A 72,089-nucleotide genomic window follows, 5' to 3' on the forward strand; every position below is an offset into this window, starting at 1 on the left:
ATTCAGAAGGATTTTTAACAAATGCCTATAGATAATTGTATTTAAGAACTTAACAAAAAGCTAATTTCATCAACATGACTCAGTAGTATTGAATCTTTCTATGATTCTAGCAACTCATTGTCCATGATGACTTAAGAGTCAGATAATTCTACTTCTTGGGGTTTCACATCACATCAGGGTTTAACGTAGTTCACATAGACAGAGACTTTGCTTTCTTCAAAGATGTACACCCTAAAGATTTTTCTGAATAAGAAAGATTAATCATTCCTCCCTGTCTACAGTCCCCTTCTTTTTAAATCTGCCTTTACTTCCTTTCTGACAGTCAGCTTCCTTCCCAAGGGTGAGATTGTGAGGGGCCAGTTAAGGCCAGAGGTCTTTGCTCAAATTCTGGTTCAGCTATTATTATTTCCATGGCTTTCAGTTCTTCATCCTAATAGGCCCTCACTTTATAAGTGAGGTTATTTGTAGTGACTAGTTTGAAGTTTTTATGAATTAATACATATCAGTTCCTAGAACACTGCTTGTCATGCAATTGTTAGGTAGTTAGAATAGGGAAAAGGAGTCCAAAATGGCAGTGGCTAAAAGACAAGGAAGGGAAAAGCCTGCGAAAATAGAACAAAGGAAGGCCAAAGGAAGGTCTGAGGACAGGAGTGAGAACTTCAGGCAGAACAGGACTCCTGACTAAGCCCAATTTGCATAGGGCAGGCCCAGGGAGAAGAAAAAACATATAAAAGGAGGAGCCACACTGGGGCGCTCTTCGCGTCTTTGGATGATATACACTCACACCTCGAAGATGGATTTTCCTGCTATCTTCTAAATAAAATAGAGCTGTAACACTGAGCTGTAACACTGATTTGTCTAAGAGCTATAACGTGGTCCATTCGAGACCTGAGAGCTATAACACGGTCTGTCCAAGACCCGAGAGCTGTGACACGCCGAGGGGGCTTTAATGTCCATCCCTTCAAATCTTTGTTGTGAAGAGACAAAAACCAAGGAGCATACACTGGCGTCACACAGTGATGTATTAGCTTCTGCTAATGTGGCTCCAATGCCACCCCCTTTAGCAAGTGACAATTGGACTAGAATGGCTACCTTCCCTGGAATATGGAATTCGTAGTATTTAAATCATAATGTCATTTCAGAATTCAGTTCTATAGGTTCTATAGGATTTTTTTACTCTGATTAGTTTCAACTGGTAAAAAAAAAAATCTAATTGTGATTTAGTACCTGGTGGGCTGCCGTCTCTGGGGTCACACAGAGTCAGACACGACTGAAGCGACTTAGCAGCAGCCGCAGCAGCAGAGTTTTTTTTTTTTTTTTGTCACTTAGTATACCAGAGTCCATTAACAGAGAGCTCTGGACTTTATAAAAACCAGAACAAGGATCACTATGCTTTAGTCATGAGTACTGATAAACAAGCAGAGAAAGCTTAGTTTGAGGGGAGCTTAATAGATACAAAGTGTTGAGCAAAACACTTTATATGTTAACACCTTGAGGTAGATGCAAAGAGCTGACTCATTGGAAAAGACCCTGATGCTGGGAAAGATTGAGGGCAGGAGGAGAAGGGGATGACAGAGGATGAGATGGTTGGATGGCATCACTGACTCAATGGACATGGGTATGGCTGGACTTCAGGAGTTGATGATAGACAGGGAGGCCTGGCCGTGCTGCAGTTCATGGGGTCACAAAGAGTCAGACACAACTGAGCGACTGAAGTGAACTGATGTACTATTTTACAGAAGAGAACACTGAAGCACAGATTAGTTAGAATGGAAAGCTAGAAAGTCTAGTGCCAGAGTCCACACTCTTGCCTACTAAGTATACTGATGTTGAGTACATGAGCAAACGAGTGAGAGAGGTGAAGAGAGAGAATAGAGGTGGGGAGGGGAGAGCCTGTCTGGCCATGTCTCCTAAGGTCCACTTCCTACTTATGGATTCAGTGATTTACTATTACAACATTTCAAGAAATGTTGTTCTGTTCTATCTAGTTTGAATAGGTTCAGTTCAGTTCAGTTCAGTTGCTCAGTCGTGTCCGACTCTTTGCGACCCCATGAATCGCAGCACGCCAGGCCCCCGTGTCCATCACCAACTCCTGGAGTTCACTCAGACTCACGTCCATCGAGTCAGTGATGCCATCCAGCCATCTCATCCTCTGTCGTCCCCTTCTCCTCCTGCCCCCAATCCCTCCCAGCATCAGAGTCTTTTCCAATGAGTCAACTCTTCACATGAGGTGCCCAAAGTACTGGACTTTCAGCTTCAGCATCATTCCTTCCAAAGAAATCCCAGGGCTGATCTCCTTCACAATGGACTGGTTGGATCTCTGTGCAGTCCAAGGGACTCTCAAGAGTCTTCTCCAACACCACAGTTCAAAAGCATCAATTCTTCAGCGCTAAGCCTTCTTCACAGTCCAACTCTCACATCCATACATGACCACAGGAAAAACCATAGCCTTGATTTTGTTGGCAATGTCTCTGCTTTTGAATATGCTATCTAGGTTGGTCATAACTTTCCTTCCAAGTAAGAGTAAGCGTCTTTTAATTTCATGGCTGCAGTCACCATCTGCAGTGATTTTGGAGCCCAAAAAAATAAAGTCTGACACTGTTCCACTGTTTCCCCATCTATTTCCCATGAAGTGATGGGAACGGATGCCATGGTCTTCATTTTCTGAATGTTGAGCTTTTAGCCAACTTTTTCACTCTCCTCTTTCACCTTCATCAAGAGGCTTTTTAGTTCCTCTTCACTTTCTGCCATAAGGGTGGTGTCATCTGCATATCTGAGGTTACTGATATTTCTCCCGGCAATCTTGATTCCAGCTTGTGTTTCTTCCAGTCCAGTGTTTCTCATGATGTACTCTGCATAGAAGTTAAATAAGCAGGGTGACAATATACAGCCTTGATGTACTCCTTTTCCTATTTGGAACCAGTCTGTTGTTCCATGTCCAGTTCTAACTGTTACTTCCTGACCTGCATACAGATTTCTCAAGAGGCAGGTCAGGTGGTCTGGTATTCCCATCTCTTTCAGAATTTCCCACAGTTTATTGTGATCCACACAGTCAAAGGCTTTGGCATAGTCAAAAAAGTAGAAATAGATGTTTTTCTGGAACTCTCTTGCTTTTTCCATGATCCAGCGGATGTTGGCAACTTGATCTCTGGTTCCTCTGCCTTTTCTAAAACTGGCTTGAACATCTGGAAGTTCAAGTTCACATATTGCTGAAGCCTAGCTTGGAGAATTTTGAGCATTACTTTACTAGCGTGTGAGATGAGTGCAATTGTGCGGTAGTTTGAGCATTCTTTGGCATTGCCTTTCTTTGGGATTGGAATGAAAACTGACCTTGTCCAGTCCTGTGGCCACTGCTGAGTTTTCCAAATTTGCTGGCATACTGAGTGCAGCACTTTCACAGCATCATCTTTCAGGATTTGGAATAGCTCAACTGGACTTCCATCACCTCCACTAGCTTTGTTCGTAGTGATGCTTTCTAAGGCCCATTTGACTTCACATTCCAGGATGTCTGGCTCTAGGTCAGTGATCACACCATTGTGATTATCTGGGTCATGAAGATTTTTTTTGTACAGTTCTTCTGTGTATTCTTGCCACCTCTTCTTAATATCTTCTGCTTCTGTTAGGTCCATGCCATTTCTGTCCTTTATCGAGCCCATCTTTGCATGAAATGTTCCCTTGGTATCTCTAATTTTCTTGAAGAGATCCCTAGTCTTTCCCATTCTGTTGTTTTCCTCTATTTCTTTGCATTGATCGCTGAGGAAGGCACTTTTTTTTTTTGAAGCATCAGTGTCTTATTTTATTATAATTAATGAAAGCATTTGATGCCAAATAAATGAAGGTTATTTTACAAACTGAATTTTGGCAAGTCCATGGAATTTTCATTTTATTATAATTTTATATCACATTAGTTCAAATGCATTTCTCTAAGCTACACCAACATTGCTCCTTTGGAATTATTTCAATCATTCTTAACATGTGACTTTACCAAAGACTTTGAATCTAAAATAAGCATAAAATTTAAAATTGGAAACTTTTAATTATGAAGGGGGAAGTCATCAGATGATGGCTGGGGCTGTTAATTTCCAAGGCACTTTGCTGGAATGTTTCTTCTGTTACCTGAGGTATAAATGACAACCTTCAAAAAACATGGGCAAAACCAAAGTACAATGAAGAAGCCTCTGCAGCTTAATCCTCCCATAGTCCTTAAGCCTTTGACAGAAGCTAGCCAAAGTATCTTTCCTGCAAATTAAGTGGGTTTCCAATATTTCCATGTAGTTGAGCTTTCAGAGATAGACATTCAAACATGTCATTAGGATATACCAGCTTGGCTCTGATTGCATTAATTATGCCTGAAAAGTTTAATACCCATCCAAGTCCAAAGGTGGAAGAACACATAAACAAGTATGGTAATCGGCAAGAGCAGACTGTAAAAGCACAGCGCTAGTGCAGCCCCATGGGAACTTTTCTTTCACAGAGGCCAAGTAAAACAGTCCTGCCAAAGATTACCAACAGAATAAAAACAGTCAACATAGGAAGAGACAGAAATGTTCTCCTCCACTTATTACCTGCCACTCTGACTTTTTAAAATGTAGATGGTATTTAAAATATTCAGTTGCGTGTTGTTGTTTTTAAATATGATCTAATGCTCCATTTCTTCTTGCTTCTTATTTTGATGTGTCATCCTAGCTGCCTGTGGTATCATGTTAGGAATCCCATCAATAATTGAATAAGCTATTCCTAACTCTTCATTAACCAATTCATTTGTCGATGCTTCATATCTGAGTGGCTTCTTGGAGAGTAGGCACACTAGGAACTCAAGTAGCACTGGGTCAAAGGTATGGGGTGGTTTCTCCTTCCTCTCGTTCTTGTCTTGCAGATTGCGATGACCCTGGTGCATACAGACACCTGGGGTGGGGGGCAGGGAGTTGGTGACCATGGATGGCAGTGGGGTTGTCCCTCACAACACAGAGGCAAACTGACTGCACATTCCATTCAGCATGGTCTGGTAGCCCGTGACAGGGCCTCTGCGCGCCCTTGGCTACCCAGTGAATGGCTTACTCTTATTTGCTGATTTCTGGCTCAGAGATTTCTTTCTTGCTTTCTGCTTAGGGACAGTTGGAGCCCATATTGACCAGGGGGACCCAAACTTACTCATGCATCAAATTGTCATGGAGGCACCTATAGACTGTGAACTAACCCTCCAACATGGCCGGCTGGAGAAAGAGTTTAGGTGACTGGTGTCAGTTTAAAGTTAGGCTTAGGATTCATGCCACAGAAGGGATGAGAGGCACAGGTCATTGTTGAAAGTAGAGTGGCATACTTTATAACTAAGTTTTCTTAAAGAGCATGTGAGGTACTGCCAAGAGGCAGTGGCACCACTGTCACCTCAGATTATTTGTATTCTAGCTTTTTGGCTCCTCAAAAATATTATCTCCATGCCAGCTTTCACTGTTTAAGTAAATGGGTAATTGGAATTGGACAGAAGATATTTTATATTAGGAATCCAGGCATCTCCATGGAGATCCAAGTCACCAAAATAGGTCAGAGGCAGACTAATTTTTTTTTTTTTTTTAAGTCACTGGGAAGTTAGGGGGAAGAGGAGAGAGACAGCTGTGATGTCCCAAAAAGAAAGAAAGAAGAAGTAGCCTCTTTTTCATATGAAAATGAGATTCCCTGAAAGCTTTTAAGCATGGAAAGTACCTCTAGTGACCTGACTGCCTGTTAATGGTGACACACATTATTTGAAGAAATGCCAGAGGGAAAGAGGAGAAAATTACGTTTGACCCATCAAATATAGGTAGCCACTGAAGGGAAAACACTAACACAAAAGTCTCTTGAGTCTACATAGTTCCTTCTGGTTGCCCCAATATTTTACTTTTTATCTAAGCTTTGCTCAAATCCTGGTTGCACTGAAAATAGCTGAATTCCAGGCCTGCTGGCAATGACCTGGGCTTCATTCTTCAAGTGTGAACTCAATTTCAAAATGAATTTCTCCCAGTGAAAAGAAACAAGCAAAGAAACAGTGGAAATTTGTACAGTTCAGCTTGTGTACAGAATAAGGCAAATAGACTCATGCATCTGGAATGACAAGAGAGATTTTTCCCTCTGCTGCTTCTGCTGCTAAGTTGCTTCAGTCGTGTCTGACTCTGTGCAATCCCATAGACAGCAGCCCACCAGGCTCCCCCATCCTTGGGATTCTCCAGGCAAGAATACTGGAGGGGTTGCCATTTCCTTCTCCAATGCATGAAAGTGAAAGTGAAGTCACTCAGTCGTGTCCGACTCTTAGCGACCCCATGGACTGCACCCCACCAGGCTCCTCCATCCATGGGATTTTCCAGACAAGAGTACTGGAGTGGGGTGCCATTGCCTTCTCCTCTAGGCAATGTAAAAAGGATAAAATTCATGACAACAATAAAGGAAAGCTAATTAACTGTAACAAAATACCATTCTTACTATGGATCTAGTCCCTTATATGAACAAAACTAATTGGGAGGATTGTAGAGATATCAAAATATCGGAATCCAGGGATTTTAAAGCCCTGGGTGATTGTTACCTGCCCAATGTGAGCAAGCATTTTTATTTTCCTGCCTGCTAGGCTTTGTGTTTCCATCCCCATTCTCTGATTTTTCAAGCTTCCAGCTCCTTCTGCCCATGATTCTCTCCACTCTAACGTTTCACCTTTCACACATTGGATTAATGTTGCATTGGGGACAGGAATCAAGAGAGAGAAGTCAGAATGGAGGAGAGATTTAAAGGTGTGTTAGAAGATGCATCAGATGCAGGATACAGGAAGCTTGGGGCTGGTGCACTGGGATGACCCAGAGGGATGGTATGAGGAGGGAGGTGGGAGGGGGGTTCAGGATTGGGAACACGTGTACACCCGTGGCGGATTCATGTTGATGTATGGCAAAACCGATACAATATTGTAAAGTAATTACCCTCTAATTAAAATAAATAAATTTAAATTAAAAAAAAAGAAGATGCATCAGAAAGAAAATGAGCCTGATGTCAAAGAAGGGCCTAAGAAACTAACTTCAAAGGTATGTGACCTATGAGTCACCAGAGTCCTGTATTTAGAATTGATTCACTCTTGGTTTAATGCTCTGCTGTCACCATCTTGAAGTCCTTAATAATTTTGAACAAGGAGCCTCATATTTTCATTTTTCATTGGGCCCCACATATTATATAGCTGATTCTGAGGCCTGGCTGGAAGGATGTCCCAAGGAGATGTCCAGAGGAATGGCAGGGAGATAGCAAGTAGAAAGTTTTCCCAGATTATGGTGAACTGGGTTGACGTGGGAGGTCCAAGTCATGAACTTACCAGGACTGAATTTCCACAAGCAGAAAAGAGAAGGTAGGAAGCAAGAAAACCAGGAAAGTGTATGTGGTCTGACTGGTCCAGCCTAGGAAGCTACTATACTTCCCTTTCTCCTTCATCAAACATAATGACACCCTCATTTCCATTCATAAAATTAAATTCATTTAGGTTAAGACTTTGCCTGGCCTTTAAAAAAATTGCACAATGCAGTTAGTCATAGCAGTCATTTACGTTTATTCAATCAGACAAGAAAATCGAAGGCCACTCTGCAAGGATCTAAGAAAAGAATGCTTCAAGAAGAATCCACATATGGAAAGGCTCTCAGAAGAGAACTCATTTGGTGTGTTTGAAGGGTGGCCAGAAAGCCAGTTTGACTGAAAGCTAGTGGATAATGAAGAGAATAAAGAAATGTGAGATCAAAAAGTCAGTAGAGGTCAGATCACCTTGTAGTCCAGTGGAGGAATTTAGAGTCTATTCAAAAATAATGGAGACCATTATAGAATTTTATTGTAGGGGAGGGGAATGATCTGGTTTACATTTTAGAAGCCTTATTTGTAGACGATGGACTGTAGTGATTATACTGGCAAGAATGGAGACAGGAAGATGACTTAGAGCTGTGGAAGCGACCGAGGGGAGAGGTAGCTGCAACAAGAGAGGTGGCATGGAAATGATAAGAAGTGGTGGGATTTGGGATAGGTTCTGGGGAAGGACTGATAGGACTTTTTAATGAAAGGATGTAGAATGTTAGGAACAAAAAGGAAATCTGAGTGACTCCTACATTATTGATTTGTGTAACTGGTGATGTGGTGGCCCCATTACTGAACTTGGAATGGCTGCAAAGAAGAGAGTTTTCCTGTATTGAAGGTGGGAGTGGGAAGCACAAATTCTAATTTGGTCCCTTTCCATTTGAGAAGCCATTCGGCATCTAAGTGGAGATGTTAGATAGGCAGTTAGATATATGAGTGTGGTCGTGAGAGAAGAGATGTAGGAGAATTATGAATGTCAGAATGGTTTTTCAAGTCAAGATGGGATGAGAATTACATTGAGGATAGAATGTAAAAAAAAGATGATGAGAGAGCCAAGGACAGAGCCATGGACACTCCAAGATTGGCAGGCTAATATGATAGTAGGGGATTGAAAACAGGAGAGAGACTGTCACAGAGCCAGAAATTAAAACATTTTTCAAAAGGGGGAACAATCGACTGTAAATATCCAAGGAGAATTCAAGATAGAACAAAAAAATTAACTATTGACTTTGGCAAGATGAAAATTATAGTGACCTTGAAAAGGACCATTATGCCCAATCAGAGTGGATAGCAAAGGATGAAATAAAAATGGACACCAAATATGTACAGTTCTTTTGTGACTTGAGAGAAAGTAAATGGGTTAAGAGGGATTTGGAGGGGAAGAGAGAGAAAAGAAATAGAGCAGCAACAGAAGGACAGGGGGCCAAGGAAGGGTTCATTTTAAAAATCTTTTCTAAAATATTATTTTAAACCACATTTATACAGAGATGTAACTCACTTAGTAGAGAGGAAAAAACTGATAATGTAGATACACTGCTGCTGCTGCTGCTAAGTCGCTTCAGTCGTGTCCAACTCTGTGCATCCCCATAGATGGCAGCCCACCAGGTTCCCCTGTCCCTGGCATTCTCCAGGCAAGAATACTGGAGTGGGTTGCCATTTCAGATACACTAGTATGATTGAAATTCTCTTAATCAGCCTCTACTTCAGATTGGATTAGCAGTCTTTGTCCATTTTTTTTCAGGAGAGGGAGGTAAAGCAGTGATCCCCATGACTGGTATTTCACACTCTGAAGCCCATGAATAACTGTGTTTTCCAGTTTGATCTATTGTTTACAAAGATGCAGTTGTAATTCATCTTCAAAACAGCTAAGCCTAATTTATAGACTGAATGTTGCCCTCCACTTCAGTCCACTATGTTGGAGTCCTAACCTCCAATGGATTGTAATTGGAGATAGCACCTTTAAGGATGTTCTGAAAAGTTAAATGAGGTCCTAAGTGTGGGGCACTAATCTAGTACGTGCTGTGCTCAGTCATGTCTGACTCTTTGCAACTTTATGGACTGTAGCCCGCCAGGCTCCTGTGTCCATGGGATTCTCCAGGCAAGAATACTGGGGTCAGTACCCATTCCTGAACCCAAGTCTCTTGTGTCTCGGGCACTGGCAAGCAGATTCTTTACCACTGTGCCACCTAGGAAGCCAACAAGACTGGTATCCTTTTAAGAAGAGGAAGAGAGGTACCAGGAACATGCATACTGAGGGAAAATACCTTATGTGACAACAGCCAGAAGGTGCCCATCTATAAGCCAAAGGCCATTGTCTCATCCTGTCCTGTGACCTCCAAGGAAACCAAACCTGATGATATCTTAATCTTGGATTTCTAGCCTTCAGAACTGTAAGAAATAAATTTCTGTTTTTCAAGCCACTCAGTCTGGGTGTTTGGAATGGCAGCCCTAGTCAACCAGTACAGCCTATTGTATTCATTACTATAGTTTTGTAATGTAATGAAATACTACATAAAATGAATAAAGCATTGAAAAAAATTGCTTGAAACATTAGCTGAATGCTTTGAAAAGACTTTTTTAGTAAGTTACTAAAAACATTGATCTATTGTTGTGAGCAACACAACTATAAATAATTGGGGAACTCATAACAATCAAGGATGTTGGCCTCAGATCATTTTTAAGCATCTTTCCATTCTCCCTGAACTGAAAAGAAACAAAACTAAAATTTATAGATGACACAATGTATGCAAAAGGAGAACCAGAACTGCAAGTTTTGTCCTGCAAAAGAGTGGCAAATGAAAGAATGGTATACATTAGTTATAATTATTTTAATGATACTCAGCTTTAATTAGCATTTTGATTTATGGATCAAGTGTGGGCCCCAGCTGTGTCACATTGGAAGACACTTGCCTCAGAGTACTTGAGAAGTTGAGATAAGATGGGATCCAATACACAAGGATAAGTGTTTTCTTTGTTAAGAACAGGGATACCGCTTTCATTTTCACAAGCAGGGATTTAGAACATATGCTGTGGATAAGTTGGCAGAATTGATAGTGGGAAGATGAGACTGTTCTGATCTCACTGCACCTTTTCCCTTTGAAGTCTGAGGCAAAGTTATCAGCAGAGAGTAGAGAGAGAAGACTGTGGTGGAGATTTGAGAAAAAAGAAAAGTATGAAATAGCCATTTTGAAGAGTGGGAAAGTTAATTTACTGAAGAAGTATATAAGATCGCTATACAATATTGAATGCCCATGTCAGATTTGTGGTCATAAATTTTAAGTGAGTCCAGTTAGTACATTTGCCTAATTTTCTCCAGTAAAATTTGTCTGCATAGGAGACTATGTACAGTAAAGGTATATTTGAGTGTAATTATGGTCGTTATTTGCCAGGCAAGTGTAATAGAAAGAGACTGGGGCAAAGAAAATAAGGTGTTTTAAAAGCAGTTATTTGAGTGGTGCATTATGGGATTTGGGCAGGATAATAAGAGGAAAGTTAGGACATGAAGCAGAGACAATTTATAAAAATGATAGTAATGTGATAGAGCAGTCAGTGGGGTTAAAGAACTGTTGAAGGGAAAATAATAGCAAGAAATTACTGTAAAGGGTGAACAGCAAGTTCAAAGTATGAACTGGAGATTTTACAAGTTGCACAGTTTCTGATGATAAAAATATGTATAGGAAGTGACCACGTGAATGGCTGAGGTTAAAGTGGTTAAACAGTCATTTGAGCTAAAGGACTGAGAGGCCAAGATGGCAGATGGGCCATCATGTGGAGGCTAAGGTCTACAGTCATGATGACAGAAGTGGTCCCAGAGGAGAGGTGAGTCAGGACCCATTACTGATGCATGAGAAAGAGTCATGAAAAGTTCAGAGATAACAGAAATGGTAGGGGTCATCAAGTCTTAGTGTGAATGATTTTTCAATACTGAGAGGAAGTTTCAGTTTAATCATTGGAAAAGGAACTGGGCAATGTAAGAGCGTTACTTAGAATTGAGGGCCAACCCAGAATGCAGGAGGGAGGGGAAGGAGTCATTGAGGATGGATTTGTTTACATGCAGACCAGCAGACTGACACTGTTTAGTCTTATGTGTGTATGTGTGTGGACACTCTGGGGATGGCAGAACCCATCTCCAGATGAAACCAAATAGTTCACTGGGTAGTAAGAGTCCACTCTTAAATCTCATTCCCAGAATGTCTACCTCAAAGCAATGGTGTAGACATCCTCTGAGATATTGATCCTAAGAATAGATGTAATGGCCATTCCTAGCTCCTGAAAGCTGGTCACTGGAGGGTTTCAGAGCCTGAGCTCAGTTTGTGGTCTTCATCTACACGGCCTTTCTTTGCCTTCAGCATCTTCTCATGTTGCCAGGTGACATCTATGTCAGCCTACATTCATAAAATGGGAAGATAACTTGTTGCTCGGAAAGCAAATGTGGTCACTGAATGGGAGCCAGAAAATTAGAGCCCACAGTAAAAATACCTTAGGGAAGCAAAGGGATGTGACCTCTGTGTTACATTTACTGTGAAATGCTACCCAGGGCAAAGGACAACAATTCAGAGAGAAGTCTGTAATTATAAATATACAAAGGAAAATTTATGGAGAAGCTTTCTAGACCTTGGGCAAGTTAGTCAATAATTCATTTGGAGAAACTGCCTAAGGTTCAATTTGGAACAGTTTGAGTTATACAGTTTGTATTATTGCCAGGCTTGGCTCTTTTTACCATTTCTGTTTGAGCTGCTAGATATCACCTTGTCAGTGAAGGTGATAGTGATTGGCAGAAGTGAAGCTCCAGACCAGCTTTTCTCAGGAAAATGCCTCATAAGATTGTTATGTCTGCCACTTTCTGGAATGGGCGTTTGGGATGAACTTCTCCAGTAAATGAACAACTAATCACTACAGTCAGTTTATAAAGGGTGCTCAAATTAGGTGACATGTAGACAAAACAACTGGTTAATGTCATGCTTTGCTGCACACTTGTGGCAAAAAGCAGGCTCGGGATAAGTTCAGCTTTAGACGGATTGCAAATATATCAACATAAGCATTCCCAGTGTTGACTTTCCATATATCAGATGAGTGGTTGAGCTAGAAATTCTTTAAAACCCTCCCTTGCTCCCCACTACCCAGTTCTAGGATTCCAATTCACTGCATCTCTTGGCCCAGATTAGTATATCTTTGCAAATAGAAGAGTTGGGGGTAGACATAGTCTAGTGAGTATGACTTTCAACTGAGAATGAGGAAAGCATTTGTATTACCTTAGTGAAGTATGATTGGGGTCTTTGAGGAAGACAGACTCAATCTCATAAGGTTATTGTGTTAATCAAGTAAGATATGATATGCAGAAACTTAAGCTTAGAGAGAGTATATGACTTCTTTTGATAACTAGAGCAGAACTCAAATCTAGGTGGCTTGTTGGGGGCAAAGCAGAAGCCATCCTAACTAGTTTAAACATAAAAGCATATTTGGCAAAACTAATACAATTATGTAAAGTTTAAAAATAAAATAAAATTGGAAGAATAAAAAAAAATTAAAAAAAAATAAATAAAAATAAAAAGCAGAGAAAAAAAAAATAAATAAACATAAAAGCAGTTTATTTATTTAAGACTGTTAGGTAACTCTTAGGCACAGAGACTACACTGAAGGGGAAAAAAGTCTCAATAGAGCCTCTTGGTGAAAGTGAAAGAGGAGAGTGAAAAAACTGGCTTAAAACTCAGCATTCAAGAAATGAGGATCATGGCATCCAATCCCATCACATCATGGCAAATAGATGGGGAAATAATGGAAACAATGACGGACTTTATTTTCTTGGGCTCCAAAATCACTGCAGATGGTGACTGAAGACACGAAATTGAAAGATGCTTGCTCCTTGGAAGAAAAGTGATGACCAACCTAGACACCATATTAAAAAGCAGAGGCATTACTTTGCTAACAAAAGTCCGTCTAGTCAAAGCTATGGTTTTTCCAGTAGTCATATATGGATGTGAGAGTTGGGCCATAAAGACAGCTGAGCACCAAAGAATTGGTGCTTTTGAAGTGTAGTGTTGGAGAAGACTCTTGAGAGTCCCTTGGACAGCAAGGAGATCAAACCAGTGAATCCTAAAGGAAATCAATCCTGAATTTCATTAGAAGGACTAATGCTGAACCTGAGGCTCAAATACTTTGGCCACTTGATGTGAAGAACTGACTCATTGGGAAAGAACTGACACTGGGAGAGATTGAAGGCAGGAGAAGAAGGGGATGACAGAGGATGAGTTGGTTGGATGGCATCATCGATTGGATGGACATAATTTTATTAATATGAAGTTGTGAGTTAATGAAATTAACATGAACAAAATCTTTAGATAGATGTTCAAGGAATCTTTATTACTATCCATTATTTTATATTATTTTAATTCATTCTTGACTCATCTTTGAAATTTTTCTTTGCTCCCAATCATTTCTTATTCTAATGCATTTGTTCCAATTGCTCTATTTTGCTTCTTGAGATTCCTCAATTCTTAGGTATCTCTCTGTTCTTTCTTCCTTCTGCTTACTTACCACCTTCTTTCATCTCTTCATATTTTAGTATTTTCTCCTATATCCTCAGAAAGCATTTCCAAGTTACGGATTTAATGTTCTGTACTGACAGGCCTTATTTTACTACTTCTGAGGTGGATTTAGATGGTTTTATTACAAGTTTACAGTCTCCTTGCAATTTGTAATAATATTATCCAGCTCCCTTTTTTTCTTGGCTCACTCTCATTACACTATACTCTGTTTACATCTCAGCTTATTCTCATAATAACTTTCTTCTCCTGTTTCATTTCAATCATATCTTGTAGCAGCACACTAATGACATTACATGATATTGTAAAATTTTCTTCTGAGTTCTGTACAGATCATTTTTAGAGGTCTGTTCTTCCAACGCTTCAGAATGATTTTTTTTTTCTTTCCATTGTTTTGCAGTGTGTTTTCATAAGACCCTTGGGTGTGTTTGGGGTCCTTTTTATTCATCTTCAAACAAGGGGAGATCTTTTGGAAGCTGGCATTTGTCCACAGACTGTATGGATCTCCCCTGATCCTATCATCCCCGCTTTGGGTGTGAATCAAATTCTTTTCTAAATTCTTGTGGTTGTTGTTTCTAACTTGCAGCTCAGTTCTCAATGTCAAATAGCAATGCATCTAATGTGGCTCAGTCGTATGGGGCTAAGATTTTCCCCCACATACACTGTCTGGTTCTTTGACACTTCGAACTAATCCAGTATTTGGAAAACCATAATCCTAGCATGCATTCTTCTTAGGTTTTTCTATCTTTATAGGAATCATATTTTGGGATGTGATGTAAAAAGAAAAAGTCCAAACCACTCCTTTCTAGTGAGTTATTTAAGTTGTTCCTAGATGGGTATAGAAAAGTGGGAGCAAAGAGGATCTTCAAAAGTTATGGCCATGCATTCAAGTCTGATCAGTTTTCCATTAGGTAGAGATTCCAGAGGTTCTTTGGACCAGGAAGCTGGCAGTGGTAGAAGGATAGTTCTTTCTGCCGTCTTTCTGTGCTTGAAAAGGCTGTTTCAAAAGGTAAAATACAGATACAGTTCTTCTTCCTGATTGAGTTTCCTAAGCCATTTCCACTGACCTTAGGTGTAGTGCAAAGTCATTCTAGATTCCAGTCATGGGCCTCTTTCCAATATTAATCTTCAGTGTGCCTAATTTTCATCTTTTTCTCTCTTCTTAAGTACCAGATTAGAGAGTCAGGACTAGTTGCATCAGGGACCGCTCGCTATATCCTTTTTACAAGTGAAAGTTGTACCTGCTTATCTTTAAAATGTTCAATGCAAATACTTTTTTAAGTGACAACTCACCTTGATGTGGCAGTCTCCTCTCGCTGTTAGTTTTACCTCTTTGCTGGCACATGATCACAGTTTGCTCTATCTCCTATTTATCTTTGTATGTGTTCCATCTTTTTTCCCACCGAGTAGTGAATTTCTGGAGGGCAGCAACCTTGCCTGGGTCATTAGTATACCTGTTGCCCTGCCTTGAAGAGAGTAGTGCTCTGGAAATCTCTGGGTGAACAATAACAAGGGTGCATAGAGACTCTTCATGGATGTCCTTCTGGCAATAGAAGAAAAGATTGGGCATCGGCTCTCCTTAGGGTCCCTCCTAAAGGGGTTTAAAAGCAATTTGAGCTAACACAATCGCAAAAATATTTACTATGCTCCTACGACATGTAAGGTATTTGGGATTCCCAAATGACTAAGCCTTGCCTGCTGCCTTCTCCAATATGGATAGAAAAGAGCCCAGGCATGAGTAGCTCTAATAAAGGACAGACCATGGCTCTGGCTCCAGTGAACTGAATTATTTCCACTTGCTCACCCAACAAACATTTACTGAAGACCAACTCCAAGGCAATGTGATGAGCATGAAACGTTCTCTTAATTCTGAGTAGCAGACTCTGTCAGAAGGAGCCAAAGGATTATACTTGATCTGACTGAATAATGGAGAGGAGCATCCATATTCCCTTGTAGTTCCCAGTTGTTGGGAAACCTTTGCTCTGGATCCTCAACTCACAATAAGGCAAACAATTATAGCTCTGGAATCAGGTGTCAGCCTAAACAAATATATTGTATGATCTCTTCTTGCTTTTCACTCAGTTGAGAAAATACCTTTTTTTTAGCAGTAATATTGTTCATTACAGGATAAACTAAGGTACCACCAAGGCATCTATGTTTATGTGTTACTGGAAATAGCCTGTGCTTTCTTGAGCAGTTCTTAGTTGTAAGTTTCGTTGCTGGAAACAGCTTTGCCTATTTTTCTGATGCCACAATTTACTCCATTTATCATTTAGCTGATTTTTCATGGTTTCTTCTTTCTAATTAAAAGATGAAAGATTTTTTAAGAGGCCTAATTCTAGCTAATGATGTAAAGGCAAGGCGTGAATGATATTATCAGGAAAATATGGCATATGAATAACATAGTTTTTAATCACCCTGAATATTTGTAAAGGAAACACGTAGTGATACCTTGTCCATTTTAAAGATCAATAAACCAAGGCACAGAGCCGGAATAGTACAGATCATGAGTGAATCAGTAAATTAGAGAAATAAAACATCATGGTTTTTATTTCACACTCTTTCAGATGCATTATCTGATTTTCTTTTATGTTATAGGTGCCACTCATTTTCTGAAGTACAAGGATGCATAATATTCTAATGTTGATAGCAGTAACCAACTGGATTGAGCTCTTATGATATGTCAGGCACCATGCTAAGTGCTTTTTATACCTTGTCTCATTTAATCCATACAACCATACTGAAAAGTAGACATTTTGTCCGTTTTAGTGGTAAGGAAATAAAGGCTTAAAGTTGGTGACTGCCCTGGCTAGTAGCTAGTATGTGGTAGACTTGAGATTTGGCTCCATTTCTGTCTGACTTCAGAGCCCATGTACAGCCCTGATGTGCTGTCTTAAGACCATCAAATCTCAACCTGTCATTTTACTTTTGCTACATCTGCGACCCAGAGAAATCATGGCTCATGCAAAGCTTCACAAAGAGTTAGTGAGACAGGTAGAACTAAAAATGCAAATTTCATGATTTCCAGAGGTTCCTCTTCTTGAGAGTGAAGGAGGGCATTTCTTCTTTGTAGTTAAGTGCTCCAGTCAGCACTGCTTTGCTGAATGTCAAAGCAAAAACAGGGTATATCTAGCATTTTTACAGAAAAGATGTGGAATGTCTATATTTAGGAAAGTTACTTCAAGCTAATCAGCTATTTCAAATTAAAAGAGATGTGACTTGGCGGCAGCAGCAGCAGCAGCATTAAAAAAAAGTGGGATTTGAAGACCACTTATTACAAACTAAACTATTTTTCTTATGTTGACTCTGATATAAGAAATTTCTAAATAACAGAAGAAATAGAACCACTAATCTGATCAGAATGTATATCTCTGAGAACTCTGTATAGTGAAAAGGGCTTGGAATTTGGGGTAGAAGTCTGGAACTAAAGCCTCATTCTACTTCTTCCTCTTTGGGTGAGCTTGGTAAATTGGTTTAACCTCTCTAGCTGTTGGTTTTCTCACTGTAGGATAGATATAAGTTCAGTTCAGTTCAGTTGCTTGTCGTGTGTGACTCTTTGCGACCCAATGTACTGCAGCACTCGAGGCTTCCCTGTCCAGCACCAACTCCTGGAGCTTGCTCAAACTCATGTCCATCGAATCGGTGATGCCATCCAATCATTTCATCCTCTGGCATCCCCTTCTCCTTCTGCCTTCTATTTTTCCCAGCATCAGGGTCTTTTCCAATGAGTCAGTTCTTCACATCAGGTGGCCAAAATATTGGAGCTTCAGCTTTAGCATCAGTCCTTCCAATGAATATTCAGGACTGATTTCCCTTAGGATGGACTGGTTGGATCTCCTTGCTGCCAAGGGACTCTCAAGAGTCTTCTCCAGCACCACAGTTCAAAAGCATCAATTCTTTGGAGCTCAGCTTTCTTCATGGTCCAACGCCATCCATACACGACTATTGGAAAAACAATTTTGACTAAATGGCCCTTTGTTGGCAAAGTAATGTCTCTGCTTTTTAATATGCTCTCTAGGTTGGTCATAACTTTTCTTCCAAGGAGCAAGTGTCCTTTAATTTCATGGCTTCAGTGACCATCTGCACTGATTTTGGAGCCCCCCAAAATAAAGTCTCTCATTGTTTCCATTGTTCATCCAACTGTTTGCCTGGAGTGATGGGACCAGATGCCATGATCTCAGTTTTCTGAATGTTGAGTTTTAAGCCAGGTTTTTCACTCTCCTCTTTCACTTTCATCAAGAGGCTCTTTAGTTCTTCGCTTTCTGCCATAAGGGTGCTGTCATATGCATATATGAAGTTGTTGATATTCGTCCTAGCAATCTTGATTCTAGCTTGTCATCCAGTCTGGCATTTCGTATGGCGTACTCTGCATATAAGTTAAATAAAATGGTGACAATATACAGCTTTGATGTACTCCTTTCTGTATTTGGAACTAGTCTGTTGTTACATGCCAAGTTCTAATTGTTATTTCTTGGCCTGCATACAGATTTCTCAGGAGGCAGGTCAAGTGGTCTGGTATTCCCATCTCTTTCAGAATTTTTCACAGTTTATTGTGATCCGCACAGTTACAGGCTTTGGAATAGTCAATAAAGCAGAAATAGATGTTTTTCTGGAACTCTCTCGCTTTTTCAATGATCCAGAAGATGTTGGCAATTTGATCTCTGGTTCCTCTGCCTTTTCTAAATCCAGCTTGAACATCTGGAAGTTCACGGTTCATGTACTGTTGAAGCCTGGCTTGGAGAATTTTGAGCATTACTTTGCTAGTGTGTGAGATGAGTGCAATTGTGCAGTAATTTGAACACTCTGTGGCAGTGCCTTTCTTTGGGATTGGAATGAAAACTGACCTTTTCCAGTCCTGTGTCCACTGCTGAGTTTTCCAAATTTACTGGCATGTTGGGTGCAGCACTTTCATAACATCATCTTTTTGGATTTGAAATAGCTCAACTGGAATTCCATCACCTCCACAAGCTTTGTTTGTCGTGATGCTTCCTAAGGCCCACTTGACTTCACACTCCAGGGTGTTTGGCTCTAGGTACATGATCACACCATGGTGGTTATCTGGGTCATTAAGATCTTTTTTGTACAGTTCTTCTGTGTATTCTTGCCACCTCTTCCTCATACCTTCTGCTTCTGTTAGGTCCATACCATCTGTCCTTCTTTGTGCCCATCTTTGCATGAAATGGGTGAATTTAATTCAGATGACCATTTTATCTACTACTGTGGGCAAAATCTCTTAGAAGAAATGGAGTAGCCCTTGTAGTCAACAAAAGAATCCAATTTGCAGTATTTGGGTGCAGTCTTGAAAATGACAGCATGATCTCTGTTCGTTTCCAAGGCAAATCATTCAATATCACAGTAATCCAAGTCTATGTCCCAACCACTAATGCCAAAGAAGTTCAAGTTGAATGGTTCTAGAAGACTTACAAGACCTTCTAGAACTGACACCAAAAAAGATGTCCTTTTCATCATAGGGGACTTGAATGCAAAAGTAGGAAGTCAAGAGATAATGGAGTAACAGGCAAGTTTGGCCTTGGAGTACAAAATAAAGCAGGGCAAAGGCTAACAGAGTGTTGCCCACAGAATGCACTGGTCATGCAAACACCCTCTTCCAACAACACCAAAGTTAGCTCTACACATGGACATCACCAGATGGTCAATACCAAAATCAGATTGATTAGATTCTTTACAGCCGAAGATGGAGAAGCTCTATATAGTCAGCAAAACAAAACCGGGAGCTGACTGTGGTTCAGCTCATAAACTCCTTATTGCAAAATTCAGAATTAAATTGAAGAAGAAAGTAGAGAAAACCACTAGATCATTCAGGTATGACCTAAATCAATTCCCTTATGATTATACAGTCGAGGTGACAAATAGATTCAAGGGATTAGATCTGATAGATAGAGTGCCTGAAGAACTATGAACGGAGGTTTATGACATTGTACAGGAGGCAGTGATGAAGACCACTCCTAAGAAAAAGAAATGCAAAAAGACAAAATGGTTGTCTGAGAAGGCTTTACAAATAGCTGAGAAAAGAAGAAAAGTGAAAAGTAAAGGAGAAAAGGATAGATATAGTTATAGCATTTATGGATCAGTAAATTAAGGGATGGTTAAAATAAGGCATGTGAAAAATGAAATGAAAATTTGCAAATGGGAAAGGGTATACAAATGTTAGTTTCTATTCTTAAGAAGTACCATTTTCATCCTAAGTTTAAAAAAAGCCATACTTGTTTTAACTATGTTTTTTTCTGCTTGTAGTCCTTGATTCGTTCATTTTTACACACATCATTTGTTAAGACATCTGCCATACCTCACACTGGGGGAAGTTATAAAGAATATATAAAAATTAGAAGGTGGAATCTAACTGCCTATTCATCCTCTACTCTTATACCTAATAGATGTCTCAACATATTCAAAACTGAACTCCTGATTCCTGCCCCAAATTTGTCCCCTTTCTCTCTTCTTCATCCTAGTTGATAGCAACTCCATCTTCTGGGTTCCCAGAACAAAAAACTTTGGAATCAAATCTGATACCTCTTCTTCTCACATCCAGCCTTTCAGAGAAACTTACTAGCTCTTTGTCCAAAATATACTGAGTCAAAATGCATTTTTCCATATCCACTGCTGCTACCCTGGTCAAAGCTACTAGAGTAGACTGAGTTATGTCTCCCCCAAGGATACATTTAAGTCCTAACTCCCAGTACCTGTGATGTGACATTACTTGGATAGGATCTTTGCAGAGGTCATCAAGTTAAGATGAGGTCATTCTGGATTGGGTGGGTCCTAAACCTCATGACTGATGTCTTTATAAGAGGAAGGAAAGGGACATTTGGAAACAGAAGGAGAAGGTCCTGGAGGACTTTTGTTGTGTGAAGAATACACCTTTAGTTATCTACTGCCTGTACAGGTGGCTGTACCATCTAGTGCAGACATACTTCAGTATTTTAACAACCTGTTTGGCATTACTAACCTTCCTGGATGAATGTCAACTTTGCCTCTGCTATATTTTCTGACTTTTAAAGAAACTTGTAAGGTTTTATCTCTTACTGCCTTTAGGTCTTTGCTCAAATGCTACCTTCTCTGTGAGTCCCATTCCAAGCACCCTATTTTAAGTCATACCCCTACACTCCTTACATAACTCCTTGACTTTCTGTTTTTCTGTGTAACCTTACTGCCATCTGACATATATAGATATATTTTTGCTTATTTATCTTATTATATAATATTATATATAATAGAATATAAACCACACAGGACAGAGGTTTTGTTGTTTTATTTTGCTTGTTCTGCTTTGCTTTGCTTTTCTTAATTCTGTTTAATCACTTGCTATGACTTCCCTGGTGGCTCAGATGGTAAAAACATCTGCCTACAATGCGGGAGGCCCAGGTTCGATCCCTGTGTTGGGAAGATGCCCTGGGGAAGGAAATGGCAACCCACTCCAGTACTCTTGCCTGGAAAATCCCATGGACAGAGAAACCTGGTAGGCTACAATCCATGGGGTTGCAAAGAATCAGACACAACTGAGCTACTTCACTTTCTTTCTTTCCATGATCTCAGCACCTAGAGAAGGGCCTGACAGGTCAAGGATACTCAGCGTTTGTTAAATGAATGAACAGAGGCTTTCAAACAGCTTACAGAATGGCTGCTTGTACATCTGTGGAAACAGTCAGGAGTCCTGAGCAGCCTACATACTACAGAAACTGTTGTCTGTATCAGCGTCTTATCTGGAAAGTTGGAGCCCAGGCCAAGGGAAGATGCTCCCTCCTCCTCCCCCTCTCCCCCTCCAGCCTCTCTTCTTGGGGAGAACCAGTTGAGCATGATGGGCCCCTATGGATTCTCTCCAGCAGCCCTCTTCATTTTTATAATTATGATTAAAATGCCTTTTGTGACACACTCCCAACATTCTCCTTCGTGGCAAAATAGTTTTATTTCTTTTTTGTCAGGTAAAGTATCATTAACAATTTGCCTTGTTTTGATAGCATCGGGCTATAATTAGTTTCTACAGGGAAAATGCTGCAATTAACAGTGGTTGCTTCTTGACTTGAATCTAAATGGAGACTGGAGGAAGCTGAGTAAATTTTAAAGTATCATCAAGGTTAGCGAGAAATTCACCTGCATGTGAATTAAGATGCTATGTAATAGCTTAGCTACCTCTTCCTTCAAGGAATAATGTCCTGCCTCCCTGTCAACTCCTAAGAGATTTACCAATGCTTATCTCATCTGTGATCTCTGCATTCTCTGAAACCCTATCATTTTTATATTATCATTTATAACACTAGTCTTTAAAAATTTTTCTGTTTCCTAGATAAGTTGGAAAAATAAGAATATGTATTTATATTTTCTTATCCTTGTGTAAAGAGGCCCTGGAAGGATATACAGAAAACTGTTAATGAGTTATCTGGAGAGGTAAGGGGAACTGAGAGAATGAGGATGCTATAGGCATAAGGTTCTCAGTTGTTGTTCAGTCGCTAAGTTGTCTGACACTTTGTGACTCCATGGACTGCAGCATTGCCAGGCTTCCCTGTCTTTCACTGTCTCCTGGAGTTTGCCCAAATTCATGTTCATTGAGTCAGTTAAGCTATCTATTTGAAGCAAGTAGATATATTACCTATTCATTTTTTGCTTTTTGTTTTATGAAAGGACTATGGTGTTAGACATATGCAGGATCTAATGCAGTACTGATGACACCAAATGCTGAGGTTGATTGATTGCAAATAAAACAGTTAGGACAGGGGTAGCTAAGTGAGTTAATTAAACCCAGCACATTACTGTGTGTCCACGTGGACATTCTTCCACAAAAAGATGAACTCATTGTGTTTGCTGAGATGCTCTTTTCTCAGGTCCCTGTCATCCTGAATCTCCCTTTCATTCCACGTGTCCTATCGGTTCAGTTCAGTTCAGTCACTCAGTCATGTCCGACTCTTTCCGACCCCATGAATCGCAGCACGCCAGGCCTCCCTGTCCATCACCAACTCCCAGAGTTCGCTCAGACTCACGTCCATCGAGTCAGTGATACCATCCAGCCATCTCATCCTCTGTCATCCCCTTCTCCTCCTGCCCCCAATCCCTCCCAGCATCAGAGTCTTTTCCAATGAGTCAACTCTTTGCATGAGGTGGCCAAACTATCAGAGTTTCAGCTTTAACATCAGTCCCGCCAATGAACACCCAGGACTGATCTCCTTTAAAATGGGCTGGTTGGATCTCCTTGCAATCCAAGGGACTCTCAAGAGTCTTCTCCAACACCACAGTTCAAAAGCATCAATTCTTACAGAATTACACAAAAGCTAAAACTTCATGCCTTATTCTTCCCATGATGATAATAATTAACAGGTATACACTGCTTCGCAGTTTACATGATTCTTTTCTAAAATTGTTCCTTTGGACTATTACCTGTGGAGCCTACGCCTTGTTCTCTTAAACAGTCAGGTGTCATTGATGTTCTGGGCCAGGCTTAGAAGAAACATGCAACAGAGCATAATCAGTTAAGTGGATAAATTCTGAATCAGGAAGACTTTGACTGGAATCCCAGATTTACCGTGTATTTGCTGTGTCATCTTAGACAAATTCCTTAAATGTTCTGAACATTTGTATAGGCATCTATAAGCTAGGTATCATGAACCTACTTATTAAGATTTTTGTGATGGTCCTATATGGTAAGAGAAGTCAAACATATATCACTATGTCTCATACATGTGAATACCTAATAATTCAGATTGACTTATTATTGCTTTTATTTATATGTATTCATTTCAAGTGCATCTGGAAAGTTGTCCCCCACCACCTTAAGTATCTCTTTCTTGCTCCTTGGCATGATGCTCATTAGGTCATTAAAGATATATTACTTTGGGTTGACTATATTATGACTATATATGACTAGGTTTTCTCATTAAAGTGCAAATTTACTTAGCTTAACTTTGATATTGTCTTTTTTCCCCTGGGATGACTAACTAAAAGCAGGCACTAAATTGAATGGAAACTGAGAGGAGTTGCAATGAGTAGTTTCATAGCATGGTCTTCTCCTCAGGAATACCAGACCTTGGACGCAGAACTGTGGGACTGAAGGGCATCTACACAGCTTGGGAGATCGGTAGGCAGGAGGCACTTGAAGACATGACTAAAGCTGAGAACAGGACAGGAGCAAGGGGCTGGAGGATCTGAGAGAGAGTCCTGCTCCACAGACCTGCCAAGCCACCATACGGGCATCATGCTGTGAAATGCGTCAGCCCAGACCCTTGGCACCTGTGTCTCTGCCTGTCAGAGCATACCTGGTCGCAGGTTTCGGTCTTGCCCCTGGATCTGAGCAGGTGTTACTGCAAGGCTGTGTACCATGTATGTGCCTGCTTTTGCCCTTGTAAATCACAAGCTTTGGAACAAGAGTGTGACATACCATATTACCCTGGGTGCTTTGGTAGGATGAGTTGGAATAAAATGAGGCTAAAAGCAGGGACCAGGATTGGAAGGTTCTGTCCTAATCTAGAAGTGAGGTGAGGAAGGTCAGGTAAAATAAGACATCTTTACTATATCTTCAAGGGTTTTACAAGTTTGAGGCCATATTTCTGCATGACCACCAAATTTACAACCCGTTGATTCATTTTTGTCATCATCTTGAGAATTTCCACATAATAATTAGCTTGGTCTTAAAGCCTTTTTATTTTGGTGTTTTGGATTGATGGCTATAGCCACAATTTCTCACAGATAATTTAGTTTTAGTGTCATTTCAGACAAACAGGTGACTCTCATCCTAAGCCAGCAGGTGTCACTATTGATCAATTGGAAATAAACATGGTAGCCTTACCTGGTAGGAGTAGATCCATCTCTGATTAGGGAAAAAAAGAATGAATTTGTCATTTCAGATTAAAAGGCTACTGCCTCAGATCCACTGGCTTTGTGGTAGATAGCTGAGTTCTCAAAAGTGTGTATGTTTCTTCAACACTGGTTGCCTGCAAGCACAAGGCAAGTAGAGGTCTTCATGGAGAATGGAGTCGAAGGAATGGCCCCTTCACTTTCTAGTATCAATGCTCTTAGAGTTACTGATAGCCTTTTTCCTATTCTCTTTTTTTCTCCATATTGTTAAATGTAGCCAAGTTCACGAAATGAAACTTTCATAGTACATGATAGCTCCAGAATTGCTTTCTTCCTTTGGTCCATCCTCAGTTATTAGACTTGATTTCAGAGAAGTCTATGCCAGAAACAATGAGGTGGATAAATCATGGAGTGTACTTCAAAATCAAAAAATAAACTTTGGGAGAGGTATTTTTTGACTATGCATCATCCAAGGCACTGTTCTTTCCTCCAATACATAACTCAGCATAGTACAGTTTGTTAAATGTATCCATGCTTATCTTTCTCCACCACAAATTCATACTGAATTTATTATATGCAAACTATGGTGATTCCCGTGTGAAACCTATACCTTTTCCTCCTCTAGAGAATTAATTATCTTATATGAGAGTCCTCCATTCTTAGTATTTATTTTCTCTCAACAGTTTTCTTGTTTAGTTTGTTGTATGTGTATTTTTCTATGGCTGAACTATGAGTTTTGTTTTTTAAGAAAACCAAAGATGTTAGATATTGTGTACCCCAGACCCTCCTCATTTTACAAATGGGTTGTAACAATAGCTAGTATTACTTGAATCAGTTTTATAATTGAAATTTTAGAATATGCGTTGCATAGAAGAAATACTCAATAAATATTTGAGTATCGGGCATTTCAAATACCAGTGGTGTAACAACAAATACCTTTCCTCTGCTCCCTTAGTGAGAAACTTATAGTCTAGTAGGGGACATAAAACATTCATCAAATATGATTTCCTGCCTTGTACTAAGTCCTATAGCAATAATGCACATAAAGTATATTGGGAATTCAGAGAGAAAATGTTTCTGAGTGACTGGTCATAGAGAGTTTGTGGGAAAAATGGTTTTTAATCCATAAATATATGTATGTAGAAAAAGGGGGTAAGGAAAAGTAAGATGAAAGTATTTGAAATGAAGCAAACAGCTAAGCTGAAATACAGGGAAAGGGAAGTCTAGAAGATATGTATGTTGTTCAGTTAGATGAAACCTTGATTAGGTTAAAAAAGAATGAAATATGACAGGAAAAATAATTTAGACCTTGAACACATTACATTTATGTAAAGAGTAGGAAATTATTGTTTGAATCAGGAAAATAACATCTAGAGAATCAGATATACAATGTTCCTTGTTTTTAGAAAATGCAATATTATAATTAATAATTTGAATGGCACTACATTATCACTTTTGAATTTTTTCTGGTGCTTCTAATAACACAACTCAGACTAACTGTAGATAATTGCCTGGGAAAATGATAACACTTTCTAGTTAAACAATGCACTCCCAAAGATTTGGGGGACAAGAATTTCAGATAAAGGGAAGAGCAAGTTCAAAGGCCTTAAATATGCTTGAGAAACTGGGAAAAAACAACTGTTGATGGAAGGTTGGAGACCTACACTTGGAAATGGGAAGGAAGCAGGAAGTACAGGAACGGTCTTCTAAGAGGGAATAGCAGTCTGGCCAGGGAGTCACCACTGATTGTCTGGGCTCTGGTCGCCTGTCTGTCTCCTGGCTGAATCAGAGTAATGAGAGGAAGAATTCATGAGAAAGGGCTTCCAGGGACCTCTTGGGGCTTCTTTTGTTGGTGGCAAGTTTCTTTTGTTGTGGGTTTAGTTTCATCATAATACTCAATGGAGAATTAAATATCCAATGGAAACTGAAGCATTGTTAAGAAGAGGGAAGGACTTCTAAGTGGCCTGAAAACAGCAAAAACCCACTTCAAGGGGGGAACATTGACATTTTCAACAGGTGGAAAATGGCTAGTATAGAGGAGTGGAGTAGAGTGGTTTCTTTTTATGAAAGATCCTATTACTCAAGAACCATATAAAAAGATTCTTGACTTTTACCTGCTCTTGTTGGGACCTGCTCAGGCTCAGTGTATTCAAATTTCCAGTGAGTGAGACATAACACCATGTGTTCAGAGCTCATGTATATTTGAAGAATGAGGATAAAGAGAATTTTTAAGATTGAGAGGCAGTGAATAACTGGAGTTTGGAGGAAATTTGTGACAATAGTATGGATATATTATGAAATTGTAAACCTTGAGGAAATTGTGTGCAATGCTGATTCAGAAAAGAGCCAGATGGTACTAAATAAAACCTGAGTTCATGACCACTTCAGCTATTTTCTCCCTCCCTGACTTGTAGAATGCGCAGGATTTATATGTGTGGTGAATGATTATTGACCAAATATATCCCAGAAGAAAATTCCTCACCTTGAGGGTTCTAACACTCAATCCAAACCAGACCTCTTATGACATTACCTACTGATTCATATCTGCATATTGCCATGTCTTTACTCACATGATTTTCTGTCAAAGACCTCAGCTTGTCAAAATGTCAACTTGCCTGGGATTTATTCTATAATTAATCTCATCAGCTAGAAACTATTTTTTTTCCTCTAAATTTCCTCTAATTTATAACATAGAGTTATAAATGTCCTTCTCATAAAGTGCTCACTATATGTTTGGTTTTTTCTAGTTCTCTTTTTAACTCTCACATTTCCCAAGAATAAATATCAGAAACAGACTATTCACAATCTATACTTATAAGAAATTTGCACATTTCTTGAGCTGTGTAAATGTACATTTCTACAGTAGATCCATTTTAACTCAGTAAACAAACAGGTCAATATCTCAGTATGAAACATCTGCCTTCAAGTAAGTAATGATGTCTTTTTGTTTATTAATTTGTTTGTTTATTTGTTTTAAAAGAATTGTTCAGTTTCACTGGGTTGACTTAAGAACCCAATATGGTGGCCTCCCCAAAGCAAAGTGAGTTCCACAGTGTTTCCATGTATGATGAGTAAGAACTGTTGACAACTTCTAAATGAGGCTTCTTCCTCTTTTACCAAGATACAAGTATATTCTAGAGTAAAGCCCATTAGGGATAGGGACCAAGTCTGCATTCACTCTATACAGTGCCATCATATGGCAGCAACTTGCCTCAGAATTGATAAATCAGTTCACTTCAGTTGCTCAGCAGTGTGTGACTCTTTGTGACCCCTTGGACTACAGCACGCCAGGCTTCCCTGCCCATCACCAACTCCCAGAGCTTGCTCAAACTCATGTCCATCAAGTCGATGATGCCATCCAACCATCTCATCCTCTGTTGTCCCCTTCTCCTCCGGCCTTCAAAGTTTCCCAGCATCAGGGTCTTTTCCAGTGAGTCAGTTCTTCTCATTAGGTGGCCAAAGTATTGGAGCTTCAGCTTCAGCATCAGTCCTTTCAATGAATATTCAGGACTGGTTTCCTTTATGATTGACTGGTTTGACCTCCTTACTGTCCAAGGGACTCTCAAGAGTCTTCTCCAACACCACACTTCAAAAGCATCCATTCTTAGGCTTTCTTTATGGTCCTAGTCACTAATGTTTCTGAGGAGGACTCTGTGTTTATTATATAGTAACTAGAACTTTAAGCCCTGTCTCAGAATGGGGATAGGTTCTAGTAGAAGGTCCATTAGAAGCCTGAGAGTATTGGAGAAGTCCTGACGGTAAGGTTAATGGCCCAACTTTCCCTAAGGAGGGTTAATTCTTTCTTGTACGTCTTTCCTGGAAAGCCTTTCAGAACTGCTGGACTCATTTCTAAGGAAAGCTCTAGAATATTTCTTTTCAATTCCGCATATTTCTTTTGTTTAATTGAAGTATAGTTGACTTACAATGTTGTGTTAGGTTCATGTGTAGAGCAAAGTGATTCAGTTATGCATATTAATAACAGATGGCTCCTCATTTGATCAGCCATAATTGCATCGCACACCCATTCCTGAGCCAATCACTTGCAAGGGGAATGGGGAGACTATTGTTGGTTTAGACCAATCAGAATTCACCCCATCTCTCCTGATGCTCATGGCTGATCAGTACTTGAACAAAGATGGAATTTTCTCAGCTAGAAATAAGGAAGGCCAGAAACACCTGTTGGGTAAGCAATCTGTATTGTCTGCCACTGAAATCAAATAGAAAGATCTTAGTGATCAAGAGCATGTTACTGCTAAGGAGTGAAAGATGATTCCCATGCTTTTGGCTTAGGCCACTCAAATAAGTCTGTATTAATAATTATCTTTATAGACATGTTTCAAAAGGTTTAGATTCAGAAGGACTGTATTACAATGCATTTTCATGTTCCTAAGAGACAAAGAAAAGCCTTGAAATGTAAATTTATCCTAACTGCTCTATGGAATTAATTCTGTTTTATATGAAAACTGAATATTCAGTATATTATTGCCCTAAATTGAGCACATTTGGGGACAATACATGCATATCCAGCGGTTTGATCTCATTTGTCAATAAAGTAAACATAATTATGAATGTAAGCCTTAATGCAAAATAAATATTCTGCTTAGGAATAAATTCTTTTTAAGACAGGAAAAATTTCAGTTTTCTTTTAATATGTGGTCTCTCAATAAATATTGTACATATTATTTTCTCCTTCTACACTCACTCAAAATTCTTAAACTTGAAACAGTTTATTTACCATGAACTAAAATGTCCAGAATTCTATTTCCAAAGCAGTCAATATTTGCAGTCATTCTCATAAGAGTAACTGAAAAAATGATCTTCAATAAGGGCATATTTGGTCTCTCCCTATAGTGAGAGGCCTGTCTGTTTCTAACAGTAGGTTGCTATGTTACAAATGCACCATCCTTGTATTATAGGCAGGAAGATAGCTGTTTGCAATTAGCCTATACAAAGCCAATAATGGCAAAATAATAAATCTGAGAGTTGTAAAAGCACCAGTCCTTGTTCATGTTCTTTTCCTTTTCAGACAAATTTAATTTTTTCCCCTTTATTCCTTCCTTCTCTTTCTTTTTTTTTTTTTTTTCCAGGAAAGTATATTTAATGTTCTGCAGTAGCTTAACATAAAGAGAACTAGACGATAGATTAAATTTCAGGTCAAAAGCCTTCCTGACCTCTGAATTTTCTACCACATCTTCCATAAAGGAAAGTTCAGCATGTTGTAGGTAAAAAAGTATGCCCAGCAACAATGTTAATTTCAACTTGTCATTCAACCAGTACAAGAGACATTGTGAATATTGATTCGTGTTGGAAGCAAACTCCAATTAGTGTAAACAGCATGGAGATATTTGACACTAATTTACAACAAGAGTATTAAAGCTTAGAGGAAGCAACAAGCCCTGTAAAGTAAGATTTCACAGTGACAGCCCAAAGGACCAGTGATGTGTTCAACATGATTCTGAAGTAGATGAAATGGGACAGTATTCCACTATATCTCTGGCATGGAGAAAATAAGTTATAATTCTATAGTTTTCTAATTAAATAGCATTATAATCTAGTTTGTAGAATATCATATAATCTTCTCAGAACATATTCAATCTGGAACATTTATGTTTTTAGGCATAAAAACATATGTCTAAAGGTGCTTCATCCTCTTAACAAATATTTTCCAGCTACCTACTATGCAAAAATTTATCCCAGCAGTTTATGACCCCTGCAGCAGCCTCCTGGTTGGTTTTCCTGATCATCTGCTCTTACTGAGACTAAATCCATCTTATGCTTTATTATTATAGGGTAGCATTGATCATGTCACTCAGATGTTTTGTCCCTTAGCAATGCCCATCATTTGCCTGATAAAGTCCATGCTCCTCAGCCTGATATCCAAGGCCATGTGGTATATGGCCCCAATCTAACTCTCAGCACTGTATGCCATTGTTCTTCTACTTTTGTTATTGACAATAAGGCCCTCACTTGAGGAAGGACTTAATCACGCTACTCTGATTTCTGCTTCTTTGATGGTAACCTGTAACTAAGGGACCATTTGTTTTCTTTGACTTCACTACATATTCTTCCTGCCTCTGCATATGTTCTTCATTCTGCAGGGGGATAATCCCCATCTCACTCTACCTCCATCTTTTCTGAGTTCAAGGACTTGTGGCATCTCTGCTTTCATACCTAGCAACTCCTACATCTTATTTCCCTAACAGTAAGCATAGTGGTTCCTTATTCATGTTCATCTTTATGGCACATATATGGCTGGTACTTGGAGCAGGGAAGAACATTGAGAACTCACTATGTCTTGATGGTGAAAATAGCTCAGTATTATTCTTCTGTTTATTTGGTAACTGGATGACAGAAACTGGAGAATTCTAACAGACTTGCAAGCATATATCCAGCTCACTGCACATTTTTGGAGAAGGAATATGAAGCAGAGATTCAAAGCTTGGTCTCTGAAATCATTTAGACATGAGTCAAATCTGGCTCTACCACTTACTACCTATCTGATCTCAGGAAAGTGTTTTTAATATTCTGTAACCTCTATTTTCTGATAGAGGAATGAGAAATGAAATTATATGGTTGTTACAAAACGGGGATGTGATTTATGGACAAATACCAACAAAAATACTTAAAGGATGAAAAGCCTCTTTATGGAAAAGAGAATAGAAAATTATGGATATTACATGAAGTCAGAGATGAGGCAGTAGTCTCCCAGTTGGAGATATTGACTTTTCAGGTCTTCAACTCTTGATGATATTATAAAAATTGCCAAAAATTTCACTCCCACAGAGAGAAGATTCTTCAAAGTGTGACATATACTCTTACCATTATCGTGAAGGTTTATACGCCTTTCACCTGACTCTTCTGCCTTGATTGTGTCTGTCTGTCTGCTAGTTGTAGGTCATGGGTGTAAAGCAACAACAGCCTATTCCTAAGTGTTTATTGTGATATTAAATAGGTTATTTTCCCTTGGATATCCCTGTCTATTTCTCTTCTAATATTGCCTACTTCATTTGCTAGAGGAAAGAATTAAGTGAGATATTATGCATGTAAAGCATTTACATGATACTGGACATAGGGTATGCTCTTAATGATAGCTCTTAAATGATAGCTGGGGTTATTATTTGATCTTTTGCATATTATTTGTTTCCCTCCAGTGAGGAAATCAAGTGGAATGATTTAAAGTAAGCCATCCAAATCTTTTGTCAGGTGGAAATGCTTTGGATTTCCTCTAAGTCTTACCATGACCAGTGGAGAACAGAAAGTAGAATGGAAGATATGATACTTTAATGTTAAGAAGTAAAGCTGATCCTTGAACAACATGCAGGTTAGGAGAATCGACCCCCAGGGAGTCAAAAATCTACATGTAACTTTACAGTCTGTTCTGTTTTCTGTGGTTTTACATTCAAGAAAGGATTCAGTTAACCTTAGATCATATAGAATATATTTATAGGAAAAAAAATCTGTATATAAGTGAACCTACACAGTTCAAATTGTGTTGTTCAAGGGTCATTTGTACATATTATTCAGGAGGAGTGTGGAATCAGTGTCATCCTTACTTGCCCCTTGAAGAAACATGTTCTTTGTTAAGGTGGAACCAGAAGAGGTAAAGAAAGGCAATGAAAAGAGAGGCAACTGTAGTAATGTGGTTTATAACAAGAGATACATTTTTAGTCTTCATCCCCATTTCTGGCATAGAGCTCCAAAAAATTCGGAATTTCCTGTGATGAGAGCCGTAAAGGTGTCTTTTGTTATGTTGGTGAGGTGATGTTTTGGATCACACCCAAGGATGGGGGCTCAATGCCAAGAGAACCAACCATGTGATTAATGAGTTGGAATTTTTAGTCCCACCCTTTGACCTCTGGGGTAGGGAGATGGGTTGGAGGTTGAACCAATTTCCCATAGTAAGTGATTTAAGCAATCATGTTTACTTAATGAAGCCTCCATAAAAACTCAAAGGACTTCTGGGATGGTGAACATGAGGAGATTTGGGGAGAATGGCAGTCTCAGAGAGAGCATGGAAGCTCCAAGACCTTTCCTCATACCCGGTCTTATGTACCTCTTCCATCTGGGTTTCCTGAGTTATATCTTTTTATAATAAACTGGTAATGAAGGAAGTTAAATGTTTCTCTGAGCATTGTGAGCCACTCCAGCAAATTAGTTGAACCTCTGGAGGGCATCGTAGGAACTTCTAAATTATAGCCAGTCAGTCAGAAGTACAGGTAACAATTTTGATTTGTGACTGGTATCTGAAAGGTATCATCTGCATGCAGATAATACCACTCTAATGGCATAAAGTGAAGAGGAACTAAAGAGCCTCTTGATGATGGTGAGAGAGGAGAGTGAAAAAGCTAGCTTGAAACTCAACATCTAAAAAACTAAGATCATGGATCTGGTCCTATCACTTCGTGGCAAAGGGGAAAAAGTGGAAGCAGGGACAGATTTTATTTTCTTGAGCTCCAAAATCACTGCAAATAGTGACTTCAGTCATGAAATTAAAACTTGCTCCTTGGAAGAAAAGCTATGACAAACATATACAGTGTATTAGTAATAAAAAGCAGAGATATCACTTTGCCAACAAAAGTCTGTATAGTCAAAGCTGTGTTTGTTCCAGTAGTCACGTACAAATATGAGAGTTGGGCCATAAAGAAGGCTGAGTGCTGAAGAATTGATGCTTTTGAATTGTGGTGCTGAAGAAGACTCTTGAGAGTCCCTTGGATTGCAAGGAGATCAAACCAGTCGATCCTAAGGGAAATCAACCCTGAATATTCATTGGAAAGACTGGTGATGAAGCTCCAATATTTTTGCCACTGGATGTGAAGAGCTGACTCATTAGAAAAGACCCTGATGCTGGGAAAGATTGAAAGCAAAAGGAGAAGGGGGCAGCTGAAGATGAGCTGGTTAGAGAGCATCACTGACACAACAGACATGAATTTCAGCAAACTCTGGAAGATACTGGAGGACAGAGAAACCTGGTGTCCTACAGTCCATGGAATTGCAAAGAGGTGGACACAATTTAGTGACTGAACAACAAATCTGAAAGGTAGGGGGCAGTCTTGTGAGGCTGAGTCCTTAACCTATGGGATGGGATCTGTTGCTATTCTCCAGGTAGATAGTGTCAGAATTAAGATAAATGGAACTAATTCAGTCTTTACTAAGTATCTTCAACTAAAAAAAAAAAAAGCAGATGGGAGTACATTCTTAAACATCAGCATTTTAAAAGAATGTTCTTTTCCTATTCTCTCAGTCTCTGTCACTCTCACAAACATAATGGCTATTCCATTTCCTCTCTCCACCTCATTCTATTCTCTCCCCTGGAAAAAAACAAAACTTTCCCACTCCCATTTATACTCTCTACTGTTTCCACCTCCTCCATCTCTACTCTTTATTATATGAAGCAGTATAACTTCTCTGGATTCCACAGTTTTGTGTTTTGCTCTGCCAGTTATTTAATATCTGACCTCCAAAGGAAACCCATGGTCCTAATCCAAAAAATAGACATATTCACTCTTGGAAAAGGAATATTATAAGCACTTAAAATTTATAAACCTTTCTTTTATCTCATTTGGCTGAATGTCAAATGATATAGTCAGGAATTTCCATGGATTCAATGGGAACTGAGCTGGACTTTGAAAGCTTGGTAGAATCTCAGAAGTAGGGGTCCAAGTAAAGAAAAAAGGATAAAGTTAAATGTGAATGGATAGGGTAGGTCGCTGAAGAACAGCATGATAAATTCAAAGGACAATGAATCAGGTTGAGATAAGAACTAAACTGTCTGATTCTTAAAAGGTGTCTAATCATGCCTTAACTTTAACAAGAGTTTCATCAATTGAACTGTTGTTGAGGTATTTGTAAAGGTGGTACTCTGGTCATTTGAGTGTTTTATGTATCTCAAAACTTTTCTTTCCCCAGTATTCTTGATTCCAGTAAATGGCAGTCTCATCATTCTAGCTGTTTGTGTCAAAAGCCTTGAAGTCATTTTAAAGTCTTCTTTTTCTCTCATAATTCCTTTCAAAATCATCAGAAAATACTATCTTCTTTAACTTCATAATATGCAAGAATCCACTTATTTCTCCTACCTCTTCAATTGCCATGTGGTCCAAGCTACCATCATGTCTGTCCTGGAACATTGCCATGGATTTCTAAATGGTCTTCCTGTATCTACTCTTGCCCCTTTTCAGTACATGTTCAGCATATATAAATATACCTTATAAATATAAGGTATATTTATATATATATATAATATATATTATATATATAATATATATACATATAGGCTGTCTGAGGAAGCTGTACAAATAGCTGAGAAAACAAGAGAAGCCAAAGGCAAGAAGAAAAGGAAAGATATACCCATTGGAATGCAGAGTTCCAAAGAATAGCAAGGAGAGATCAGAAAGCCTTCCTCAGTGAGCAATGTGAGGAAATAGAGTGAAACAATAGAATGGGAAAGACAAGAGATCTCTTCAAGAAAATTAGAGATACCAAGACACCACTTCATGCAAAGATGGGCACAATAAGACAGAAGTGGTATGGACCTAACAGAAGCAGAAGATATGAGCAAGAGGTGGCAAGAATACACAGAAGAACTATACAAAAAAGATCCTCATGACCCAGATAACCATAATGGTGCGATCACTCACCTAGAGCCAGACATCCTGGAATGCAAAGTAAAGTTGGCCTTAAAAGCATTGCTGTGAACAAAGCTAGTGGAGGTGATGGAATTCCAGTTGAGCTATTTCAAATCTTAAAAGATGATGCTGTGAAGGTGTTGTTCTAAATGTGCCCGCAAATTTGGAAAACTAGCAGTGGCCACAGGACTGGAACAGGTCAGTTTTCATTCCAATCATAAAGAAAGAAAATGCCAAAGAATGCTCAAACTACTGCACAATTGCACTCATCTCACACGCTAGTAAAGTAATGCTAAAATTTCTCCAAGCCAGGCTTCAACAGTGCGTGAACCGTGAACTTCCAGATGTTCAAGCTGGATTTAGAAAAGACAGAGGAACCAGAGACCAAATTGCCAACAACTGTTGGATCATTGACAAAGCAAGAGAGTTCCAGAAAAATATCTGCTTCTGCTTTATTGACTACACTGAAGCCTTTGACTGAGTGAATCACAATAAATTGTGGAAAATTCTTGAAGAGATGGGAATACCAGACCACCTGACCTGACTCCTGAGAAATCTGTATGCAGGTCAAGAAGCAACAGTTAGAACTGGACATGGAAGAACAGACTGGTTCCAAATCAGGTAAGGAGTACATCAAGGCTGTATACTGTCACCCTGTATATTTAACTTATATGCAGAGTTCAGTTCAGTTCAGTCACTAAGTCGTGTCTGATTCTTTGCAACCCCATGAACTGCAGGACACCAGGCCTCACTGTCCATCACCAACTCCCGGAGTCGACCCAAACCCATGTCCATTGAGTAGGTGATGCCATCCAACCATCTCGTCCTCTGTCATCCCCTTCTCCTCCTGCCTGCAATATTTCCCAGCATCAGGGTCTTTTCAAATGAGTCAGCTCTTCACATCAGGTGGCCAAAGTATTAGAGTTTCAGCTGCAAAATCAGTCCTTCCAATGAACACCCAGGACTGATCTCCTTTAGGATGAACTGGTTCGATCTCCTTGCAATCCAAGGGACTCTCAAGAGTCTTCTCCAACACCACAGTCCAAAAGCATCAATTCTTCAGCACTCAGCCTTCTTCACAGTCCAACTCTCACATCCATACATGACCACTGGAAAAATCATAGCCTTGACTAGACTGACCTTTGTTGGCAAAGTAATGTCTCTGCTTTTTAATATGCTATCTAGGTTGGTCATAACTTTTATTCCAAGGAGTAAGTGTCTTTTAATTCCATGGCTGCAATCACCATCTGCAATGATTTTGGAGTCCCCCAAAATAAAGTCAGCCACTGTTTCCACTGTTTCCCCATCTATTTGCCATGAAGTGATGGGACCAGATGCCATGATCTTCATTTTCTGAATGTTGAGCTTTAAGCCAACTTTTTCACTCTCCTCTTTCACTTTCATCAAGAGGCTCTTTAGTTCTTCTTCACTTTCTACCATAAGGGTGGTGTCATCTGCATATCTGAGGTAATTGATATTTCTCCCAGCAATCTTGATTCCAGCTTGTGCTTCCTCCAGCCCAGTATTTCTCATTATGTACTCTGCATATAAGTTAAATAAGCAAAGTGACAATACACAGCCTTGACATACTCTTTTTCCTATTTAGAACCAGTCTGTTGTTCCATGTTCAGTTCTAACTGTTGCTTCCTGACCTGCATACAGGTTTCTCAAGAGGCAGGTCAGGTGGTCTGGTATTCCCATGTCTTTCAGAATTTTCCACAGTTTATTGTAATCTACACAGTCAAATCTTTGGCATAGTCAATAACAGATATGCAGAGTAAATCATGGAAAATACTGGGCTGAATGAAGCACAAGCTGGAGTCAAGATGACCGGGAGAAATATCAATAACCTCAGATATGCAGATGACACCATCCTTATGGCAGAAAGCTAAAAAGACCTAAAGAGCCTCTTGATGGAAGTGAAAGAGGAGAGTGAAAAACCTGGCTTAAAACTCAACATTCAGAAAACCGAGATCATGGCATCCGGTTCCATCACTTCATGGCAGATAGATGGATGAACAATGGAAACAGTGAGAGACTTTGTTTTGGGCTCCAAAATCAGTGCAGATGGCGACTGCAGCCATGAAATTAAAAGATGCTTGCTCCTTGGAAGAAAAGCTACGGCCAACCTAGACAGCGTATTTAAAAGCAGAGACACAACTTTGCCAACAGAGGTCCATCTAATCAAAGCTATGGTTTTTCCAGTAGTCATGGGTCGCAAAGAGTCAGACATGACTGAATGACTGAACTGAACTGAAGGCATTCCTCTATGGATATTTAACTGCTATGGCAACTGACTTAATCCACAAACTATGTGACACAATCCAAAATCATGTTATCAGGATAAAATTAACAACCTTTCATTTAATAGCAATATGAAAGATATTATATAATTTAATGAAAAAAAAATAGTGTAAAGTAGTAATGCAAATACTGCAACTGATTCCAGTAAGTTGAGGTGCCCATAGGAAACAGATAATTCAGTTGAGGAGAGTAATTAGATTGGACAGAGTTAAATGAAGTGACTGATTATAAAGGTGCTAAGATTAAGGAGGAGGTGAAGTACCCTGGGGTAACAATAGTAGAGCTGCTTCCTTTCTAGGTCTCAAGGATTAGGAGAAGGCAGCAGTCACATGACCCAATTAGAGAGAGCTGTAGCAGTGGCAGGCCATTCCCTGTTGTAACTGTAACCATGGGAGAAGAAACAGGCACTCCAAAACAGAGAAAAGCAGGAAGAGAGACAGGAACTAACCCTCCAAACTTGCCCTGCTCCCATGGTGCAGTTTCTGCCACTGCCCACCATTGTTGAATCTAACTAGAATCTAGAAGGCCAGGGGCCAGAGTGCCTGTGTGAGGCAGTTCACATCGGTGAGCCTCCCATGGAACAGAATGGGTATGGAAAGAAGACAGTGAATATGGAGGGGCAAAATAAAATCCAGGATAAGTTAGTATGTAATGGCTCAATGATAAGTACCATGGAGAAAAATAAAGCAGGGTAAGATATACAGGGAACATGGAGCTGACAGGGCATTACTATGACACTTTATATAGGAAGGTCAGGGAAAAGTCCCATGAGGATTTGACATATGATTAGAGGAAGCCTATAGCAAGTGAGAAATTGAGCCATAGGTTGAACAGGAAGAAGAAGTTTTCAAGCTGAGGGGACAGGAGATGCAAAGATCTGGAGTTTGGAGCATGCTCAACATAATTCAAGGAACTATAAAGAGGTCAGTATGGCTGGAGTAGAATAAGGGGAAGGTGAGGGAGAATTTGATTAGATTCAGATCACATATGGCCTTTTGAGTTTTTGCATGATTTTGATGGGAAACCATTAAAGGAGGTTAGCAAAGAAATAAATTAACTGGCTTAGAATTATATACATATATATGTATAAGTTCAGTTCAGTTCAGTCACTCAGTTGTGTCTGACTCTTTGTGACCCCATGGACCACAAGCAAGCCAGGCTTCCCTGTCCATCACCAACTGCCAGAGCTTGATCAAACTCATGTCGATCGAGTCTGTGATGCCATCCAACCATCATCCTCTGTTATCCACTTCTTCTCCCACTTTCAATCTTTCCCAGCAACGGGGTCTTTTCCAGTGAGTCAGTTCTTTGCTTCAGGTGGCCAAAGTATTAGAGTTTCAGCTTTAGCATCAGTCCTTCCAATGTATAATCAGGACTTATCTCCTTTAGAATGGACCGATTGGATCTCCTTGCAGTCCAGGGACTCTCAAGAGTCTTCTACAACACCACAGTTCAAAAGCATCAATTCTTTGGCCCTAAGCTTTCTTTATAGTCCAACTCTCATATCCGTACATGACTAATGGAAAAATCATTGCCTTGACTAGATGGAACTTTGTTGGCAAAGTAATGTCTCTGCTTTTTAATATGCTGTATAGTTTGGTCATAACTTTTCTTCCAAGGAGTAAGTGTCTTTTAATTTCATAGCTGCAGTCACAATCTTCAGTGATTTGGGGGCCCCAAAAAACAAAGTCTCTCACTGTTTCCACTGTTTCCCTGTCTATTTGCCACAAAGTGATGGGACCGGATGCCATGATCTTAGTTTTCTGAATGCTGAGTTTTAAGCAAGCTCTTTCACTCTCCTCTTTCACTTTCATCAAGTGGCTCTTTAATTCTTCTTTGCTTTCTGCCATAAGGATGGTGTCATCTGCATATCTGAGGTTATTGATATTTCTCCCAGCAATCTTGATTTCAGCTTGTGCTTCTTCCATGGAATTTTGCATGATGTACTCAGCATATAAGTTAAATAAGCAGGGTGACAGTATACAGCCTTGACATACTCCTTCCCCAATTTGGAACCAGTCTGTTGTTTCATGTCTAGTTTTAACTATTGCTTCTTGACCTGCATACAGATTTCTCAAGAGGTAGGTCAGGCGGTCTGGTATTCCCATCTCTTCAAGAAATTTCCACAATTTGTTGTGATCCACACAGTCAAAGGCTTTGGCATAGTCAATAAAGCAGAAGTAGATGTTTTTCTGTAACTCTCTTGCTTTGTCAGTGATCTAACAGATGTTGGCAATTTGATCTCTGGTTCCTCTGTCTTTTCCAGCTTGAACATCTGGAAGTTCATGGTTCATATCCCATTGAAGCCTGGCTTGGAGAATTTTGAGCATTACCTTGCTAGCGTGTGAGATAAGTGCAATTGTGTGGTAGTTTGAACATTCTTTGGCATTGGAATGAAAACTGACCTTTTCCAGTCCTGTTGCCACTGCTGAGTTTTCCAAATTTGCTGGCACATTGAGAACAACACCTTCACAGAATCATCTTTTAGGATTTGAAATAGCTCAACTGGAATTCCATCACCTCCACTAGCTTTGTTCACAGTGATGCTTTTAAGGCCCACTTGACTTTGCATTCCAGGATGTCTGGTTCTAGGTGAGTGATCACATCATGCTTATCTGGGTCATGAAGATCTTTTCTGTGCATCCTTGCTACCTCTTCTTAATGTCTTATCCTTCTATTAGGTCCATACCACTTCTGTCTTTTATTGTGCCCATCTTTGCATGAAATGTCCCCTTGGTATCTCTAATTTTCTTGAAGAGATCTCTAGCCTTTCCCATTCTATTGTTTTCCACTGTTCCTTTGCATTGCTAACTGAGGAGGCTTTCTGATCTCTCCTTGCTATTCTTTGGAACTCTGCATTCAAATGGGTATATCTTTCCTTTTCTCCTTTGCCTTTAGCTTCTCTTCTTTTCTCAGCCATTTGTAAGGCCTCATCAAACAACCATTTGGCCTTTTAAAATTTCTTTTTCATGGGGATGAAATCACTGCCTCCTGTACAATGTCATGAATCTCCATCCATAGTTCTTCAGATCTAATCCCTTGAATCTATTTGTCACTTCCATTGTATAATCGTTAAGAGGTTTGATTTAGGTCAAACCTGAATGGTGTCGTGGTTTTCCTTACACTCTTCAATCGTAGTCTGAATTTTGCAATAAGGAGTTCATAATCTCAGCCACTGTCAGCTCCCAGTCTTATTTGTGCTGACCGTATAGAGCTTCAGTTACAAAAAACTTAATCAATCTGTTTTCGGTATTGACCAACTGGTGATGTCCATGTGTAGAGTCTTCTTGTGTTGTTGGAAGAGGGTGTTTGCTATAAGCAGTGCGTTCTCTTGACAAAACTGTTAGCCTTTGACCTGCTTCATTTTGTACTCCAAGGCTAAATTTGCCTGTGACTCCAGGGTATCCTCTGACTTCCTACTTTTGCATCCAGTACCCTATAATGAAAAGGACATCTATTTTGGGTGTTAGTTCTAGAAGGTCTTGTAGGTCTTCAGAGAACCATTCAACTTCAGCTTCTTCAGTATTAATGGTTAGGGCATAGAATTGGATTACTGTGATATTGAATGGTTTGCCTTGGAAACAAACAGGGATCATTCTGTCATTTTTGAGATTGTAGCCAAGTACTTCATTTTGGACTTTTTTGTTGACTATGATGGCTACTCCATTTCTTCTAAGTGAGTCTTGTTCACAGTAGTAGATATATGGTCATCTTAGTTAAATTCTCCGATTCCTGTCCATTTTAGTTCACTGATTCCTAAAATGTCAATATTCACTCTCACCATCTCCTGTTTGACCACTTCCAATTTGCCTGGGTTCATGGACCTAACATTCCAGATTCCTGTGTTATATTGTTCTTTACTTTATTGATCGAACTTTAACTCCATCACCAGTCACATCCACAACTGGGTGTTGAATTATTATTTATTTTGGGGGGGGGGGGCCTCTGTCTCTTCATTCTTTATGGAATTATTTCTCCACTGATCTCCAGTAGCATATTGGGCACCTACCAACCTGGGCAGTTCATCTTTCAGTGTCATATTTTTGCCCTTTCATACTGTTCATGTGGTTCTCAATTCAAGAATACTCAAGTGATTTGCCATTACCTTCTTCAGTAGACCACATTTTGTCAGAACTCTCCACCATGACCTGTTCATCCTGGGTGGCCCTAAACGGCATGGCTCATAATTTTATTGAGTTAAACAAGGCTGTGGTTCATGTGATCAGTTTGATTAGTTTTCTGTGACTGTGGTTTTCATTCAGTCTGCCCTCTGAGCAATAATGTTAAGAGGCTTATGGAAGCTTCCTGATGGGAGAGTCTGACTGTGGGGGAAACTGGGTCTTGTTCTATTGCAAGATGTTCTTGCCAAGATGGCAGAGTAGAAGGATGTGCACACATCTTCTCTTATGAGAACTCCAAAGTTACAACTTGCTGCTGAACAACCACTGACAGGAGAATGCTGGATCCCACCATTGAGAGACACCCCAAGTCCAAGGGCAGAGGAGAATCCCCAGCAAGATGGTAGGAGATGTGAAATAGCATTTAGAATCAAACCCCATACCTTCCAGAGATGCTTGGAGGACTCAAACAAAATCTTTTGTGTACCAGGAGACCCCACAGAGACTAAGCCAGACCTGCCTTTGAGTGTTTGAGTGTCTCCTGCAGAGGTATGGGTCAGCAGTGGCCTGCTTCAGGATCAGGGGCTCTGGGTGCAGGAGACCTGGTTGTGTCATAAGCCCTCTTGGAGAAGGTTGTTATTAACCCCACCATAGAGCTGCCAGAACTTACACAGGACTGGGGAAACAGACTCTTAGATGGCACAAACAAAACCTTGTGTGCACCAGGACCCAGGAGAAAGCATCAGTAACCCCACAAGAGACTGACCCAGGAGTCTTGCCTGTGAGTGTTCAAGAGTCTCCAGCAGAGGCGTGGGTCGGCAGTGGCCTGGTGCAGTGTCAGGGGCACTGAGTTCGGCAGTGCGTGCCCAGGCCCTTTTGAAGGAAGTCGCCATTGTCTTCATTACCTCCACCATAGTTTGGTCTCAGGTCAAACAACAGGGAAGGAAGCCAGCCCTGCCCATCAACAGAAAATTGGATTAAAGATTTACTTTAATTTATGAGAGGAATGCCTTAGCTTTAAGTATACAGTAGAAGGCTTGCTGAACCATCAACCAATAAAGAGAATATATTTTAAAGCTAGCATTTTAAAGCTAGCACATACATTAAATCTAAACCATATGTAAACGTCCATGACTGATAAGGCTGTTTCTGGAGCATACTGCTAAAACTGCTTCAGCAAAGTTGTTTTAAGTCTCTATCAGATGAGAGATGGGAGTCTGGGCCAGTGGAATGGCTGATTCAGAACCAGCTAGCAGAAAATGCTTTCAACTCTGAAATGTGCTGATATAGGCAGAGAGGGACCCAACTGCCACAACAGAAAGCATGGACTCTAGTCCTTGCTTTGTGCTACACTAGCTAACTCTGAGGGCCATGATCCATGTTCCTCTGCAAATCAAACATTTTATACTCTTACTCCTGTTAAGCTACCAAAAATACTCTCTTCTTTGAGCCTCCATAACAGCTAGGCCTCTGAAGATGTGGGATGGTAAAAATGTGCTAGTGGTTTAATATGTTTTGAGGGAAATAGATGAAGAAAAAAAAAAAAAAAAAAAAAACCCAGGCAACTACTGTGCATGCAATTTGCAAATTAAGATAAGCAAAAGATCCTTGTTATTAAGGGATTAAGGGAACATATTTTTCAGGATCAGACTGCTCTTCTAGGACTTGGGCTACTAAACCTATTAAAAAGTGACTATTCCTTTCTCAGTTGCCCCACAGGAAGTGAAGGAGTCATCATCCCAGCATCTTTTTCAACATAAACCCCTCCCCCCCCCAAAAAAAAACAAAAAACAGAAAAGTGGATAGAGGGAAGCTGCTTCAACCAACTACCAAATGCCCATTGAGCATCTGTCATGTTCCTGGTGGAGCACAGGGTAGAGAGCATGTCATGCTGAGCTCACCATGTGTGGACCCTACCCCCCAAGGGCTTATATCTTAACTGGGAAACTTATATGAAATAAATAAGTAACTTACTTCAGAATATGCAAAGGGGTATAGTGGAGACATTGAGAATCTTGTTAGAGCTTATTAGACAGGAAGCTCATTTGGTAAGCAAAGTCAGGAAATCCCTCAGAAAAGGATGAGCCTGGAAAGGTGAATAGATGTGGAAGGCTGTGGACCGTGCCTACTGTGTTTGTAATTATAAACCAAAACTAGCACCAGACATGGCGGATACTCAGTTTGGGTTATCATTGCTATGAAACAATCCATTCTTAAAGTTAGTAGCCTATAATGACAACAACTTATTCATCTTTCATAATGCTGTGGGTTGGTGAGACTCCACTGAGGGTTATTCTGTTCCACATGTCATTGGCTTGAGCTGCAGTCATCTAGGGTCTCAAATGGGCAGACATGTCCAAGGTGGCTCACTAGTACATTAGGAAAGATGGCTGGAAGGCTTGGGCTCATTGGGGATGGCTGGGACCATGAGACCTCTCTGTCCATGTTATTTCAGGGCCTTTCCTTATGGCCTATTCATGTAACTTCTCCAGCAGTGTCCCTGGACTTCTTACTTGACAGCCAAGGTATCCTCTAAGTGCAAAAGTAAGAGTTGCCATGACTTCGTAAGGCTTAGGCAGATTTCTGGAATGGAGCCACTATTGCTCTGTCCTATTGGTTGGGGGTGAGTCCAAGGGCCAACTCAGACTCAGGGAGGGAGAGGATCACACAAGGGTTTGACTTTCTGAAAGTGTGGTTCATCAGGGCTGGGGGTCATCTTTAAAATCTAGGCACCCCTCTAGATGCTCAATAATTTTATTTTTATTAATGGGGGAAGCAATGAGTAGGAATCAGGCAATGTGGAAGGAGAAGCATAAGCAGCATCTTTGATGACAGAAAGGCAGGCACAATAAGTCCTTTTGAAGGACCTGGGAGAGGTTCAGTTTGGCTGAAGCACAGAGAGAGAGGAGGAGGGTTGTGGATGAGACTGGAGAGGGAGCTGGGGACAGGCTGAGCCTGGAGCCTGACTACCCTTGAGCTTTTCAGCTTTTCAGTTATATATAATATAAACCAATCAGTTCCCTTTCTTCCACTGCCAGTATGAGCTGGGTTTCTATCTTTAAATGAAGAGGCCTGACTAATGGTAGGGAGGCGGCAGATCATGCTTCCTAGGAGGGGAAGGCCCTGGAGGTGACCTCACCATTGAATGCAGAGCCATTTGGAAACAACCTGTTCTGCACAAATGTGGAGCCTTGTGATTATCTCTGATGTGCAGACTGAACGTAGGATAGGCTCTGCCCCTGACATCAAAAAGAGAAAGGTTTGTGGGTGGATGTTCCAATGGCTTCAGAAATCCCTTTCCACAGCATAATTAACGTCAACAGCCAACTGCTGCTCAGTACTCCTACAGTAACTGGTCAAATATTTCAAAGGCTCTTCTCAAATTCCCACAATGTAAGTTTGCTTGTATCAGTTTCCACAATCCACAGTTCCAGCTTTCTGAATCCTAGACCCGCACTGCTTGAGGGTCTGCATTAAAATTTGTTGAACAGATTTAATGAGATAATTCATCCACAATGCTCAACACAGCACCTAGTCAGAATCTAATAAAACCCCAGAAAGGGTTAATTTTTATTTTTATTATTGTTATCTTGATTTCTGGAATCCCAAGTGCTTTGATAAATTTGGTTTAAAAAAATCTCGGCCTTTAGTTTTCCCAAAGATCCAAAAGGATAGGGGAGCTAAATCAAGTGGAAAGAAAACTTCTCTAGGGCCCCCTTCTGGGCCAAGCTAAAACCCAGGTACCCATCCTCTTAGACATGAGGTGCTACAGAGCCTCAGGATAAGGGTATGTATGTGGCATCCCTCCCTGACCTCTGTGTTCAACCAAGACCTATGCAGGGCTGTGTGGACAGTGACCAGGGTCCTTGTTGAGGGCTGCAAGCCCCGCCTGCCCTGCCCCAAGTGGTTCGACTTCCTCTTGTCTCATATTATGTGTTCCTTAGGTGTGCCATGCTGCCACCTTCCATGTGGTCTTGGCACGGGCTATCCTCTCTGCGTGGAGGAATCTCACTTCTACCACATTCAGATCTCAGTTCAATCTCACTTCCTTGGAAAAGCCTTCCCTAACTCCAGTCTATGTCAATTTATGATCCTACATGGTGTCATATTGTTCTGGTCTTTTCCTTCAGAGATGGGCAACACAATTTGTTAATATACTCTTCACTGTGATTCTTTGATGAATAATGAACTCCCTCACATGACTGTAAGTTTCATGAAAGCAGGATCCAATGGATTTTGTTGGTTTCTTTTCCTTTTTATTAATCACCCAATATTGTGCCTCCCTGGTGGCTCAGTGATAAAGAATCTGCCTGCAGTGCAGGAAACTCCAATTCAATCCGTGGGTTGGGAAGATCCCCTGGAGAAGAAAATGGCAACCCACTCCAGTACTCTTACCTGGGAAATCCCAGGAATGGAAGAGCCTGGAGGGCTACAGTCCATGGAGTCTCAGAGTCAGACACAACTTAGTGACAAAATAGCAACCTAGGAGGCTGGCACAAAATGCATGCTCAGTAAATTCTGGTTGAATTGATAGAGACAAAGAACAATGTATGCTATCCATTGGGATTAGAAAATGAACTCATCAGTTTATTCAATCCAGAAAGGCCATCCCAGAGAAATCATTGAGTTCCCAGAGGAATGGGACATCATTAATTCCAGAAACAATCCATTGTTCCTTGTCTGACCCTTAAATCAATTGATTGTCCTTTGTGATTTCATCTCTTTTTAAGTGTTCCTCTCCCTAAAAGGTAAGAGAAATCCAAGTAAGACAGTAGGTGTTGCAAGAGGGCATCAGAGGGCAGACACACTGAAACCATACTCACAGAAAACTAGTCAATCTAATCACACTAGGACCACAGCCTTGTCTAACTCAATGAAACTAAGCCATGCCCGTGGGGCAACCCAAGATGAGTAGGTCATGGTGGAGAGATCTGACAGAATGTGGTCCACTGGAGAAGGGAATGGCAAATCACTTCAGTATTCTTGCCTTGAGAACCCCATGAACAGTATGAAACGGCAAAATGATAGGATACTAAAAGAGAAACTCCCCAGGTCAGTAGGTGCCCAATATGCTACTGGAGATCGGTGGAGAAATAACTCCAGAAAGAATGAAGGGATGGAGCCAAAGCAAAAAGAATACCCAGCTGTGGATGTGACTGGTGATAGAAAAAAGGTCCGATAGTGTAAAGAGCAATATTGCATAGGAATCTGGAATGTCAGGTCCATGAATCAAGGCAAATTGGAAGTGGTCAAACAAGAGATGGCAAGAGTGAATGTCGACATTCTAGGAATCAGCGAACTGAAATGGACTGGAATGGGTGAATTTAACTCAGATGACCATTATATCTACTTCTGCGGGTAGGAATCCCTCAGAAGAAATGGAGTGGCCATCATGGTCAACAAAAGAGTCCGAAATGCAGTACTTGGATGCAGTCTCAAAAACGACAGAATGATCTCTGTTCGTTTCCAAGGCAAACCATTCAATATCACAGTAATCCAAGTCTATGCCCCAACCAGTAATGCTGAAGAAGCTGAAGTTGAACGGTTCTATGAAGACGTACAAGACCTTTTAGGACTAACACCCCAAAAGGATGTCCTTTTCATTATAGGGGACTGGAATGCAAAAGTAGGAAGTCAAGAAACACCTGGAGTAACAGGCAAATTTGGCCTCGGAATACGGAATGAAGCAGGGCAAAGACTAATAGAGTTTTGCCAAGAAAATGAACTGGTCATAACAAACACCCTCTTCCAACAACACAAGAGAAGACTCTATACATGGACATCACCAGATGGTCAACAGCGAAATCAGATTGATTATGTTCTTTGCAGCAAAAGATGGAGAAGCTCTATACAGTCAGCAAAAACAAGACCAGGAGCTGACTGTGGCTCAGACCATGATCTCCTTATTGCCAAATTCAGACTTAAATTGAAGAAAGCGGGGAAAACCACTAGACCATTCAGGTATGACCTAAACCAAATCCCTTATGATTATACAGTGGAAGTGAGAAATAAATTTAAGGGCCTAGATCTGATAGATAGAGTGCCTGATGAACTATGGAATGAGGTTTGTGACATTGTACAGGAGACAGGGATCAAGACCATCCCCATGGAAAAGAAATGCAAAAAAGCGAAATGGCTGTCTGGGGAGGCCTTACAAATAGCTGTGAAAAGAAGAGAAGCAAAAAGCAAAGGAGAAAAGGAAAGATATAAACATCTGAATGCAGAGTTCCAAAGAATAGCAAGAAGAGATAAGAAAGCCTTCTTCAGCAATCAATGCAAAGAAATAGAGGAAAACAACAGAATGGGAAAGACTAGGGATCTCTTCAAGAAAATCAGAGATACCAAGGGAACATTTCATGCAAAGATGGGCTCGATAAAGGACAGAAATGGTATGGACCTAACAGAAGCAGAAGATATTAAGAAGAGATGGCAAGAATACACAGAAGAACTGTACAAAAAAGATCTTCACAACCCAGATAATCACGATGGTGTGATCACTGACCTAGAGCCAGACATCCTGGAATGTGAAGTCAAGTGGGCCTTAGAAAGCATCACTACGAACAAAGCTAGTGGAGGTGATGGAATTCCAGTTGAGCTATTCCAAATCCTGAAAGATGATGCTGTGAAAGTGCTGCACTCAATATGCCAGCAAATTTGGAAAACTCAGCAGTGGCCACAGGACTGGACAAGGTCAGTTTTCATTCCAATCCCAAAGAAAGGCAATGCCAAAGAATGCTCAAACTACCGCACAATTGCACTCATCTCACACGCTAGTAAAGTAATGCTCAAAATTCTCCAAGCCAGGCTTCAGCAATACGTGAACCGTGAACTTCCAGATGTTCAAGCTGGATTTAGAAAAGGCAGAGGAACCAGAGATCAAATTGCCAACATCCGCTGGATCATGGAAAAAGCAAGAGAGTTCCAGAAAAGCATCTATTTCTGCTTTATTGACTATGCCAAAGCCTTTGACTGTGTGGATCACAATAAACTGTGGAAAATTCTGAAAGAGATGGGAATACCAGACCACCTGATCTGCCTCTTGAGAAATTTGTATGCTGGTCAGGAAGCAACAGTTAGAAGTGGACATGGAACTACAGACTGGTTCCAAATAGGAAAAGGAGTACGTCAAGGCTGTATGTTGTCACCCTGCTTATTTAACTTCTATGCAGAGTACATCATGAGAAACACTGGACTGGAAGAAACACAAGCTGGAATCAAAATGGCCGGGAGAAATATCAATAACCTCAGATATGCAGATGACACCACCCTTATGGCAGAAAGTGAAGAGTAACTAAAAAGCCTCTTGAAGAAAGTGAAAGTGGAGAAGGAAAAAGTTGGCTTAAAGCTCAACATTCAGAAAATGAAGATCATGGTATCCAGTCCCATCACTTCATGGGAAATAGGTGGGGAAACAGTGTCAGACTTTTATCTTTCTGGGCTCCAAAATCACTACAGATCTTGACTGCAGCCATGAAATTAAAAGACGCTTACTCCTTGGAAGAAAAGTTATGACCAACCTAGATAGCATATTCAAAAGCAGAGACATTACTTTGCCAACAAAGGTTCATCTAGTCAAGGCTATGGTTTTTCCTTTGGTCATGTATGGATGTGAGAGTTGGACTGTGAAGAAGGCTGAGCGCCAAAGAATTGATGCTTTTGAACTGTGGTGTTGGAGAAGACTTGAGAGTCCCTTGGACTGCAAGGAGATCCAACCAGTCCATTCTGAAGGAGATCAGCCCTGGGATTTCTTTGGAAGGAATGATGCTAAAGCTGAAACTCCAGTACTTTGGCCCCCTCATGCGAAGCGTTGACTCATTGGAAAAGGCTCTGATGCTGGGAGGGGTTGGGGGCAAGAGGAGAAGGGGACAACAGAGGATTAGATGGCTGGATGGCATCACTGACTCGATGGACGTGAGTCTGAGTGAACTCCGGGAGTTGGTGATGGACAGGGAGGCTTGGCGTGCTGCGATTCATGGGGTGGCAAAGACTTGGACTCGACTGAGTGACTGATCTGATCTCCCTAAAAGATGGTGTTTCCTATAAGAGTTCTTCTTTCTTGCAGGAGAGATATGTACAGAAGCTAAGACCTTCTCTTCTTGCCAAAATGTGCAAAATCAGAGTCCACTGTATGCTCCATACAATTTATACCCCTTTTCTGAAGCACTTGAGAAACAGACTATATAAGGATTAATAAACTCTGGTTTAAATATAGCAGCTGTCTAAAAGGAGCACTCGTTTGTGGCTCTTTTTCTTTAGCTGCCTGCTTCAGAATAGAGGCAATGAAGTGTTGTGGTTTAAAGATGCACTTTTCAGGACAATGTGGAGGTGATTCAAACCCAGGAGCTGGTTTTCCCTATCTGTTTCATTGAAGGAAAACGAGGTTACCCCCAGTTTCCTGACTTTAAAATGGAGATATTTACTTGATAGAGTTTTTTGATGGGTTGAGTGAAATACTAACTATGAAGCAATCTATGCCAGACACACAGTAAAGGCTTAATTAGCAAAAGTTATATCATTATTCTTCTAGATGGTTCTGTTTTCCGTATCATTGCAAAAGAGTGGTAATGAGGTTGTGAAGGGAAAAACAGAGTCAATTAATTCCCTCCTAGAAAGACACTTTTCCCCCAAACCAAGAAGAACTTCTATAAATAAGCTAGAGTTGTTACTACCTAAATTAATCAATGATCTTTGCAGTCATTGTATCCTGAGTATTCTAATATGATAGTAATCATGTCTCTCATTTATGAGAGTCTAGTAGAAAACTGCTTCTGTGTTATGTCTGGTGATTCACATCATGATCTTTTCAACCAAGACTTTGGTACTTCCTCTGTTTATTGGAAGCAGCATGTAATCATGGAATTCTCCCAGGTATGAGTCAGAAAAACCTGAGGTCAAATTCAAAGTCTACCACTTGGTAGCTGTGTGACCTAGGACACATTGTGTTGCCTCTCTGAACATTGATCTCCTTCTAAGAATTGGCAGAGTTAAGTGAAATGATGTAAATAGAATGGCTAGCATACAATATAGAGTGGGGTGCTAGTAATGGCTACGTAATCCCCCTTTGGGGTACATCTTCCCATGATAATGATATCTAAGATGTAACAACTTGCATGGAGTGCTTGTTTCCTTGTAGCAGTGATTTGATAACTTTGCATTTGGTTCCTTTCAGTGAGTAGAATAAAGAACAGTTGTATGTGATTAGAAAAACTTCTAACTTCTTTGAACTTCTGTTGTTATATGTATAAAATGAATTAGCATTTGAATAAAGATCTTGCTGAAGCTAATATTCCCCTTATTTCTCATTTCATGAGAGACCAGAAAAGGGGAAAGGTGCTGGTTATTATAAAGTTTTACAGAAATCTGAGTAGTCTGTCTTACCTAATGTCCAGGTATCAGGCTCTGTAAAAATTCCTCTACCTTCTGATGGCCCAACCCTGGGTAGTGCTTATCTTCCTTCCAAGAAGTTCACTGCCAAATGCTCACTTAGAACTATGTGCCATACACCATAGTATAAATGGGGACAGAGAGGGAAAAGACATGTTCTAGGAGAGAACAGCAAAGAAGCTGTTGATTACAACATAGGGTTACAAAACAGAGTGGTAATAAAAGTCAAGATAACTATAACATGGGGTGATAAGAAAGCAATGAGAATAAGAAGATAAATGTAGAGGATGTTGACTCTTGAGCTCAGAATCAAAAAAAGAGGAAGGGAATGTATAAAACATGCTGAGATAAGACAGACCCCAGTAAATATATGGCACAGTAATACTTTTGCAAAACTATAACGCAAAGTACAGTCACCCTTCTGAGGAATATTTCTGCTATCCAGTAATTGCCACTTTCTTAAATATCCCAGGAGGAATCAGATCTGTAGAGCAAGGGTAAGTGTGTTGCTGCTGCTAAGTCACTTCAGACATGTCCGACTCTGGTAGGTTTGTTTTTATGTTGCTCATTTACTCATTCAGAGAAAACCAAGCTAGACTAGTTAGAAAAGAAAAGCCAACTGGTAAATAATAGTAATTTGGCTATTCCGTTGATCAAGATACATATTCAATTACATATTTGGAACGCAATATGACTGACCTCCAAAATGTGTGAGATTATTTTCTGGCAAGTTTCCCTCTGTTGAGCATTTTTCTTTAGTTTTAGCATAAGCTTAGAAATACCGTTTGATCAAAAATAACTTTGCATTTGGTTCCTTTCAGTGAGTAGAATAAAGAACAATGCAAAACTCTAGACCATTGCAGCTTTTCCAAAAAATGTAAAAATAAAGTCCATCTTATTTCCCTATATTCACAATTTAGTTTCAGGGTCCAGGGAGCAAAATGTTCTGATGATAGTTCTTGAGAGAGCTCTGTGTGGGCCATGCATTAAAATGCTTCATTAAGCCATCAAAAGTAAGTAGTCTTTTTATCAGGAAAGAATATCTTGTATAAGAATTTGAGATTTTGTGATCCTAAAGTCACAAATTATTCAAAAAATACAATTATTATATTCAATAAAACAAGTTAATATGATTTTTTTCTAGTACTCCCATGATGAAATGATAAATACATCTTGCAAAAGATTTTTATTTCTGTTTCAAAGTGTGGTCTGTGGTCCTATTTCAACAAATGTAACAGCTATTTATTTATCCCCTTTATAACACTAAAATAGGAACATGAGATACATCAACCAAACAGATAAAATTCCTGCCTCGTGGAACTATTATTCTAGAGGGGAGAGATAAATAATAAAGTATAGACATATTAAATAAGTAAACAATGCTATGCTATGCTAAGTTACTTCAGTCGTGTCCGACTCTGTGCGACCCCATAGACAGCAGCCCACCAGGCTCCCTCGTCCCTGGGATTCTCCAGGCAAGAACACTGGAGTGGTTGCCATTTCCTTGAAAGTGAAGTCGCTCAGTCCTGTCCGACTCTTAGCGACCCCATGGATTGCAGCCTAACAGGCTCCTCCATCCATGGGAGGAGCAAGAGTACTTTCCAAGCAAGAGTACTGGAGTGGGGTGCCATAATGTTCATTAGAAATGGAACATAAAAAGCAAATAAGTACTACAGGCACTGGGAGAGGCTGCAGTTTCAATAAATTAGTTGGTTTAGACTTTATGGACAGAGTGGCATTTGAACAGAGTAATGATAGAAATATGGATGTCTGCAGAAAGAGCATTCCAGGGAGAGGTGACAGTCTTTAGGTAGGAGCAGTGTGGCTGAGACTAAGAGAGAGCAAGAGTAGGAAGAGCTGAGATCAGGAAGGTGATAGCTGGATGGGGGCAGATTATTTAGGACTTGTAGACTTGTAGGTGGAATGAGGAGCTACTGATGGGATTTGAGCTGAGTTGAGAGATCTGAAACTCCAGTATTTTGGCCACCTGATGTGAAGAACTGACTCACTGGAAAAGACCCTGATGCTGGTAAAGATTGAAGGCAAGAGAACAAGGGGATGACAGAAGATGAGATGGTTGGATGGCATCACCGACTCTATGGACATGAGTTTGGGCAAGCTTTGGGAGTTGGTGATGCACAGGGAAGCCTGGCGTACTGCAGTCCATGGGGCTGCAAAGAGTCAGACACGACTGAGTGACTGAAATGAACTGAATTGAACTGAACTGAGAGATCTGATGTGTTTCCATGTATGACTCTGGTTTCTGAATTGAGAATAGACTATGAAAGGTGAAAGGGAATCTGGGAGACCAGTGAAGAGGCTGTTGTAGTGGCCCAGTAATCCAACTGATGACTCAACTAGGGTGGTGATTGGGTGATTTTAAATGGTTGGTCTCTCAGGATATTTTTGAAATCTTATCAATACATTTTGGTGATGGATTAAATATATGATATGAGAAAAAAAAAAAAAAGGAGGAAAGAGGCATCAAGGATGATTCTATGGTTTTTGTCCTGAAACAGTGAGATTGAGATGGGGAAGTCTGTGAATAGAGAAGGTTTTGGATGTTGGGGGAGGAAGACATTAGTAGTTGGGTTTTAGACACATTTGGCTTGAAGTATTTATTAGACTTTTGACTGGAAATGTAGAGGAGGCAGTTGGAGATGGGAGACTGGAGTTCAGGAGAGAAGTTTGGGAAAGAGTTTAAATTTGCATATTTTTGGCATAAAGATGGTATTTATGGTCATGAGATTGGGAGAAATTATAATGAGAATGAGTGTAGAGAGGGATGAGGACAAAGGACTTTCATCAAAATTTCTTGTGACCCAGTTTCCTATTGCTACTGTAATAAACAACCATACATTTAGTGGCTTAAAACAACACAGATTTATTATCTTATAGTTCAAGAGGTCAGATGTCTTAAATGAGTCTCTCTTCACTAAAATTAGGGTGCCAGCAGGCCCATGTTCCTTCTAAGAATCTAGGGGAGGATCTGTTTTCTTGTCTTTCCCAACTTCTAATGGCTGCTGCATTCCTTGGTTTGTGGCTTGCTTGCCTCTTCAAAGACAGCAATAGCTGGTCAAGTCTTTCTCTCATCATATCACTTTTACCCTGATTCTTCTGCTCACCTCTTGTATATTTAAGGACCCTATGATTACATCAAATTCATATGGACAAACCAGGATAATCACCCCATCTCAAGATCCAAAGTTTAGTCACAGCTGGAAAGTCCCTTTTGCCTGTGAGGTAATATATATTCACAATTCTGAGGGTTAAGATGCAGTTATCTTTTGACTGTGGGGGCCATTACTCTGCTTACTGCATTATGGAAGCCTAACAATAATGCAGAATCCTGGGTTTTACTCCACACTTACTACTGAGTCACAATCTCTAGGGAATGGTGTCCAAGAAATTGTTTCATACATAAGCCCCTTGGATGTTCCTTGTGTACTCCATTGGCTTGATGATGAAAATAGGGGTGATGAAAGGGAATGAGTAAGCATCTGGTTCCACTCCTTGGCAAGGTCATGGTCCCTGTGAACTACAGTGACCCTATGTATAATCAGCAATCTCTCAAAGTCACCATTGTTGGTCATCCATGTTATATGGCAAAGTTTAGTCACAGCTGGAAAGCAGTTCTCAACCAAGGTCAAACTACAGTTCAGAACCTTAATGTTACAGGACCTTTAGTTAATGTTGACTATCTTTAACATTACAAGCAATGACCTAGCCAACATATTTGTATGTATTTTTGATACATAGGTAATTAGTTTTGTGGGATAGATTCCTAGAAATGAAAGAGCTAATTCAACTGCATGTGAATTTTAAGTTATCTTTGGTAACATCAAATTGTCTTTCAAAAATCCTTTCCTAATGGATAAAATTGTCAGGATTATCAGTATCAGTTCAGTTGCTCAGTCATGTCTGAATCTTTGTGACACCATGGACTGCAGCATGTCAGGCTTCCCTGTCCATCACCAACTGCTGGAGTTTGCTCAAATTCATGTCCATTGAGTCAGTGATGCTATCCAACCATCTGATCTTCTGTTGTCCCCTTCTCCTCACGCCTTCAATCTTTCACAGCATTAAGGTCATTTCCAATGAGTCAGTTCTTCGCATCAGATGACCAAAAGTACTTGAGTTTCAGCTTCAGCATCAGTCTTTCCAATGAATATTCAGGACGGATTTCCTTTAGGATGGACTGGTTGGATCTCCTTGCAGTCCAAGGGAATCTCAAGAGTCTTCTCCAATATCACAGTTCAAAAGCATCCATTCTTCAGTGCTCAGCTTTCTTTAGAGTCCAACTCTCACATCCATACATGACTACTGGGAAAAGGATAGCTTTGACTAGATGGCCCTTTGTTGGCAAAGTTATATCTCTGCTGTTTAGTATGCTGTCTAGGTTGGTCATAGCTTTTCTTCCAAGGAGCAAGTGTTTTTTAATTTCATGGCTGCAGTCACCATCTGCAGTGATTTTGGAGCCCCCCAAAATAAAGTATCTCACTATTTCCATTGTTCATCCAACTATTTCCATGAAGTGATGGGACCAGATGCCATGACCTTAGTTTTCTGAATGTTGAGTTTTAAGCAAGCTTTTTCACTCTCCTTTTTCACTTTCATCAAGAGGCTCTTTAGTTCTTCTTTGCTTTCTGCCATAAGAATGGTGTCATCTGCGTATCAGAGGTTATTGATATTTCTCCCAGCAATCTTGATTCCAGCCTGTGCTTCATCCAGTCCAGCATTTCTCATGATGTACTCTGCATATAAGTTAAATAAACACAGTGACAATATACAGCCTTGACGTACTCCTTTCCGAATTTGGAGCCAGTCTGTTGTTCTATGTCTAGTTCTAACTGTTGCTTCTTGACCTGCATACAGATTTCTCAGGAGTCAGGTCAGGTGGTCTGGTATTCCCATATCTTCAAGAATTCCCCACAGTTGTTGTGATCCACAGAGTCAAGGCTTTGGCTTAGTCAATAAAGCAAAGTAGATGTTTTTGTGGAACTCTCTTGCTTTGGTGATGATCCAGTAGATGTTGGCAATATAATCTCTGGTAACTCTGCCTTTTCTAAATCCAGCTTGAGCATCTGGAATTTTATGGTTCACGTCCTCTTGAAGCCTGGCTTGGAGAATTTTGAGCATTACTTGACTAGCATGTGAGATGTGTGTGATTGTGTGATCCTTTGAACATTCTTTGGCATTGCCTTTCTTTGGCACTGGAATGAAAACTGACCTTTTCCAGTCCTGTGGCCACTGCTGAGTTTTCCAAATTTGCTGGCATATTGAGTGCAGCACTTTCACAGCATCATCTTTTAGGATTTGAAATAGCTCAACTGGAATTCCATTGATGTCCAAGGAATTAGCTTTGTTCCACTAGCTTTGTTCACAGTGATGCTTTTAAGACCCACCTGACTTCACATTCCAGGATGTCTGGCTCTAGGTGAGTGATCACACCATTGTGGTATCTGGGTCATTAAGATCTTTTTTGTATAGTTCTTGTGTGTATTCTTCCCACCTTTTCTTAATATCTTCTGCTTCTGTTAGGTCCATACCATTTCTGTCCTTTCTTGTGCCCATCTTTGCATGAAATGTTCCCTTGGTACCTCTAATTTTCTTGAACAGATCTCTAGTCTTTCCCATTCTATGGTTTTTCTCTGTTTCTTTACATCAATCACTGAGGAAGGCTTTCTTATCTCTCCTTGCTGTTCTTTGGAACTCTGCATTCAAATAGGTATATCTTTCCTTTTCTCCTTTGCCTTTTGCTTCTCTTCTTTTCCCAGCTATTTGTAAGGCCTTGTGAGACAACCATTTTTCCTTCTGCATTTCTTTTTCATGGTGATGGCCTTGATCACTGCCTACTGTACAATGCATGAACCTCCGTCCACAGTTCTTCAGGCACTCTGTCTGTCAGATCTAAACCCTTGAATCTATTTGTTACTTCCACTGTATAATCGTAAGAGATTTGATTTTGGTCATACTTGAATGGTCTGGTGATTTTCCCTTCAATCTAAGTCTGAATTTGGCAATAAGGAGTTCATGATCTGAGCCACAGTCAGCTCCCTGTGTTGTTTTGCTGACTGTATAGGGCTTCTCCATCTTTAGCTACAAAGAATATCATCAATCTGATTTCAGTATTGATCATCTGGTGATGTCCATGTGTAGAGTTGTCTCTTGTATTGTTGGAAGAGGGTGTTTGCTATGACCAGTGTGTTCTCTTGGCAAAACTCTGGTAGCCTTTGACCTGCTTCATTTTGTACTCTGAGGCCAAATTTGCCTGTTACTTCAGGTATCTCTCGACTTCTTACTTTTGCATTCCAGTTCCCTGTAATAAAAAGGACATTTTTTGGGGGGTGTTAGTTCTAGAAGGTCTTGTAGGTCTTCATAGAACTATTCAACTTCAGCTTCTTTAGCATTACTGGTTGGGGCATAGAGTTGGATTACTGTGATACTGAATGGTTTGCGTTGGAAATGAACAGAGATTATTCTGTTGTTTTTGAGACTGCATCCAAGTACTACATTTCAGACTCTTTTGTTGACTATGGTGGCTACTCCATTTCTTCTAAGGGATTCTTGCCCACAGTAGTAGATATAACGTTCATCTGAGTTAAATTCTCCCATTCCAGGCTCCTGGAAATAAAAGAGCTAATCATACTGAATATGAATTTTAAGTTGTCTTTGGTAACATAAATTGCCTTTCAAAAAATCCTTTCCTAGTGGATACAATTGTCAGGATTATAGAAGGTAGCCAACTTCCAGTGTCTTATCAGGAAAAACATTAGTCATTTGAGGCTATTCAGAAATTTTGCATACCTTTTCTGTTTTGATAATGTACATATTTGAATCTTTATTTTCCAAAGAATTAAAAATCTACATTTTCCAGTTTCTTCTGCAAGTAGGAAACCACCAGTTAAGAGTCATTCAAATGAAACTTGGATCAGAAAAGAATTCCATATGAGAAGTGGTTAGACAGAGGACTTCATTTTCGCTGGTGCTGGAGGAGGCAGAGCTTGTGATTCACGGTCCAGGATGGGAGCAGCTCCCTCAATAGGACAGTTCTAGAGCCTTGCAATTGATCTATTTTGTTACACAACTTAGAGTCTGTTTCTGCAACTATGCTAATTTTCTGAGTAATTTTTAATGTTTCATTCCTTTTAAATTGTCTATAGTAGATTTTGTTGTCTGAAATTAACATGATAGAGTCACACAAAAAACAACAAATAGCATCTTTTAAATTTTTGCCAGTCTTATGGACAAAGTAAGTTTCATTATTCACGTATTTAAATAATGACTTTTCACATCCTTTAGAGGAATTAAGATTTGAAAGTGGTATTATCAGATCCACTATTTTTCCCAGGAACAAGATGACAAAACCACAATGTCTCCAAACTTTTATCATTCCTTTAATAGCATCATTGCTATTATGAAATCATTCTGAACACCTCATTTAAAACTGAGGTGCTTATATTACTTCTATCTATGATATAAGAGATTTACTCCCACCTTTAGAGTTTTCAGGGAGATATTTTTTTATAAAATCATTTATATAGAATGCCAACTCTTCTTTGTTGTACCAAATACAATATTATCATAAATATACCAACATGGCACCATATCATCTATTGTTGAAGAACACAGTCAAATAATTCTTCCTCTTTGTTACCTGATTAAATCTTTCTACCAAAGTTATATATATTTACTAAGCATGCAGAAAGGTAAGGTATGCTAGTATAAAAATCAGGAAATACTGTTGAGTGTTCAGTGGTGCATAAATCTCTCACTTTCAATGGCAAAATCAACTTCTCATAAAGCATGAAGTAACCCTATAAGACATATGCTGCTTCCCCCTAGTTGTATGTGCAAAAATTTTCAGAAGGCCCAGTTAAATTAATATTTACTAATTATAATTAGTATTTTAAATGTAATTTTTAAATAAAATAAATAAATGAACTAGTATTTTAATCAGCTCAGGCTGCTATAATAAAATGCCATAGACTAAGTGGCTTAAAACAACAGAAATTTATTTTCTTACATTTCTGGATGATGGAAAGTTCCAGATCAAGGTGTCTGCAGATTCATTCCTGGTAAAAGCCTTCTTCTTGGCTTACAGATGACTTCTTCCTCACTGTGTCCTCAACTGGCAGAGAGAGAGAAACTCTGTCTGTCATCCTGGTCTTATAAGGACATTAATTCCATCATACAGTCCCCACTTTCATGAGTTTGTCGAAACCTAATTACTTTCCAAAAGCTCCTTCAAAACACCATTATATGTGGATTAGGGCTTCAGCATACGGATTTTGAGGGAACACAAACATTCAGTAAATAGCAGCTAGGTTGTAGGCTGTCAAAAGCTTTTGAAGAAGCTTTTGAATTTATTCCTGGCTGACCAAAATAATTTAAGTCCCTTAACTTCATTTTCCATTTGTTTTAACAATATATTAAATTAGAGCACATTGGTAAATGTACTTTAATAACAAATATCTAATTTTTATTCAACTTTCAGATTTCCAAATGAAATAAATTATCTATTTACAGGCATCACTAGACCATCTGGTTCCATGTGAGAACCCAACACAGAATCAGCTAATTATTATCCATGTTTATTCATCATGCTTAATTCATTTTCTTACAAATAATGAAAATCTAGGACCTTTAGCAAACAAACAGTTTTCACCATTAGTTAAAAGCTTGACCTCCTTGACTATGTAATAGAACAGGACAAAAGAGCCCAGAAAAATATGTACCTAAGAAAATTAATCGCTAGTCAACTTCACTGTGTCATTCCCATTTTACAGAGAAGGAAAGGGGTGGGGGCAGAGTATGGATTTTAAAGGACCTAATGGAATTAGAATCAGAGATCAGTATTCCACAGATTTGAGCTTGTTGTTTAGGCAGTTAAATTCAGTTTTTCAAGAGCATCTTTGAAATTCTTTCTTCTGGATTATTTCCTTTCCTGTCTTAGAATTCAGGATCACCCTCAATATTTACATACAATATTTACATATGCCAGGATTGCTGAGCTCAGATTTAAGCAACTAATAGGGTGTTAAGGAGGAAAAGGTACCAAAAATACAGACTAACAAATAATTTCTAAAATGTGATCTTTGTTTCAATTAAAATTATATGCTGCTGCTGCTGCTAAGTTGCTTCAGTCGTGTCCAACTCTGTGCGACCCAAGACGGCAGCCCACCAGGCTCCCCCGTCCCTGGGATTCTCCAGGCAAGAACACTGGAGTGGGTTGCCATTTCCTTCTCCAATGCATGAAAGTGAAAGTGAAGTCACTCAGTCGTGTCCGACTCCTAGCGACCCCATGGACTGCAGCCTACCAGGGTCCTCCATCCATGGGATTTTCCAGGCAAGAGTACTGGAGTAGGTTGCCATTGTCTTCTCCAAAATTATATGCAGAAAAGTCCAAAACCCAATATGTCACAATAGCATTATAACTCATCTTTTAGAAAAGACCAACATGAAAAATTAGTTGATGGTTCTCTGAATTTAATGATTATGAGGCAGGCAGTATTTTTTTTTTTTTTCTGGCAGGCAGTATTGAAAGCTACCTCCTACTCTATTTTTACCCTAAACATTTCTTTTCCTAATCCCCTGGGCTGATTTAGTTCTCCTTTATAGACATACAATACCACCTTCTGCTGATTCTTTGTATAATTGTTTACAGTCGCATGCTTTATGATTATACTGTAAATGCCAAGAGGGGCAGTGACCTCTGTTGTTTTCTCAGCAGATTCTTTAATAAATATTTGTTAAATAAAAGGACAGGCATGGCATATCTTTCTGAAACACCAATTCTGTTCAATGATTTGGGGTATTTTTAAATTAAAACAAGCATAGTTGTGTCATGAAATGAAATTCCAGTACATGGTTTTTTAAAACAAACACAGTTATATCATGAAGTGTAAAATTCAAGATAGAATTGAAAAATTCTCCCTGTGAATGTTCACTTTCCTCTGCCATTAATGGTATTTCAGAGGAAAATTTAATGATGTGGTGAATTTGAGTGTGACGTACCAAATATTAGGTAATTGAAGCCAACCAAGTTCAGTCATTTCATTAGGAAAGGAGAGGAGACATCTTCCCATTTATGGAGAAAACAGGAAGCATCAGAATAATGAAGCGCAGTGTGTCTCTTAAATGAGTTATTTAAATGCCTCAGATTTTCCAACTGTAAATTAAAAATGGCCCACGAATCTCTAAAATTCTGTTGTGCATAAATTCTTGGGTTTTGTTGGCCTACCATCATTCTTACACCCACAAAAAGGAAAAAGATAGGAAATAAACATGAAATTTCTTTTTTCTTCATAAGCTTCTAAGTGTTGTATCCATCTTTAGAATGACATCTGTAAACACCATGTAGTTCTTTCTGCCCATTTTTATGAATTTGTAGACCCATTCATAGGTCTAAAGGAGAAGGAATAGTAGAAGCAGTATCAAACCACAGAAGCACATTTGTGTGAATCAGCCACTCATTGATTATCAGATGAGTTTTATGTTGTTTCATCATTACAACCAGATATAATGGAAAATATTGATTTCAAATGCTACATTTAAAAAGGGAAGATCTATTTTATACCTTCCCTTTCCTATTTTATCCTTTTGCCCTCTTTTTCATTCTATGGGCTTGACAATTTATCTTTGTATGAAAAAGTTTTGCCAGTCTATGTATGTAGTAACTATTATACCATTAATACAATCCCTTAGGGGTGGTTAGATAAAACAGCTGCTATGCCTCCGTTCCAAGCAAAGATTGTCTGAATACAAATAGAAGGGAATAAGTCAATGTCAGTATTGTGCCAAGTGCTGATAAAATGTAAGTGGTTGATACTGCAAGCAAAGGAAAGTAATACAAAACAATTCTACTTTTCCAAGTCTGTGTGTATTGCCTCGTGATTGCTTGACTTAGTCAAACTCCTCAAAAATAAGTACTTGTTTTGTTCTATTATGTGGTGTCATAATCAAATTTAATTTGCATTTAATATGTATCGGTTACAAATATGACTTTAAGACATCAGTGTTGCTTATTCTGTGCTCTTTGTTAATAATAATGAAAATACCTGCCAACAGCTGTTATGATATACCCCATATACAATGTAAAGGCTGTCAAAGTAAGAAATTAAATCAGGACTCCTAACTTAAAACTCAGACAATTTGAAGTATTTATAAATCTGTTAGAAATGGGAGCTCTAGTACCCTGTTGTGGGAGTGTAAAATGGTACAGTTGCTTTGGAGAGTAGTTTGGCAATTATCTAGTAAGGTTGAAAATACAAACGCCTACGACACAGTAACTTCACTTCTAGGTGTATACTCTTTTAAAACACACATACATGTATACAAGAAGTTTGTAATAGAAAAGATATGTGTGGGAAGCAGTAAATGTCATTGATAAAAGTGTGTGTAAACTCTGGTATAGTTAAATGATGGAATACAATGTAGCAGTTAACTAGATCTTTCTGGACTAAGTTGGATAGATACCACATTTAGTTTAAAAATGCAAATGACAGAATATACAATGTAAAATAGACCATTTTTGAAAACCTAAAATCACAAACAATAACAATATAATATTTGGTTTCTGGGTCCCTAATGGTAGATAAAAGCATGAATTAGAAAGATACCCAACAAGTTCCAAAGAGAAGGTGTCTCTGGGGAAGTAGAGAAGGAAGGAGGGGTATGGAACTGGGGAAGCATACAACATACTTCAGCTTCCCCTGTATTCTTTATTTTTCTTTCATTAAAAACAATTTTAGAAATACATACGGCTAAATGTTAATATTTGTTAATTCTGTGTTGAGGACGCATGAGTGAAGTTATACTATGTGCTTTTCTGTATTAATTGCTTTTTCAATTAAAAAACAAAACTTCAGTCACTTTTGGTCCCTCATTGCAACTGGAATACTGTATTTCTTAAATTTAAAGAACCACAACGCTATATTTAAATTGTTTAGTACACTGTATTTTATTCATTTACAGTGTTTATACTGGGTGAGTAAACTAGGAGCTTTGGGAAGCTTTCCATGGAATTTCAGTTTAATTAGGTCTCATTTATATACTTGGTAGACGTAGGCAAACTAAAGTTTTAGCATCTGTTTATACAAGGTATACAAACCAGAAAGCATTTTCTTTGGCTTGTCCCTATTTTCCTATTCCCATGTGAATATTATCATCAGTTTACAGGGTTTTTCCCCATTGAGAGATTTCAGGTTAATGTTTACTGTGTAAATGTCATGTGAATTCCATTTTGGAATAATTTACATATCCACACAAAGTATGGAAATGAGAGAATTTTAGTCCAGAGGGTCTCATTTAAGTATACACAATATGAAAATCACTTTTCATGCTTGGGGTTTTAACTCCCTCTCTCTCTCATATGTCAGGCATGTTCAGATCATCCAGTCTGAGCCCCAGAGCTGATGAGGACAGTGACCTAGGACCCTGCAAAGAGCTAGAAGAGGATGCAGGGAAGGGAGGAAGGAGGGAATAAGCTTTGACCTTACACAGACTTGGATTCAAATTCTGGCTCTTTCACTCTCATCTACTCTGTATGTGACTTCAAGCTGCCTACTTCAAGCTGGACTACTGAAAGTCGGTTGTGCCTCAGGGATAATAAGAGCCACCCCTCAGGGACTGAGGTGAGAACTAAAATGAGATCCTGAAGGCACAGTTCACGCAGAGCTGAGCCAGGGCACACATGATGAATGGTTCCCATTATATTTATTGTTATCATCACCATGATCTGAATGGCCTAAATTCCTGGTGCTTTTTAGCTGATGCAAAATTATTTCTACTTTGAACAGAATTCAACAAGTTTGTACTTCTTGGATATGCCTGCTGCTGTTTATAAGTAAAGAAGGGTAAGGAGAGTTGTAGCCTTTGAAGAGAATATTAGGGATGAGTCTTACCAGGGTTGTTGTTTTTTTGTTCTCTTTAAAATTTTTTTTAGTTTGTTTGCCTTTTTTTCTTTTATTTTTTTAAAGTTTTTTTTTTTTTCCCCCCTTGGGTGGGGGGTGGGTAGTGGCAGTAGGAGGTTATGTTTTAAGAAGGAAAAAAATACTATTGTTACCAGTTAGTTTCTCCTTCATTTCTCTTTGCCCACTCAGTTTCATCCTCCTGACTCTCTCCTTCTAATAAATCAATCCCATGTTTCAATACAAAGGACCGTTCCTTTTTTTCACTGCTATTGAAAAGCAGTTTAATAGACTAGTCCATCCTTTAGCTATTTACTGATAACAGCTTAAGCTCATTATCTTTCCCAGAATAAGGGAAACAGTTGTAGTATTTTAATAGTGAAACTTTTCCCACAAAATTTTTTAATAGTGAAAGTTCTCAAAAAGTCTTCATGAATTGCTAATCCTAGAATTTCAGTATTGTGACAAATAGCTATTTTTGGGTCAAAGCCCTAATAACCCACCTCTGACTTATGCCATGTAGATGCCCAGTTCTTCCATCTAATTTAAGATTGGCCTTGATTCTTGTTTCAACCTAGGATGACTTGCAAGTCATCATCTATCCTCCTAAAGGCAATAGCAGACCTCACTAATTGACCACAGCACTCTTTCTGGAAGAACCTGGTTGTAACCAACAGTCCTTCCTGATACAGCATGAGGTAGCAATTAGCAATCTTAGCTGATAAGAAAAATGCAACCTTTTTACCCTCACTGATTCAAAATATATTTGTTGCTTTTCCATTTGTAGAAAAAAGAAATGAAAAGTGGTTCCTTTACAGAAGAATTAGAGAAAAAAAAGGAAGTTCCCTGGCAGTCCAGAGATTATGACTTTACACTTCCACTGCCAAGGGCCTGGATATAATGTTGGAATGGGTATTTAATGATTAGGATAGTGAGAAGGAGAATTATTTTTGTTTTAAAAAATAACAGAAAATGATAAAACCATTTGCTTTTCCCAATAAGCTCCTATTACGTTTTAGGTTTAAGCTAGAAATAGAAAACCATTCCTAACATGATGTCATGCTACATTATTTCTGGCTTCATCAGTTGGTCAAAAGTGACACTCTCTGGATTCCTTCTTGGACAGAATGAAACTCCAGAGTAGGTTCAGAGCCCAGCAAGGCAGATTTACAAATGGCTGAGTGATATTAAAGCTTTATTATGTTTTCATATGGAAGATAAGGACCAAAGAAGGAATCCCAAGATGAACTTGAAGTTTTGAGTTATCTTGGGGAATACAGTGGGTTCTAATAGACACAGGAAGTCAGGAGGAGAAAATAGCAGTTCCAGAGGACAGGAAAAGAGTTTATATTTAGATTTGTGCCATTTAGGGGACTTCAAAATGGAGCACCTCTTGTGAGTATATGATGTTATAGGCCTAGCCTTTGAAAGCCTAAGGATAAAGATTCTGAAATCTGTGTCCTTGAGCATATGATGGGAAGATATGTGGACCCATTTCAACTCCATTTGTATCTGAAAGAGTTTGAAAGGTGCTGGAAATTGAGAAAAAGCAGATCTGGCTCTACACTGAGTCACTGGGATTCTGAAGAAATATGAGAGTAGCTGCTACAGAGTTTCCATATGAGGAAGGGGAGGCAAGTCACAAGTAGGAATCTGGTTGTAAGGTGAGGTCATAAGCTTTTGTGTATAGAAGTTTGCAACAGGTCAAAAAGATAGACCTTTATTTTTAGAGTGGAAAAGGAAAATGATGATTATGGGAAGGCGTTTAAGGAACTGCCACTGTCTTACACATTGATCAGGTAGAAAGGAGGTCCTTTTAAACAGTTCAGTCTTCACTAGAACTATAAGCCTTTGTGTGCAAAAACATGAGATTAACAAGTCACTGAAAGAAATGATCAGAGCATTACTTGATATTAGATAATATATAAATATTTGATAAGGACAGAACAATCAGTTCAAATTTTGCTTGAATTTTTCAGTTATGTTGACACTACTGTTAGTTGGGAAATAAAGATCTGCTTATTTTAAAGGAAAGGTGACATACCTTGACCAGTGTTCCCTGGAGACGCTAATGTTTTACTGAGGACGCTTAGCAAAAATGGCAATGAAGACTCATGTAGGCCCATGAGATTCATTCTAAGCCCAGTGGGGATTCTTCTAATTTAAACCAGGTGATCCCAGCACAATGCAAGTCACTGACCCTCTCAGGTTATATGGGATTTGAATATTGAAGAGATGCTCGTTCAGTCATGACTCATGCTCAGTGCAGAAGATATTAAGTGGACTTTTCCTCTTAAACATGTTAGATAACAGCTCTGATTATATCAGTCACACGATGATTTCAAGGAACTCGACCTATGGTGAAACACATTTTGACTTGTGACCTAGAGTGTGTCCATGCCTGTGCCTTACTCACACATAAATTGTAACACCCACATATATTCTGTAAAGTTTTACAAAGCAGTTCTTAACTTTACTGTATGTGCTGTACTTTCATATGTTCTACTGTCTTTCCTTAAATTTGTCATGATGCTTGAAATTGATTTCATGACCCATGAAATAAATCATGATGTAAAACATTGATTTGCACAGTCATATCTCTATTTTTTTTTCAATCTTCTTTTCTGTTAATGTCTTATGTACTCTCAGAACTAATAGCCAATGCGATTTATTAGTCTCAGCATATGAGAAGCTGTATTATCCCCACAACTATAATGATTGATTGTACTAAGTATATATTAGCTAGACAGTATCTTAGTGGTCTTAGATTTATTTCCATTTTTTGTCCATTCAGTTCAGTTCAGTTGCTCAGTCATGTCGGACTCTTTGCGACCCCATGGACTGAAGCATGACAGGCCTCCCTCTCTATCGTCAGCTCCCAGAGTTTACTCAAACTCATGTCCATTGAGTCAGTGATGCCATCCAACCGTCTCATCCTCTGTCATCCCCTTCTCCTCCCACCTTCAATCTTTCCCAGAATCAGGGTCTTTTCCAATGGGTCAGTTCTTCATATCAGGTGGCCAAAGTTGGAGTTTCAGCTTCAGCATCAGTCCTTCCAATGAATATTCAGGACAGATCTCCTTTAGGGTAGACTGGTTGGATCTCCTTGCTGTCCAAGGGACTCTCAAGAGTCTTCTCCAACACCACAGTTCAAAAGCATCAATTCTTCAGCACTCAGCTTTCTTTAGAGTCCAACTCTCACATCCATACATGACTACTGGAAAAACCGTAGCTTTGACTAGATGGACCTTTGTTGGCAAAGTAATGTCTCTGCTTTTTAATAAGCTGTCTAGTTTGGTCAGAACTTTTCTTCCAAGGAGTAAGCATCTTTTAATTCCATGGCTGCAGTCATCATCTGCAGTGATTTTGGAGCCCAGAAAAATAAAATCTGTCACAGTTTCCACTGTTTCCCCATCTATTTCCCATGAAGTGATGGGACCAGAAGCCATGATCTTAATTTTCTGAATGATGAGTTTTAAGACAACTTTTTCACTCTCCTTTTCATGTTCATCAAGAGGCTCTTTAGTTCTTCACTTTCTGCCATAAGGATGGTATCATCTGCATATCTGAAGTTATTGTTTGCATTTAAGGTGATATTTTTACCACACTGGAGTTAGGGCAAAAGACTAGAAAACAGCAGAAGCTTGTTGATTTACAGATGATTTGGTGACTACTAAAACATTTATAATGGTGAAAGAACTCTGATCCCATACCCTCATCATCTGCCCTAGTTTCATGCCCAGTATCCAGACCTGGCACTGAGCAATCTCTATAGCTTCAGTTAGCCATTGATTCTGAAACAGCCTCTTAGCCCAGTCAAGTTAATTAGACCCTGTTTGGGGACTTTTATTAGAGCATGAGGAAGTTCTCTTTCTGTCTAAGATTGCCTAAACATGAGACAGAAGTCAGGACATGCTGTGGCAGGTTTTGCTACCAAAAGGGAAAGACCTGCCTAAAGATGGAAGCAGCACAAAAGCATATGAGGTCAGGAGTTGGAAAACCTGAGGATGAGTCCTAAGTACAACATTAGAACCCCTGTTTCTCAGTGTGCCTGAAGCTTGCAAAGTTTTGATGAGTGTCTTCCATTTATAATCAAGTGTCGTGATTAAGAAGAACCAGAGGGAAAAAAAAATGAAGAAGAACAAGAGCACTGAAGAAAAATTGATATGTATATATGAGTGATGATAGTATAGATGATTTTATACTTTCTTTTTAAAAAAATAATGTATTGCTTTTCTGATTCAGAGGGCTAAAATTATAAGGCAGCATTTCTCCAGATGCTCTTTGGAAAATCAGATGAGTCAATCTTATTTGGAGATAATATTCAAGATACATCCAAATTCTGTATTTATGAAATCCTGAATTGATTTTATTAATCATTTGATCATACAGATTTTTCCTCCTTATTTCTATTACCCTCACTGTTTCTATGAACTAAAATCAACAAATATTGGAACTTTTATTATCTTCCAACATACATTTTCCAGACAACACTTTCCTGAATGTTGTGGAGGAATGCAAATAAAAGCACTAAGAAGAATTATTAATGTCTCCAGCGTAGAGAAACTTGGGTGTAAGTGTCTTGAGTTAGACTTGGTCCCTGGAATACAGAGGGAGTGCATTCTGTAGTAACCCCAGGTTTGTCCCCACTGGAGAAGTGTGGGGTAGAGAGGGAGTGCAAGGGAAGGACAACAGCCATTGTCAGCATAATCATTTTGTGTGCTTGAATTACATGTTTTAAATTTTTTGTTTTGAGATAATTACAGATTCACATGCAAGAGATAATACAGGGTGATCGTGTGTCCCCTTGTATAGTCTCCCCCAGTAGTAATCTTGCTTAATTATGCAGTAGCGCCACCAGGGAATCCACAAGCATCAACCTTATTTTGATTTTGCCAGTTTCACGTGCATGTGTGTGTGCACGTGTGTTTAGTTCTGTGCAGTTTCATCAAATGTGTAGATTCTTGTGACCACCACTACAGTCAGGATATGCAAGTGTTTCATTATCACAAGGATCCTTTTTATAACCACACCAACCTACCACACATCCTCTGACCCATGGCAACTACTAATCTCTTCTCTTTCTCAGTAATTTTGTTACCTGAAGCATATTTTTAGTATCATATTCTAGAAATACCTAGAATACTTGAATTTGAGGCTTAGGAGGACCCCTGACATCCTTTTAGTTCACCTTCTCATTACTTAAATCTTTTGACAGTTGTCTTTGCAGCCTTTCTATTAATGGGGAGGTGGTGAGGATCATAGTAGAGAAGAGCATAGTAAATCATATTATTGCTCTGCCTATATAGAAGAAAGATCACCCCGAAAGTGTTTCATTTCTGAGTTCCAACAACAACTATATATAGCAATGTATAGTTTCGTGGGGTTTTTTTTTTCTTTTTTTTTGAACATAAAAACAAGAAATAGACTTGTATACAAACTTCTGGAACTGAAGTTACTCCATAATAGAGGGAATTCTGTATTTCTTGTTAGGTTTTAATCATGCTTACTAAGTCTCAGCTAACTGACTGGTTAGTCTGCTAAACCACTAGACTTTTCCATAGGAGTAGCCACCAGAGCATCAAATGTTTCTTCCATGTTGGTTAGAATTAAATCAAACAAGCAGTGTCCCTTCTTGTTTCCTCTATGTTTTCAGAAAAGAAATTGTCATCAAACCAAGCCCAGGACTATCAGATGGTCTACTTCCAAATAAATGAGACTCCCAGCTTAAACTTGGCAGATTGATGCTATCTCTTTTTTCCCATCTCCACTACCATTTCTCTAGTTGAGGTCATTATCATCTCACCTAAAACATTTGCAACAGCCTCCTAGCTTGTCTTCAGGTTCCTGTTCTTCCCCAGCTCTTATTGCACCTGGTATGGTCTTGTAGAAGCACCCTCCCATCCTGACCTTTCTTCCTAGCCTGATTTCTCTCATCCTCATCACCCCTTGCTTACTATGCTCCATCATTTAAGTATCTTCTTATCCCTTGTGAAGTTGTTCAGTTGTGTCCGACTTTTTGTGATCCCATGGACTATAGCCTACCACACTCCTCCATCCATGGGATTTTCCAGGCAAGAGTATTGGAGTGGGTTGCCATTTCCTTCTCCAGAGGATCTTCTGGACCCAGGGATTGAACCCAGGTCTCCCACGTTGTAGGCAGACACTTTACCATCTGAGCCACCTGGAAGTCACTCTTTGTGTGTTAAAGGCTTTGTGTTCTTTGTCACTTCTTGATTTTTGAGGCTGTCTCCTCTGCTTGGAACAGTTTTCATCCAGCTATAACTAGTCCCTCATGTAGACATCACTGACCCTCAAGGTCTTCCCTGACCCCAAGTCAAGGTCAGATAGCCCTTCTCGGGACCCCTGGACTTGCCCCATTGCAACACTTCAGCATGCTGTATTATAATCCCTTATTTCCTCACTGAAGTTAGAATAGAGTGCAGGTGTCGGGAGGGACTGTATTTGCATATATGCTATATAGCATAGAATAAGGATTATAAGAAGGCTTCATCTTTGAAAACTGAAGGAATGAATTGTTAAAATATTCTGATTGTTTTTATATGATGAGTGAATTAAAGTGAATTAAATGGGGGCTGCAGAACAGAGTTTGGTGTACTTCAATAATATTCTAAAAGGAAATGTTCTCATTATGACTATTTCTTGCAAGCATACATTATACTTCAAATTTTAGTTCCCAAACTAGTTTTAAGAATTCTTTCTGTCACACAAACATTTTGAATATAGGGTAAAAATTTCTGCATGACTTGTGGGCTCATCTGGAGTAAGAGTTGTACATTATTCACCCTCTTTTCACTCCAGTTATAGACTTTCTCGGTTTCCATGGTGGCTGAGCTGGTAAAGAATCCGCCTGTAGTGTGGGAGACCTAGATTTGATGCCTGGGTTGGGAAGATCCCTTGGAGGAGGGAACAGCTATCCACTCCAGTATTCTGGCCTAGAGAATTCCATGGACTGTGTAGTCCATGGGGTCGCAAAGATTTGGACATGACTGAATGACTTTCACTTTCTTTCACTTTTACAGACTTTCTGTGCTAGGCAACTGGATGTTTGAACTCCCTTTGCCTATGTTATGAAGATCCAAGGAGTTCTGAGTTTTTGATTAGCAAAAGGAATTGTGCCTTAAAATATACATCATTCTCAAATGGAATTGAAACATTAAATGTTTCATTTATTTTGTAGTAAAACAATTTTTTTCAATAAGAAATAGTTGCCATCCAACTCATTCGAAGTCTCTACTTATATTTTTCTTGAACAGAAAGCTTTTGTTTTCATTTTGATTACTTTTCTTTGATGGTGTGCCTTACCACAAGGTGAAATTAGAAACTTTTAAGTCTCATTTCAGCTTACATTATAGCAAAATTTAATGTCCTTTTAGGAATGAGATGAAATGCAATAGCTCCATGTTAGGGATCTTATTTTATCTTGAACAAAGAACTTCAATGAAACGAAGTTCCAACAATCTATTTCTGTTATCTGTGGCAGTTTATGGGGCAAATGATAGAAAACTTATAGATACACGCCCCTCCCCCAACACAAGGTTATTTACTGTAGCATTATTTGAAATGACAAAGAACTGAAAACCAGAATGTTCACTTAAAAAAAATGATTGAATGTATTACAGTACATCTATACTGTGGTATATAAGTAGCCATTAAATAAATCAAATTAAACTCATATCAACAATCCATGATTTATTGTTAAGTGAAAAAATATGCTTTCAGAATCATGTATATAATACAGTTCCTTCTGAGGGCAGCATAGGAAGTTGGGAGAAATTCTTGTGTGTCTGTAGGGGAAGAGAAGGAGAGAGAGATATGTGTAGTTCTGAGGACATTGATAAAAGATGCTTGTAATGTCTTAAGCTGTTGACATTGCTTATTCAGAAGATAGGACCAGAGGAAGGACATTTCTCTATATATCTTTAGACCATGTCATTCTTACAAAGAACATGATTTCTTTTTGAAATTAAAAAATATAGTGAGAATTCCTAACAGAAAATAAATGACAAAAAAAAAAAAAACAAGCGTAAAATGAAGAGAAGC

The 72,089-nt window shown here is 39.4% G+C and overlaps 1 pseudogene; it reads right to left on the reverse strand.

The window, feature by feature from the left end:
• Positions 1-4,339: 4,339 nt before the first annotated feature.
• Positions 4,340-24,212, reverse strand: LOC113896257 (annotated as a pseudogene).
• Positions 24,213-72,089: the final 47,877 nt, after the last annotated feature.

The sequence above is a fragment of the Bos indicus x Bos taurus genome, chromosome 7, assembly GCF_003369695.1.
Source record: "Bos indicus x Bos taurus breed Angus x Brahman F1 hybrid chromosome 7, Bos_hybrid_MaternalHap_v2.0, whole genome shotgun sequence".
Classification (NCBI taxonomy): domain Eukaryota; kingdom Metazoa; phylum Chordata; class Mammalia; order Artiodactyla; family Bovidae; genus Bos; species Bos indicus x Bos taurus.